General features: G+C 34.1%; 7 protein-coding genes across 11 annotated transcripts in view; 4 read left to right on the top strand and 3 right to left on the bottom strand.

The window, feature by feature from the left end:
- The window catches only part of LOC25497132 (ATP-dependent Clp protease ATP-binding subunit CLPT1, chloroplastic), a 5932-nt gene extending 1824 nt beyond the window's left edge, over positions 1-4108 (bottom strand). The window contains exons 1-4 of the mRNA XM_024785541.2: positions 3798-4108; positions 3664-3708; positions 1827-1936; positions 427-606 (exon numbers count right to left, since the gene is read on the bottom strand). Of these exons, the coding sequence (XP_024641309.2) occupies positions 427-606; positions 1827-1936; positions 3664-3708; positions 3798-4018 (556 nt within the window). The 5' untranslated portion in view covers positions 4019-4108. The remainder of the gene's footprint in view (positions 1-426; positions 607-1826; positions 1937-3663; positions 3709-3797) is intronic.
- A 10934-nt stretch (positions 4109-15042) lies between these two features.
- Positions 15043-15739, top strand: LOC11409076 (18.1 kDa class I heat shock protein). Its single transcript, XM_003619655.3, has one exon. The coding sequence runs from the start codon at positions 15102-15104 to the stop codon at positions 15579-15581; it is 480 nt and encodes a 159-aa protein (XP_003619703.1). The 5' UTR covers positions 15043-15101; the 3' UTR covers positions 15582-15739.
- A 403-nt stretch (positions 15740-16142) lies between these two features.
- LOC11422346 (polyubiquitin-like) lies at positions 16143-17633 on the bottom strand. Its single transcript, XM_024786241.2, is given in 3 exon segments — positions 16143-16672; positions 16675-17233; positions 17538-17633. Coding segments are annotated over 2 exon segments (915 nt in total). The 5' UTR covers positions 17538-17633; the 3' UTR covers positions 16143-16316.
- Positions 17634-21095: 3462 nt separating this feature from the next.
- LOC120575939 (uncharacterized) lies at positions 21096-22705 on the top strand. Its single transcript, XM_039826832.1, has 2 exons — positions 21096-21220; positions 21562-22705. The coding sequence occupies exon 2, from the start codon at positions 21568-21570 to the stop codon at positions 22012-22014; it is 447 nt and encodes a 148-aa protein (XP_039682766.1). The 5' UTR covers positions 21096-21220; positions 21562-21567; the 3' UTR covers positions 22015-22705.
- Positions 22706-23490: 785 nt separating this feature from the next.
- LOC11422927 (uncharacterized) lies at positions 23491-26639 on the top strand. Its single transcript, XM_024785439.2, has 10 exons — positions 23491-23549; positions 24074-24239; positions 24314-25039; positions 25147-25353; positions 25436-25516; positions 25617-25703; positions 25779-25919; positions 25999-26120; positions 26203-26281; positions 26384-26639. Exons 1-10 carry the CDS (start codon positions 23491-23493, stop codon positions 26528-26530), a joined length of 1815 nt encoding a protein of 604 aa, XP_024641207.2. The 3' UTR covers positions 26531-26639.
- Positions 26640-41466: 14827 nt separating this feature from the next.
- On the top strand, positions 41467-42289 carry LOC11410483 (18.1 kDa class I heat shock protein). The gene has a single exon (XM_003619648.4). It carries the CDS (start codon positions 41658-41660, stop codon positions 42135-42137), a length of 480 nt encoding a protein of 159 aa, XP_003619696.1. The 5' UTR covers positions 41467-41657; the 3' UTR covers positions 42138-42289.
- Positions 42290-43521: 1232 nt separating this feature from the next.
- Positions 43522-48817, bottom strand: LOC11410482 (pre-mRNA-splicing factor ATP-dependent RNA helicase DEAH1). Of its 5 annotated transcripts, XR_005646663.1 has the most exons (4): positions 48670-48817; positions 44918-48013; positions 44713-44826; positions 43522-43541 (listed from the first exon to the last, which is right to left on the bottom strand). XR_005646663.1 is itself a non-coding variant. In XM_013597153.3 (3 exons), exons 2-3 carry the CDS (start codon positions 47992-47994, stop codon positions 45591-45593), a joined length of 2307 nt encoding a protein of 768 aa, XP_013452607.1. In that variant the 5' UTR covers positions 47995-48013; positions 48670-48817; the 3' UTR covers positions 45445-45590. The 5 variants fall into 5 exon arrangements, 2 of the variants coding, with proteins under 2 accessions (XP_039691051.1, XP_013452607.1); XR_005646661.1 differs by having other exon boundaries at positions 44713-48013; XR_005646662.1 differs by lacking the exon at positions 43522-43541 and having other exon boundaries at positions 44119-44826.
- Between the last annotated feature and the right edge of the window lie 2954 nt (positions 48818-51771).

Below are 51771 nucleotides of genomic sequence, written 5' to 3' on the forward strand. Positions count from 1 at the left end.
AAATGGGACAACAATTTGGATGATTAACACAGCCTAAATATATGATTCGTTATGTTTAGTAGATGGTTAATACTTTATTTTAAACTTATTAGGTATAACAAAGTTTCGCAAGCCATTAGTTATCCATTGAACACACTTAACCACGATTTTAAACGTCATTACTCATCAATACTGATTTTTTTAGGTGTATATTTCAACACAAATCGTCGTAATTAACTACATAGTTGACCTGCATCATCCAAACTGTTGTTGAAATTTGTGTGTCAAAATATCGTTTCTGATTAATTAAAACATGAACACAATGGCACAAAATTTGAAAATGGAGCCCTACCACCAGCAGAACAATGAATCTAGCAGATCAATTGGGAAAATGGCAGGGGGCTACTTCTGAATACATAGATATGTCATCACCTAAATCATCCATACCTGACTTTGATGTCTCATTAAGTGCCCAATCGAGGGCTTTATGAAGTGGTTCAGTCAAAGACAGTACCACAGGGCTGGAGTAGGACCAGTAAGATTTCCCAAGTATCTCTAATGTTTGTTCGCGTACTTTCAGATAAGTAATTCCATTAGCTCTTAAGAATTTTGCAGCTTTACTTGTTCCTGAAAAGGACAGCAAAAATTAATCAAACGCTGAACAACGTATAGAAGGTACCCAACCTGAAAAAAACACAACTTCCTTCCGAATAAATGGAAGGATCTTGGCATGATTTTAAAAAACTTTGGCATAATCTTAGTAGAAACAAAACCTAGAATCAAATATTCAAACTTGGGTATGCCTAGCTCACTATCTATTATAATTTTCAAACCCATAACTCATTTCTTAGAGACAGCAGTCTTGACACTTTCCGGTCTACGCATCCAATTTTAAGATTTAATAATGTGCAATTGTTGAATCTAGTTATAAGAAACACAACTGACCCAGATACAATTTTGTCAAAACTCAAGACATCTTGGCCCATATGGAAGGTATGAACAAAAAAATGGACCACCGATAATTTTCAGAGCAAATGAACAGTGCCAATATTGCAAAGTAAATCCTGTAGGCAAAACTACACAGTTTCTAGAAAAAATCACAGGGTTAATCTTTCTACATCCATTCTTGGTTCTATATATGCAAGCACAAAACATTAAAATATATTTTGGCTTGCTGACGTCCGGATTGGAAACGAACTTATAACAAATGATGTCAGTGGATAGAACATATTAAAATAACACAACCAAAAGGTGCTTAATCGCATTTAGGGGGCATATGGAAGAGTTTCTTTAAGTTAATGTTATGATTTATAACAAAAGTGCTCGTGTAAGTATTGTAAAGAGATTATAGAAATAGTTTATATATGTGAATATGCCCATAATCTATTCCGAAGTTATATAATAAATAAGTTACTCAAATAACTAATGGAAATAACTTATGTACAATTTCATCCATCTCAAGTTCTATTTTTCAATGAAAACAAATATTAAGAATGCAAAAAGCTTTCTAGCACGTGCCATATGTACCCAAATGCATATACCTATTAAATTTATGTGTTTATAAAATAAACTCTTATGTGTGATACTGATAACCACTTATTGCATAATGGTTTGAGAAAATGAATAATGCCCTGCCGGTATAAAATCTCTTTACACAGTCACCCAATCACATTTTATTGTTCAAGTATGACATGATTGGATGATAGTGTAAAAACATTTTTACAGTGTCATTGTATATCAAATAACTAAAGCATCTATTCCATGCGAAAAGATAAATGCAGTTTGCTATTACTACTGAAAGCAAAATAAAAGAAAAAAAGAAAAACTAATTGAGCATTGCAACAAACCTTCAATTAAAATCCCCATGAGAAGAGCTTCAGTTCCTAATTTAGGATACTTAAGTTTCCTCGTTTCCAACTCCGACATTGCATATGCCTTTATAGCCCTCGCCGACCACCTTAAACCACACAAAAACAAAACAAATTGATGAGAAAATCATCTAACCACAACAAAAAAAAAAAAACCCAATTACATGAATTATTGAAGAGTAAACCTAAAATTTTTCACCTAAACTTTCATTATCTATCCTATTTTTTTTTGGTGAACCATTATCTATCCTATTTAATCCCTAAACTATAGAAATGGAATGAATAGACTATAAACGATCTTCAATCAATCATGTTAATCCACAAACTCTCTCTCCATCTATCTATCTCTATCTCTTCTATTTTTTAAACATAAATGAGGACTAATAGTTTAGGAACTATTTCTTATTTTTTTATACTTCAGAGACCAAGTACAAATAGTATGGACCATGTTGAAGCTTCACGCATAATTGAATTATAAGCAATGTGAACAAATTGAAGAAAACATGTCGTTTATCTAACAGTGTTGTCAATTGCAGAAAATAGCCGTCATTTCAAATTTCAGTACTGTTCAATGGTAAAGCACTGCTACAGCCACCATTTGACAACGCTATGTACTAAATATTGTATCGCATAATAATAACGATATGTTCGAATTCCACACAAATCTATAGCAGTATAGCTCGACTATAACAGTTACTCCCTCCATCCCTTATTTCAGGAAGGTCTAACAAAAATATGGTATTAAGAAAATCATTGGACTAATAAATTTGTCCGAAATGTGAGTGTCTATTAGTAAATTACCCTCTGTGAATAAATGCATTAATGTTGGTTTTTCATATTCTCTGGAAAATTTGTAATACTAATCAGGGATATATTTAAATAAATGCATCTAGAAATTTGTAGAGGGTCTTATATTTAGGGACAAACAAACTTTAAAAACGGTAGGACAACCGGAGTACTCCCTCCACCCCTAATTATGAGACCCATTGCAAAAATTATATTTTCCCTAAATATAAGACCCTCTACAAATTTCTATATGCACTTATTACTTTTTTTCCTCAAATATATCTCTTATTAATACTATCAATTTATCTTAGAATATAAAAAATAAACACTAAATGTATTTATACATAGAGGATAAACCAGTAATAGTCTGAGACATTTCAAATAAATTTATTATTCCAACAACTTTTTCTTAATATATGTGATTATTGTTAGAGATTCTTATAATAAAGGATTAAGGGAGTACTCCCTCCGTCCCAAATTGTATGTCGCTTTGAAAAAAAAATTATCCCAAATTATATGTCGCTTTACAATACCAATGAAATATTAATGTTATTTTTCCTATTATATCCTTAACTATTAATTATTATCTCTTCTTTCAATTATTTCATTTATCTTTTCCATACCATTTATTATGGATAATTTTGTAAAAAAACTCATAATTTATCTTCCCCACACAATATTAATTACATTTACGTGTGAAATGGCCAAAACGTCATACAATTTGGGACGGAGGGAGTATTTGACTACATTCAATCCACAAACATAAAAACACAACATTCTAACCCCAATTAGATGAATTATTCTATTTTATCTGTATTCGGCTCAAGTACCAACTAATCCGGTTAACTTAGCGGGGCTCAATTGAAGCCGGAGAAAAGCCATGTATGGACTAACCCAACACATGAATTGTTAACACTAAATAATCGAACCTAAGACATTGAGAGGAACACACTCGTAGGTCCCGGACCCAATTACATGAAATATTGAACTATAAACAAAATGAACAAACAAATAAAATAAAAAAACTCACTTTGACGGAGTTGGAGTTTTCTTGGTTTCACCAGATTGTGGATTCCTGAAAGAAAAAAAAAAAACAAAAAAGATAGAAACTTTAAGCAAATTAAAACCGACCCAGAAGAAAATTGATGAAACCAAACAACTTACGAATCAGTGGGGAGATTAAAAGGCACCGTTTCTGAAGTGGCACGGAAGTTAGTGATGGAGATAGAACCCGTTGAAGAAATGGGTCGTTGGAGAGTGAGTTTGGTTCTAAAGAGAGAGGTTAGAGAGAGAGTGTGGGATGGTGAGGTTGAATGGGGAAAGAGTGTTGTGGTGTTGGGTTTGGGGAGGAGAGAGTGTGGAGAGAAAGTGGGAAGAGAAGCCATTGAAGAGAGAGAGGTTAGAGAGAGAGAGAGAGAGAGAGAATGTTGGGTTTGGGTTTGGATGAATTTCAAGTGTGCACAACACTTTCATCTTCTACTAGGTGATGGAGACTCACTTGAATTTACATATATTTTGTGTAATTTGGATTGCTGAGATTTATCTCTCGGGTCTCGGTAATTTAAGGGTTAAAGTGCACTTTTCGCCCTCTATATTTTAAAATATTGCGATTTTGGTTCTTTTTAAAAAAAAAGCTTAAATATGCAAACCGTCCCTGTAATTTGGGCGAATTTTGATTTTCGTCCCCGTAAAAAAAAAAATTTAATTACATCCCTGTGAAATTTTTTTTGTTTTAAAAAGGTCCCTGGCCCCACTTCCTTGGTGATTTGGCAAGGTTTTGGCCACGTGGCAGTTGCTGACTGTGCAACTTTTGCCACGTGGCGGTCCACGTCATTATTTTTTATTTTTTTAAAAAAAACTGATTTATTTTTTTTCCAAATTATTAAAAATTTGAAAAAAAACTGAAAATAAATAAAAAAATCATAAAAAAATTCCAATTTTTTTTTTTTTGAAATGTGAAGAAAAAAATTGGAAATTAGTGTTTTTAAAATCTACAAATAAATTTTTGAAAAATAAAATTAAAAATTATATAATCTCAAAATTTATAACTTTTGAAAATATAATTTAATTTTCAGAATTAAAAAAAAAATGAATTTTCGTCAATTTAATTTTTTTTTTAATTTTCAGTTTTTTTTTATGATTTTTATATTTATTTTCGGATTTTTTAATTTAAAAAATGAATTTTTAGAATTTTGAAAAAAAAAACAAAAATTAATTATGTGGCATGACACGTCAGCGCCACGTGGCAAAAGTTGCACAGTCAGCAACTGCCACGTGGCCAAAAATGTTGCCACATCACCAGCGAAGTGGGGCCAGGGACCTTTTTAAAACAAAAAAAAATTTACAGGGACGTAATTAAAATTTTTTTTTTTACAGGGACGAAAATCAAAATTCGCCCAAATTACAGGGACGGTTTGCATATTTAAGCCTAAAAAAAATGGCAATTTTGGCCCATTTCATCCCAAAATTGATGAGAAGACGCCACGTGTCCCAAAAAAGAGGTCATAATCGCAACTTTTTGTAAATATAAGGGGTCAAAAAGTATATTTCTCTTATGTTAGGAGGTCAAAAGAGCATATTTCCCTAAACATAGGGGGTCACTTTTGCCATTTTTTTAATAGGGGGCCAAAATCGCAACATTTTGAAACTTAGAGGGCGAAAAGTGAAGTTTAGCCTAATTTAAGTGGACGGTTTTAACATCGTTGCATAATTATATTTTATAATAAATTTCAAAACACGTGTATCTTTAAATTTAAGTTTACACATAAACTAACAATAAATTTTATATTTTTTAGGAAAATATTATTTGGTTGATGCTGGATATCCAAACATGAAAGGGAACCTTTCACCATACAAAGGTGAAAGATATCACATTCCTGATTTTAGAGATAATAGTCAAGCAGAAGGTATCCATGAAGTGTTCAACCATGCACATTCTTCATTGAGAAATGTCATTGAAAGAACAATTGGAGTTTGGAAAAAAAAGGTGGCATATCTTATGTGATATGCGACCATTTTCACTAATCAAACAACAAAAGATCATAGTTACAACAACAGCACTCCACAACTTTATTCGAATGTGTGGAGTTGAAGATGAAGAGTTTAATAAATGTGATGTTATCTCTGAATATATGATTGAGCGTGACGAAGAAAGCAATATAAATGAAGAAATCAGTTCATATAATCCAGTAAGAGTGCAAGATGGAGGCTGCATGAATAAAGTTAGAAATCAAATAGGAGTTGCGTTGATAGAGAGTAGAAATGTTTGAGTTTGTGATGATTTATGTCTTTTTTTAAATAAAAAAAAAAAGATGATTATTGTTTTTAATTTTCCAAACTACTTTGATATTATTTATGTTATTATTTGAGCCTCCTTAAATTATTTCTCCTATTCAAATATTTAACAAGTCGTTTATATGATGATACAAATTTGTATTCATGTTACACAAAATAAACGTCATTGAGTAAATATAGTATTGGTAAAAATATATCTTTTATATTTTAAACATTTTTTCCCTTCAAAAAATATTTTAGACATTTTTTTATTTATTATGTTAATTCATAATGAATTCAAAGTTTTTTTAATTTATAGATGTTATACCCTGTTTTTGGACCTAAAAATACTGGGCCCAATTTCATTTCAAACTTTGTCAATTATCAAATTTCAACTGCACAGTTCAAATTGTCTCTGCCTCGCAGTTTTTTTTCAATCACAATTTTACCTATGTTTTTCTTGCATAAAACCTTTCGAAATGTCTTTACTTGTCTTGTAAGTCATTCAAAAGTGTCTCTGAATCATTACATTGCTTTTTCTACAGTTTATTTCAAAATTTGCAAAAAGTCATACAGAAGGGTATTTTGGTCATTTCCTGCAGTGGGACCCATTTTCATCCTTGTGACTGTCTCTGAGTCTTTTCAAATTCATTTTTAACATTTCATCAGTAAACCCTGTTTAAATTCATTTCAAACTTGCATCTGAGTCAGTGTCAGAGTCAATTTGAGTTGGTTTAGGTCATTTTTAGCCCCAGGGGCATTTTGGTCATTTCACACGAAATTTTGGCATAGAGAGGTTACTTTGAAGTACCTCATTTAGGCCATTGGTTCGTTTTAGTCCGTTTTGTCGATTTTATTTTTATTTCGCTTTACGTTTAGTCAAATTACATATTTTAATTCATTTTTTATTTTTACTTTGCATTTTAATCCTTCAACTTTTTAAAACTGCATTTAAGTCCAAATTGTCCAATTCTCTTTTATTTTTGAGTCTGTTTTACAATTGCAGTCCAGTCCTTGTCATTTCACAATTTGCAGATTGGTCCTTAAATGAAAATAGCAAGCAGCGCCCAAGTGAGCAAGCTAGGACACGTGGCAGTTCTTTATTGGGCCAAATACACATCTGTCAGCTTATAAATACAGTGCACAGTGCCACATAATCCAGAGATTGAAGGCCACATCAACAAACACAGAGAAATTTCTCTCTCTTGGCAGTTACAGATCAAAAACCAAATCAAAACTGAAAAAGCTTGAAGCCTTCATCAATGGCGCAAAAAACCCTAAACCACTTCCAGAACGCAAAATCCAGACAAAATTGAACTAATTTGTTACTGCAATTCTCACTGATTCAATTGAATCATCATCACTGAATTGCAGACTCTGCAATTCGAAGCACGAGCTCTTCACCTATGGCGAAAAGCTACGAGTGCTGATCACAGAGGTTTGAAGGAAGAAGAGGGAAAGAACCGATTCGGACCAGCAAAGAGAAAAAGAGAAGAACCGATTTATTTTCGGATCCAAGCCAGAGAATCAACAAACCGCACCAACAATCAAGTTTTCCGAAGATCTTGTTCAAAATCTCCAGTCAAAAATCACAGGTAAACACGTGAAACTCATCTTTCTTTCTCAGAAACGGTAACAAACACGAATCAAACACAGATTTGCAACTTTCATTCAATAAAACACTAAAAAGAATCAAGAAAAATCTTTTCAAAACCGCGAACCAAAGTGTAGATCTACAGAGATTTAGACCTCGTGTGAGAAAACCAGTACCGGATTCGTGTTTGCGACCAAAAAGGATATCTAAAAATGTGAAAATTTTTGAAAACGGAGAAGTTTGTTCATCTCCGGCGGCGGCGCCGCCACCCTTGGGTGGCCGGCCACCGCGCCGGAAGAACAAGCTTCACCGGAGAAGATGAAGACTCATCTTCCTCCTTGAGGTTTCCGGCGAGAGAGGGAAGAGAGAAGTGGGAGCTTCTCTCACTAGGATGAGAGGAGAGAGAGAAGGAGAGGAAGAAAATGAAAAAAACCGGAGCCTTTGTGTTTATATAGCCAGTGAACCGGACCGGTTTATTTCCGGTCCAGTCCCCCTTGTTCCCGGCCGTTTGATCTAGGGTTTCAGAATCCTAGATCAATCGTGTGGCTCCTGTGCAATCTGAGTTTTGAGTGTGGGCTTTGGGTTTGGGCTTAGTTTTCTTTCACGTTTTTTTGTTTTTCTTGCTATTTGCACCGTATTTCTTTGCTACTTGCACCTGTTTCTTGCTCACTTTTTTATAAAAAAATCCTAAAAATCCTGGTTGTTTCTTGGTATATTTTTGGCATTTCTATGGTGTTTCTTGCATAAAAAAAGATGTTAAAGTGGCATGAACTAATTCCATGTGTTTTTACACTTTTGGTATGCATTTTGCTATGTTTTGTTCTTGACATTTTGATGTTATGACATGGATAAAGGATGCCTAATATGGTGATGAATATGCCTCTGGAAATGTGTTTTTGTTTGCTGTTTTTGAATATGATTTTATGAATTTCTTGTTTTACAAGCAACAAGTTTAGTTTTAAGGAATAAAGTGGCAAATTTCTCTATGAACTTGGTGTGATATTTTGCATGCATATGCCTCCATTAATTGCATGTCATGGCTTGAAACAAAATTTCTTTCTAAATTGCCATGATGTGATGATTATGGGCCACTAGCATCTTTAGGTATCATATCAAATGTCTTTTAGGTTTATTACCACTTTATTACTTTTTCTTTGTCATCTTTATGCATTTCCTTTTAATTACTTCCTACTATTGTGTGCTTTATGATTACTAACCATTTCATCTCATGTGCCATACATTTCATAGCATTCCACCACTCTCTCCACTTTCTTTAGCTTAGCATTTATTTTTTTTGCAAGTTTTAATTCATTTGGTAATGTAATTTGTTATCATTGGTTTGTAGCTTGGCAAAGGGGCCATAGAATGTATTTAGGCAATTTTTGTAATATGGACTATGGACACTATGACGCACCGACACGCACACACTCACCTTAGATGTATGCATAGGATTGTATGGTTAGATAAGCGTTTAGGTTTGAACACTTAGATAAAAATCCAACTTTTTTCCAAAAAGAACATGCAAATAACTTCACTTGAAAATCTTTTTTTTGAAAATAAAATGGAGTCAAAACTCCTTATTTCCCCTTTTATTTTCTTAAGTAAAACTTTCAATGAATCTTAACCCTTCTTAGACTTTATTTTTGCAAAATGACTAAATCCACCTCACACTTTCCAAACCTTATGCCCTTGAGGCCTCTCATCTCTATTCTTCAAAATCTCTTTTCAAACCTAAAATCAACCAACAAACACAAAAACTATTTTTGAGAATGAACTACGAACGGTTTTGATCCCTTAAAAGGGTACGTAGGCAATGAGTCAAAACTCATCCAAGCCGAAACAAAAAATCAAATTCTACTTCTTCTCACCCCCATTCTTCACTAATCATACCTTCCTTTTTACAAAAATAAGCAATAAAACTAAAGCGTAGAAATAAACTTAGGAGAGCGGTTCTTATGGAATACCATAATCGCTCCGGGTGCCTAACACCTTCCCGTAGCGAAAACGACCCCCGAATCCGGAAACTCAAGGGTTTTTCTCCTTTTACCCTTCCCAAGAAAAAAGAGAGATATCAACGGTCAAAAGGTTCAAGTCCAATTAATGGCTTGGCACCCAAAAACCATGATAACAATAGACAATGCATAAATATATGCAAGGTCCCGGGTTCGAACCCCAGACACCACCAAAGGATAATAAATTCAAAGTTTTGTACAATATTTTGCCAAACAGCTTTTAACTCAAAAATAACTTTAGAACTAAAAAATAAAATAAAGAAACAGCTTTAGCCTTTTTCTTAAATAGTTTTATTTTAACTTTGTTTTAAAGTAGCTTTTAGACCGAAAAAAAGTCTGACCAAACGGTACCTTAATATTGGATTTGAAGTTTAATTCAAAGGTAGTTAAAGTAGGATAAAAAAATACTTCATATAAGAATGGAATTTTATGTTGAAAGTATTACAAATTTGAACATAATAAATTCACATTAATGCATTTTAGGGAAAACTAATGCATTTATAATAATTTCAACATAATATTGGTTTTTCATTTTAGGGACTAAAAACAAAACTGTGATAAATAATAATTTTTTAGGGAAAAAAGTAATTCTTTATTTTATTTTTTGTTCATAGTCGATAAAAAAAAATGACTTTTGAAATATGTTAATTAAGAGGGGTTGGTAAAAAGTTGACTCATTAGTGATAGCTTTGATTTTTGACGCTAATTTTTGTTTGATGAAGCCAAAATGAAATTTATTAAATCACAATGAATCCTGACCAGCACAAGGAATGTTAGAATATGAGTCGTAAAGTAGCAACATATAAATAAGGGTTAATTAAGTTTTTAGTTCCTATAAATATTCACAGTTTTGTTTTTAGTCCCTACAAAATAAAATCACACTTTTTAGTCCCTGTGACATTTTTCTTAAGCATTTTAGGGACCAAAACTTTTTATTTAAATTTTTGACAGGGACTAAAAGTGCTGATGGAAAATGTCAACAACCAGCAACCTTTGAAAAACAACCAGTAACTAACGATTGAAACAACAACAACAACCACCTTCGCCACAACAACAATCGATGACACCTTAATGAATCCACCGTTGCAACAACAACAACAACCAGCGCAACAACAAAATCCACCTTCACAACAGCAATATCATCGATCCATACGGACAAACCACCAGATAACAGAGTAGTCGAACCGGATGAGAAGTTTTTGAATCATGAAGTTAATTCATCTAAATTATTTTCCACATAAAACATAAATTTGAAAATAAGATAAACTTTGAAAGTTTGATTGCACTAATTACAATTGGTTTTTCACAAAATCACTAGTTTCGTGAAGATAAAGGATCAAATGCATTTAAACCTAAAAATTATTAATGATGCAGAGGAAAGCAATTTTGGGCTGCAAAGTCCAAACTTAACCGGCATTGGTTTTGTTGTAATTTTAGAGTTTTATTTTATTTCAAAAGTTAATGCAATTAAATATTATTATTTCAGCACATTTACTTTTTTATTGAGTTACTGAGTCAAAGACAGTTAAACTTAATTCATAACATTCACAATTTAGTAGCTATTATTTAGGCTTTATTTTTGCATTACAATGATACTGCTTGCTTGGAAAAATGATTTTCACAGGAAAGAAAAAGAGGAGTTAAGCTTTTTTCTTTTCTAGCCTTTGATTATTAGCAACCTAAACAACTCTTCTCTCAAATATAGTTTTCTCTCTTCCCAAATATTTTAATTCTGGGTTGCATCTCCTGTGTTTATCATATTTAAGTTGTTCTGTCACCTCTGATGTAGGGAAGAACATGTTGTATCCTGGGAGGATATGCGCTTATGAGGCGAATAAATCCTTAAGGACAGTGACTTTGTCACGCCTCATGTTATATAATGGATTACTGTTTGGCAGGTTATCTCCTTTCATGGTTTTCTGATTGTTTACTTCGATTTCGTCGAGGTCAAATCACCGCAATTTCAAAAAAGATAAGTTTAATTGATCTCACTCTTTTGCTTATATTTAATTGAATATTATTTCTAGAGATAATTTATGCCTAATTTTACTACAATCTTAAGGATTTATTATTAGCATAGAATTATTAATTTTGTTGTAAATTTGTTAATTGAGCTATTTGGTGATGAAAGGAAATGACGAGAATTAAAAGCAGTGTTTTGTTCCTCCTCTTAATCTAATTTTTTTTGACAAGAATCTTAATCTTATTGATCAATTATGCTTGAGTAATTATTATATATATGTTTGACGTTCCTGTTAACTATGTTATGTATAAATTATTGTTGATTTATTATTATAATGTAGAAGTGTTTTGGGATTATTTTTGTTGTCCCCTATCATGCTTAATTATTTTAAGAACAGTATGGTAAATGGTAATTAGTATGTCTCTAATTGGTAATAGTCTATGTTAGTATAAATTAATAAGCAAGTTTACAAATTAAATGTACTATCTTTGTTGCAGTTGTTAGATGTTTGTAAAACTAAACTTCAATTGTACGTGGTGAACTATTTGGTGTACACGGAATTAACGGTGCATACGTTATCATTAATTTTTGGTGTAACAAATGGTTCGTTGAATATCTCAGTTAATTCAAGGTGATCTACTTTGTTGTAAGTTTTAAACACGTCTCCCTTTGAAATCATCCACAAGGGGTCAGGTACACATTCTAATTTAATATCTCAAAAAATCTTGATTTTATTTGTTTAAGTTGTGAGAGTGTATTGAATGTGTGGGAAAAAAAAAAATTGATTGTATGATTTTTCAAAATTGTGCTCTCGTAGCTTTCATTTAATAGTGACTTTAGTTTGAGGCATGGTTGTTTAAGCTTGCGTAATATTTTTAATGATGTCGAAAATTGATGTCTTGCTTGAATTGGAAAAGACTTAATGTGATGAAATATGCATATAGAAAAGTGATGCAAAAATGTTAATTAACCACATGTTTGTTTGATTATGATTATTTTGAACTCCAGTTTTCGAAAATGTCTTATTCTTCTTTGTTGTATTATTCTTTGTTCTGGTTGATGTAGAGACATTGATTTATCCTTGTTGAAAACTGAATTTTACGAAGTACTATTATATGCCTAAAAAATAGAAGCAAGCATGAGTTGTTGAAAAGTGATATAAAAATTTATTCAAAATGTATAGAGTTGTGATATACATGTTAAAGTTGAATATCTTGTTAACCTACATTAAAATATAGTATTGATATGTCATCTTTAGTTTTGATAAATTTTTTGAGATGTATTTTTTGTGTGGGCATGCAATTTTGAGCTTGCTTCTCGATCGATCTAACATTCGTTGCAGCATTGTTCTTTTAAGATTATTAAAATAAAATGATCTTCTGGGGTCTATTTGGATCCTTACTATGACATTCATTTTAAAAAGAGATGGAAGTGTACTCCGTAACAAGATGTTATTAAGAAATCCACTGTGATACCTATATGTGTATGAGTAAAACAAGTGTGATATTGTCGCTTAGAAATAATCTAAGTAGATCTGAATATAATTTTGTGGCACTTGCTAAACTCAAGAGATATATATATTAAGATACACCGTAAAATATTTGGTGTAATATTGTGGATTATCCATTGTAGTAAAATAATACGATGATGTTTGATTTACCTATGTGTTATTTTCCTGAATGTGGGGGCATCGTCACTTGAAAAAGAATTCAAGCAGACTTGAATAGAAAAATATATCTGGCTTATGTAGGGGATATTGTCGCCTGAAAGTTTTTCAAGTAGACATGTATAATAAAATTAATCATAAATATATTTCCCCCTTTATGAAGATGTTGTCGCTTAGTATTTATCTAAGTAGACCTGATGACATATATTATGGAAATTAGTTTGATAATATATTAGATATTTTTACTGATTGGATAAACCTTTGTATTAAAATAATACAAAGATGTCAAATAGATATGAATCCAATGAGAATAAATCTATAAGTAGATTTATCTTATTGATGAACATGTTGTCGCTTAATAGACAACGACTTGTATTAGTTTATTATGTAATCCAAGTTTATTTTCATAAACTTGATGAAATACGAGGTTAATTGACTTAGAGACGTCTTAGTCAATATTTGTGAATTTAGCGGATCCGTATATAAAAACCCTTGGGAAGAAATTTAGGAAAATGAGATTCTGCCACTCGAAAACGACAAGTAATGGAAACCCAACCTTTGTGATTGGAGATCCCATGAAGAAGGTTCAATGGGTAAAAACAAGTTACTTGTTAGTTCTGTGAGCACTAATATAACGTTGTCTCTTTCCTATGGTGTATGATAATGGATGAGATGTGCTAAATAATATAAAATTGAGGGATAAACTTTAAAGGCTTTTAATGATTACCATAAGCCTTTATGGGTGGTGTATGGTTGTAGCATACACTAGATGGAATCACCTATATGAGTGTCAAGTGGGGCCGCTTGCATGAGACCGTGGCGGGTCTCTAGAGCACTCACGAATACCAGGCACGCGCACAGCCTATTAGCGCACAACCGCGTAACAGCAAGAATTATGGGGGTGTAATGTGATTGTGAGACCTCTTGCATACAACAAGTGTCTTGGGGTTCCATAGCTTGCTAAACCAATTCACTGTGTGTTAACTCTCATTAGTCTAGGATGGGTTCCATAGCTTGCTACACCGTTCCGATGCATTACATCTACGATGTATACCTAAGAAAAACTTTATTTAACATTTTATTTTAACTTTTTGAAATATGTGGGGGATTGTTGTAATTTTAGAGTTTTATTTTATTTCAAAAGTTAATGCAATTAAATATTATTTTTTCAGCACATTTACTTTTTTACTGAGTCAAAGACAGTTACACTTAATTCATAACGTTCACAATTTAGTAGCTATTATTAGGGCTTTATTTTTGCATTACAATGATACTGCTTGCTTGGAAAAATGATTTTCACGGGAAAGAAAAAGAGGATTTAAGCTTTTTTCTTTTCTAACCTTTGATTAGTAGCAACCTAAACAACTCTTCTCTCAAATATAGTTTTTTCTCCTCCAAAATATTTTAATTCTGGGTTGCATCTCCTGTGTTTATCAGATGCAAGCTGTTCTGTATCACATCAGGGAAGAACATGTTGTATCCTAGGAGGATATGCGCTTATGAGGCGAATAAATTCTTAAAGACAGTGACTTTGTCACGCCTTATGTTATATAATGGATTACTGTTTGGCAGGTTATCTCCTTTCATGGTTTCGTAATTGTTTACTTCGATTTCGTCGACGTCAAATCACCGCAATTTCAAGAAAGATAAGTTTAATTGATCTGACTTTTTTGCTTATATTTAATTGAATATTATTTCTAGAGATAATTTATGCCTAATTTTACTACATGTTTTGTGGAGGAAGTCATGATCTAGAGACTTCTAGTTGACTGTGGAAGAAACTCTACAATGTTTCTTATTTTCCAGAAAGTTCGTTAATTATAGAATATTTCTGGAACGTACTAGATTACTCATCCACTTCTTTTAAATACTCGGCGAATCCCTCTTGCTTTACTAGAAAACACATTTTTCATTCATTTTCAGAATTCTCAATTCACATCAAACACAACACAGCAGAACAATGTCGCTGATTCCAAGTTTCTTTGGTGGCCGAAGGAGCAACACTTTTGATCCATTTTCCCTTGACGTTTGGGACCCCTTCAAGGATTTTCCTTTAACCAATTCTGCACTTTCTGCTTCTTCATTCCCTCAGGAGAATTCTGCTTTTGCGAGCACCAGGATCGATTGGAAGGAGACCCCAGAAGCACATGTGTTCAAGGCTGATCTTCCTGGACTGAAGAAGGAAGAAGTGAAGGTTGAAATTGAAGATGATAGGGTTCTTCAGATAAGCGGTGAGAGGAACGTTGAAAAAGAAGATAAGAATGATCAATGGCATCGTGTGGAGCGTAGCAGTGGAAAATTCATGAGGAGGTTTAGATTACCAGAGAATGCGAAAATGGATCAAGTGAAAGCTGCAATGGAGAATGGTATTCTCACTGTCACTGTCCCTAAGGAAGAAGTTAAGAAGCCTCAAGTGAAGACCATTGATATCTCTGGTTAAACTCGGAACAAATTTAGTTACTCTGTTGTTTCAGCTCTGTACTTAGACCAAGTCTCGTCTGTAATGTTTACCTTTTGTGTGATGTTTGCTTGTGCAAGAGACATGATGATGTATGTGCAATGTTAATGCCTAAATAAATAAGTAAATCGCTTTAAATAGTTGTTGATCTTCTTAATGCATATTCCTATACAAAGCAATCGTAACATATTCTTCACTCTTCACATTTAACACTCAATTTAAATTTCAAGCTTCAAATCAAATTTTAGCACTTTGATATGGGTCTCGTTGACTTCACCCTTACATTTCTTTGTTTTTCCCTTGAGAAAATAGTTCGATATTGTAATGCTTCATGTAATGTGTGTTGTGATGATTGTGAAGATTACATAGTATTTGCAACTTGATTGTCAATAACATCTGCGTTTCCCCACTTTGTTCAAGAAATTTGCATACTCGAAAGGTCACCTTATTAACAAGAAATTTGCATACTCGAATGTCTATAATCAAATGGCAGGTAATTTTGGGAACCTCAGATAAAACAACTAAGATCACTTGATTCCAAAGTGAAAGCAAATTATCCACATTTATTTAGTAAAACAACAGAAACAAACATAAACCCACATCAAACTATAGTTTTTCAAAGGCCGTTACAGACCATAGACCCAAGTTCTAAAACATAAAACCAAAGATCTGTAGAGCCTCCACACATCCTAAAACAGCTTTGCAACACTGACATACTTAGAATCCACCACGAAGACGTAAAACAAGGTGAAGAGTAGACTCTTTCTGAATGTTGTAGTCAGCAAGGGTTCTTCCATCCTCCAATTGCTTCCCAGCAAAGATCAACCTCTGTTGATCTGGTGGGATTCCTTCCTTGTCCTGGATTTTTGCCTTAACATTATCAATGGTGTCTGAACTTTCCACCTCCAATGTAATGGTCTTTCCTGTCAAAGTCTTCACAAAGATCTGCATACCTCCCCTCAAACGAAGAACAAGATGAAGGGTGGATTCCTTCTGGATATTATAATCAGCCAATGTCCTGCCATCTTCAAGCTGCTTTCCAGCGAAAATCAACCTTTGCTGGTCTGGGGGATACCCTCCTTGTCCTGTATCTTGGCCTTCACATTGTCAATAGTATCTGAGCTCTCTACCTCCAAAGTAATTGTTTTTCCGGTGAGGGTCTTCACAAAAATCTGCATACCACCACGAAGGCGCAAGACAAGGTGAAGAGTTGACTCTTTTTGGATGTTGTAATCGGCAAGAGTTCTGCCATCTTCAAGCTGCTTTCCAGCAAAAATGAGCCTCTGCTGGTCTGGGGGGATACCCTCCTTGTCCTGAATCTTGGCTTTGACATTATCAATAGTATCAGAGCTCTCCACCTCAAGGGTGATTGTCTTTCCAGTGAGAGTCTTGACGAAGATTTGCATCCCACCACGGAGACGGAGCACCAAATGGAGGGTGGACTCCTTTTGGATGTTGTAATCAGCAAGGGTACGCCCATCCTCCAGCTGCTTGCCAGCAAAAATCAGACGCTGCTGGTCAGGTGGGATTCCTTCCTTGTCTTGAATTTTTGCCTTAACATTGTCTATGGTATCTGAACTCTCAACTTCGAGAGTGATGGTCTTGCCAGTAAGAGTCTTGACGAATATTTGCATCTACACCCAAAACAAATGATTCAATCATCTATATAATCCAAAATATATATATATATATATATATATATATATATATATATATATATATATATATATATATATATATGAATCTATCATATATATAATATATAAATATTTCAAATTAAATCAATTGAATGAATATCCAGAGACTAATATAATTAAAGGAAATTTCAAATTCATACAATACATAATTCATATCAAACAATTTATCTGTACACCTAACCCCTTGTTGACAGATCAGAAGATCATCTTTAATCAAAATAAAATAAAATTGATCACCTACCTTATGAAAACACGGTAAGCCCTATAATTCGATTTCTAACAGCTCCAATTAATAATTGATGTCTAAAAACCTAAATCAAATTCAAATTAGACATAAACGATACTAGCTAATAATAATCGAAGTGTTAATTGGGATGAGAATAAAAAGTAGATGATACCTTGAATTGAAACGAACGGTGTTGTGTGCTAGGTTAGGTTTGGTATGAATCTCTTTTTCTGTTCTCTGCAACCTAAGGAACGGTGGTTTTATAGCAAAATACGATAGGAGGTTTAATTACGGTAACGGAAATTCTACCAATAAAAACATGACACGTGGATAAAGTGTGACCTGTTAACCCTTAGTATACGGCACGGTAGAATCTGTTGACTTGCACCGCCTCCACAAGATTCTTACAACCAAGGTTTTCTTTTTGAGTAGTGATATTTGTACATCTAATTGATGACAATTTTGGTGACAACTTTGATTTGATTTTCTCTCTTCTTAGTCAAAAACAATGGAGAGAGAAAAAGTAAGAGAGGGAATAAGAATCTCATGTGAGTATGAGAGTGAAAGTTGTCTAATTGTCACATAATGGTTGTACAAATATCATTTCTCTTTCTTTTTTTCTTTGTTTTTGTGTCATATTTGTCGTAAGCCGTGTTTGAATACTTCTCAAGAGTATGCAGCTCATTGTAAGGGTACCGTTTGGTATGGACAAACATACAATTTGTGCACCGTGCACAAATTGTGCATTTTCAACCTGAAAGCAAATCTGGACCATTGATTTATTATTATTTTATTCGAATGGTCAGGATTTGTTGGAAAAACTGGAAAGGTGACCTGCTGCCATCAAGTTGTCTTTGTGCAGGCGGGTCCCACGCGTGGATTAAAATTGATTATTTAAATGGTTTTTTTTGGCAATTATTCTAGTGGGCTTTATATTGGGCTTAGCAGGATCAGGTGCATAACGTAGGCACGACCGCGCCAACGTTAAGCACGACCGGGTCGAATAGAACAAGGGTCGAGCACGACCGTGTCGAGGTAGTGCACGACCGTGTGTCGATTTCTATTGGGATTAATGGTATTAGAAAATTCTACAATTTTTCTTAATTCATAATATAAATTAAATATACGATAAATCATATTTATAAATTAAATATACATTAAATAAAAAAAGAATAAAAATTTAGTAGAAGTTTTTGTTGTAAACTGAGAAAATTTAGTTAATAATTGGATTTTGTTTTATTGTTTTAATTAGACTTACATAATTAAATTAAAATGATCATTTTAGATAATCCTCGTTTACATAGATTAATTAATTAATAAATTTAAAATGTCAAGTTTAGGTTATTTTGGTGACGAGAGTGTGATCAGTCGTTTTGAAATCTTTGAATTAGTTTAGGTCAAATAAACTTGTCATTAGGGTTATAGTTGAAGTCTTGGTTAGTCGATAAAGACTTTGATTAGTCAGTGATCGTTCATCCAATTAGTCTGACTTGAAGATTCTTGAAGTTAAGGCTAGAGTTGTGAGTTTGATCAGTCGTTTTGAGGTCTTTGAAGTAGTTTAGGTGAAAGAATATTGGAATTAGGGTTAGATTTGTCATTAGGGTGATACTTGTAAGCCTGATTAATCGATAAAGTCTTTGATTAGTCGTTGGTCGTTCATGAACGTACTTTGACTCCAATATTCTTTAAGTTGGGGTAAGAGTTGCGAGTTTAATCAGTCGTTTTGAAATCTTAGAAGTAGTCTAGGTCGAAGAATCTTGTCATTAGGGTTAGAGTTACTTGTTTGATCGGACGAACTATCCCGTCATAAACTAGTCAACTTAGTAACTAGTTTACTCGGAGGACCTAAACGTGCCTATCACCTGAATAGCAACAAGTACAATCAATCCGACCGTTGAAAATGACCTTCTAAGACCTAAAAGGAGATATAAACTTGATATTTCTCATATCGAGTTCCGGGAGCTAAGTCGATTGGACGAAGTATCCCGTCATAAACTAGTCAACTTAGTAACTAGTTTACTCGGAGGACCTAAACAGCAACAAGTACAGTCAATCCGACCGTTGAAAATGACCTTCTAAGACCTAAAAGGAGATATAAACTTGATATTTCTCATATCGAGTTCCGGGAGCTAAGTCGACCGTTCAAAATGACCTTCTAAGACCTAAAAGGAGATATAAACTTGATATTTCTCATATCGAGTTCCGGGAGCTAAGTCGATTGGACGAAGTATCCCGTCATAAACTAGTCAACTTAGTAACTAGTTTACTCAGAGGACCTAAACGTGCCTATGACCTGAACAGCAACAAGTACAATCAATCCGACCGTTCAAAATGACCTTCTAAGACCTAAAAGGATATATAAACTTGATATTTCTCATATCGAGTTCCGGGAGCTAAGTCGATCGGACGAAGTATCCCGTCATAAACTAGTCAACTTAGTAACTAGTTTACTTGGAGGAAATAGTTTAAAATGACATCTTGGAAATAGTTTAATCAGTCGTTATGACATCTTGGAAATAGTTTAGGACAAAGAATCATGTCATTAGGTTGAGAGTTGTTAATTTGATTAGTCGGTGAAAAATTTGATTAGTCATTGAACATTCATCCAAGTACTTTGTCTACAAGATCTTTCAGTTATAGTAAGAGTTGTGAATTTGATTAGTTGTTATGACATCTTGGAAGTTGTTTATGTTGAAGAATATTGTTATTAGGTTGAGAGCTGTAAGCTTGATTAGTCGGTAAAGAGTTTGATTAGTCAGTAAAGATATTGATTAGTTGATAAAGAGTTTGATTAGTCATTGAACGTTCCAAGTACTTTCGCTGCAAGATTATTTCAGTTTGATTAGTTATTCTAACATCTTTGAAGTAGTTTAGATCATAGAATCTTGTGATTAGGGTTAGATCTGCAAGCTTGTTTTCTCATTGAACGTTCATGCAGGTAGTTTGACTCCAATATTCTTTCAGTTAGGTCAAGAATTTTGAGTTTGATTATTCGTTTTGAAATCTTCGAAGTAGTTTAGGTGGAAGAATATTATAATTAGGGTTTAGGGTTTTTAGTAGATATAGATTTGTAAGGTTAGTTAGTCGATAACAATAGTTTGATTAGTGATTGGATGGTTATCCAAGTACTTTGAATACGTTCATCAAAGTACTTTGATTCCAATATTCTTTAAGTAAGGGTAACAGTTGTGCATTTGACAAGTCGTTTTGAAATCTTTGGATTAGTTTAGTTATAACAAAATTGTTATCAGGGTTATAGATGTAAGCTTGATTAGTCATTAGATAGTTTTATTAGTCACAATTTTAATATTTTAAGTAAAAAAATATATTTACATCTATCCAATTTCTATTCAACCAAACATTCTTTATAAACAAACATAACATATAAACCTTTTTTCCATCAACTACCAAACAAACATTTAATGATCTTATTTCATTCTTTTACATAAATTTCTTTCCATTTATTTCATCAACCTTATACTTTAACAATCCAAACAGATGAGAAGGGTTAGGGTCTATATAAAATACCTCAACCACTTTCCATTTCTTTCCATTTATTTCATTTACGATTTTGCACCAACCACAACCACTACCAGACCTTCTTCTTCATCTTTCCTGACCTTCTTCTTGAAGCTACTCACGCGAGCTTCACCAACTTATTCTCTTCATCCGAGGTTCAGCATGTTCTTCTCTTCAACGTAAGTGTACCTTTTAATCATAGTTTCTATAGGTTACAAAAGTTGTTTTTCAATTTCGATTTGGGTGATTCTTCGATTTCAATTTCACTTTCAATTTCAATTACATAAGTTTACTTTGAATATATGTTGTTGATCTGGTGTCAATTGAATTTTTTCCTTAACCGAAATCTAAACAAAAGGGTAAATTTTCTAAATTGCAGTTTATTTTAATGTGTTGTTTTGTAATGAATCTGGGGTTTGATAATGAAGTTCTTTAATTTTAATTATAATAGTTATTTCTGAAATTGAATTATTTTTGAGATGGTTTGTTATGCCGATAACTGAAAATGTGATTTTATCAGTGAACCATGAATGGATCAAAGGCCTCATCAAGCAACAAAGGTGGTTGGATTAGATATTCCAAGAAGTTTTGCTTCTGTCGAAATGTAGCTGTTATTAAGGTCGCAATGACTGAGGAAAATCGTAATCGGTTGTTTTACCGTTGCAAGCACGAGAAACCAGAAGAAAATTGTGGATTTTTTCTATGGTGTGAACCTATTGGATGTGAAACAGAAACTACACAAAAGGTGGATAGTAGAATGATGGAGATTGATGATGAATTGCATGGTGCACTAGCTGATCAAGCTTTGAAGTTTGATGCTATGAAGAAAGAACTTGAAGGTAAGTTGGCTGAGATGAAAAAAGTAATGGAGGAAGAGATCGACACTGTGAAGAAGGAATTTGGGGTGGAGATTTTAAAAATGAGTAAAATCTTAGAAGCTCAAGTGCATTTGGCCGACGAGGAAAACAAATAAAATTTGCTTGAAGTGAAAAAAAATGTGGATCTGGAAATTGCCATTTGTAAGAAGATTGTCATGGAGGAGTTGTTTTTAGTAAAAGAAAGTCTAGATGATGAGGTATCTTTGCTGAAGGAAGAGGTAGGATGGTCAAATAGTTCATTGTGGAAGCTGAAATTGGTTGTGCTCATGATGTTGTTCATGCTTGGTTGGCTGGTATTCCTTAAAACTTGAGAAGAATTATTTGGTTCATGTTGTTCTGAAGATGGAATGGGAGAAGGGAAGTGAAACACGGTCGTGTCTATATTATGCACGATCGTGTGTGTATTCAGAACAAAAAGAAGGATTGAAGCCAGTGAATTTGCGCACGACCGTGTCATAATAAAACACGGTCGTGCGTGATGTTCAGGTCAATTTATTTGTACTTTCTTCCGTATTTAGTTTAGGTTTTTAGTTAGTTAAGTATGTTTAATCTTGTATTTGATTATGTTTAATGGAGGTTAAGGAATTATCCAACTATATATGAATTATTTTATGTTGCAAGGCTGTCAAACAAATTTAAGCTATGAAAATAAAAGTTTTAGAGGGAACTCTTTTGTCTGCTGGATAATTGCTTTGCTATCAGATTTGTACACTTTACTAGCTAGCTGTGATGGGGGTTGAGTGTTTTGGTTGATTTTTTAGCAAAATTAACAGCTAGTAACAGCTATGCCAGTTGTGGTGATTTTTTTCTAAATTAATATAAATGTTGTACCATAAGCAAAAGAAGAGAAGACTAATTGATTGTTTTAATTAAAAAAATAAACAAATTTCTGTCTTAATATAAGAGTAAAAAATAAAGAAATAAAATAACAGACAAGTTATTCAAAAATATTAAAAAATTAGTAGACTGTAATAGAGAAGAAAGTTTTATTTTACAATTTGTTTGATAAATTGTCTTGCATAGAGAAGAAATTTCTTACATAATAATCATGCTTTCAATTGTATTTTGTAGAGAAAATTCATGTGACATTTTAATCCTGCTATCATCTTACAATCGTTATAAATGCTGGAGTGCACATGAAGAGAATGGATTCGGGGATGGCCGCGGAAATCTTATAAGAAGTCAAATTTTCGTTCCCAATGGAAAAAATAGGTATGACACCGTTAACCACCTTTTTTTTGTTTTTATGTTACAATGTCATGATTTATTTATGTAATTTTTGGAAAATATTAGCACCATATTTATTTAAAAATCAAGTTATGTCCTGATTCCTGATTATTGGTTGTATACAATTTTAAAATAAATATACAATTATTAACAATTTGGACCAATTGGAGATTGACACCAATATTATAAATTAATAAAGATAAAACTTTCCCTAAATAGTTTCAATCACACCTTTTGAGACTTGAGTGTAAGAAATTACTCTACCATTTTCTTTGTAAACTCTATCAGCAAGTACCCTTTTGTTTGAAAGAAAGATTACTCTCTCAAAAACTTGAACACCTACAATGGAAGAAAATGGTCATGCACTCAACCCTCAACAAATAGGAACACCTTCTGCTCTGCCGTGAGTTAACTTATTTTTTCATATTATTTGTGTATTTTGCTGTTGCTATGCGTGAATAAGTGTAGTGTGATAGATATGATTTTTTTTTTCTTCAAGATTTTTAGTATTTTGATGAAGTGAAACTATAATGAAAAAAATAAATGAACTTTTAGGTATTTAGGTATTTGAAGTTCAAAGAAACTTTCAAGTTTTGAGCTTTTGTTTGATGATGTCATGTTTGAAGTTTCATGTTTAGGGGTGACGTTTTTACTTAAACTTTTTAGTATATTGATGAAGTTTTAGAAATTTGAAAAAAGATATAAACTTTTTAGTATATGGATGAAGTTTTAGATATTTGAAAAAAGAAATAAACTTTTTGGTATATGGATGAAGTTTTAGATATTGATGAAGTGAGATGTTGTTGTAATGATTTTTTTACTTCATGTTTGTTGATGATTTTTTCACTACAACTTTCAAGTGTTGTTGATGATATAGATATGATTTGTTTTTTAACTTTTTAATTGATAACAACTATTTCATGAAAGAGATGACAACTATATAGAAGTGGAAGATGTCACTTCTGGATGTATTGCCAACAAGGAAGTTGTTGGTGCTTATAAAGAACCAACTATTCAAGATGTCATGGAAGAGATGACCTCCTTGAAAGTCCTGCTCATCGAAGTGTCGAAGAAACAAGATACACTTGAAACGGTATAACATTTTGTTATTGTGACTTCCTTTCTCGTGACTATTACTACATTCCTAACGTATTTACGGGATAACAGGGATTAACGATGGACTTCAACTTATTGAGGACCAACATTGCTTCGATTCAAACCTCTATTGAGGTATTTGAAATGTTAGCAAATTCTAAATGTTTTTGTAATATTCGTGGTTCATCAACAAGCTGTGAAGAGGAAGAATTTAAGGAACCACCTGTGCCAACCGAACAAGAACGGTTTGCGAAGGAGTTAGCTGAATTAGGGTTGAGTCGTGAAACTGAGAAAGTTGGTGAATCTTTCGGCAAATATATTCATCAAGGTTTTGTTCGTGATAAATCTGCCGAGGGAACATCTAAAGAAGTAGTGTTTAATGGTAGGAGCAGTAGTGTCTTTGGTGGAATGGAAACTTTTGACAATCATGATGTTGATGTCAACTTTTCAAAGACTAATTTTTCAAACAGTGTGGGAAAAGCTTTCGTACCAGACCATTGGCTCGAGGAAGAGACAACGCCGAAAGGCAGGACTAGCGGTAAACAAAGTTTTCTCATCACAAAGAGCGACTACAAAAGAAAGCCTCAACATTTTAGCCAAACTGCACCATCTACGGTTCCAGAAAGTGGTGTTCACAAGAGATTGAAATTTCACACCCCTTCGGCGACACTAAAGCCAACACAAAGTAATTCTTCGAAAAAGAGCGCCAAACTTCGTCAATCGGCGAAGAAATTAAAAGGACAGCGGGAAGAAGCTACTCCAAGAAGTGCTAGGATGAAAGGTGGGGTTACACCCAAGGTAAAAATAAATAATATTCAACTAATGCTGTTGTTGATTATGTAAGATGATAACTATATATGACTGGTGTTTTGCATGCGTATAACAATCCATGGTTTACACTGCAGGGAAAGGAAATTGCTCTTGACACCAAGAATGTTGCTCTTGACGAAAGAACAAAACGAGCTCTTAGGAATGCACATGTTTGCTCCTTCCTTTTTCAAAAATCATCCGAAGTTAATTTGATTAACGAGACACTTGTGTTGACGATGAGTCTAGCATCTACAAGGTCTGAACTTCAATGTCTCCTCCCTGATGTACATATAACTGAATTGGTAAGAACGCAGATTACCTTGAATTTGAGTTTGAGTTATTTTGGGAACATTAGGTAAACTTACAAAATGTATACATTGCAAGGTCATTGCATTGGCAGCGGCAAGAGTAACATGTAGACACACCTTGAGGCAGTCTGTTTGGTGCCTCCCACCATCATTTGCGGTTTGCCTATAGTTTCTCTACTATAGTGTTAAATTTTTTATAAGTTATTTAAAAAGCAAAGTAGTAGCATAATATGGGATATTATTTTGTTTACAAATAGTTTGATTTCGAGGATGGATTATCGTTACCACACATAAGAGCGAAGTACCGTGGTGACTGGATGGCCCCTTTCGCTAAAGTGCAGTTTGTAAGTATACAAATCAAAATTTTTAAAAGATTACTCGTTGTCAATCTATAACCACTGTGACATCTTGTATTACAGATATATATCCCATTGAGGGGTGCGGAGGGTCATTGGTTTTCGATGGTGGTACATGTTCCAAGCGGAATAACGTATCACCTTGATTCTAACTGTCCAGCTGGACTAACCGAGGAGCAACGACATTACAAGATTAGAAGAATGGTAAATAACATATAAACTATTTTAAATAGATACTTGCTATTATTCGAAAACATTGACATTGAAGTCCACTTTATATTAGGGATTGTTGTTACATCGCCTTGTGGATTGTGATGAATACTCCACGATCTTTCCCAAGAAGAGTCAAGAGTTTGAAAAGTTTGAAATTGTCCGGCCTAATTTAATGATCGATGGCTGTAGTAGGTAAGATATTGTAATTTTTAAAATTAATGAATCAATTAGTGTGCTTCTGTTGTGCGATATAATATAGTTGTTATCACTGCAGCAGTGAAAACTCCGGAGTATGGGTGTTGCACTGGCTAAGTATGGAACATTATTATAGACCGGAAAATTTTCTTAGGATCGTAAGTTTTATAAAATATAATAATTATATATCATTATTTGGTCTAAACTAATTCCACATTCCATCTTTATGTCAATCTTTTTACTAAGCACTTTATTTGTAGATGGACGTAAAATCTGTGCGGCTGAACACTGCGGCTGAACTGTTGATTGGGGATGAAAATTCCCTCCGCTATGAAGTTCAGAAAAAGACCGATGAATTTTTGAAGGCCAGGAATGAGAAGAAACCCATTGATCTGGATACCGATTAATGGTTGTGTGTAGCTAATCTATCTCATCTCCAATCCAACCATTTTTTTGGAGTCAATTGTGTGTTCTGATACGAAGATGAGACAAGATTTTTTGGTTTTGGGTGCCATCATATATTTTGTTTTGGCTAAAGGGCCCATATATTTTGTTGTTCTGTATTATTGTAATATGATTCATGAACAAAAATCATGTTACTCATGAACAAGATTTAGTGTTACTGTGGAACAATTAATTAATATTTCATATTTTTATGTCCGAAAATTCACCTCACGTTTAATGTACATTTGATTGAAAAGTAAAAAATTGAAAACGATCGAATGAATACGACAGACTGTGCCTAAATATTAAAATTAATTTATTTACTAAATAAACTAATGTCTTATAATACCAAAATAGACCAAGGAAATATAAACTAATGTCCACACAACCATGTTATGCTTACACACGACCGGGCGTTGCAAATTCAACATCTACTCAGGACCAGTTTCTTTACACACGACTACGCGTTTTAGATTCCAGTGTATTTTCACACGATCGTGTCATTCATGCACACGACCGTGCGTGTTATAATTTTAAAAATGACAACTTTTGAGTTTCATGGAACTCAAACAAGAACACACACAACAACATACTTCAAACTTCGTTCTCCTCCATCGCTTATCACTTTTAATTTAAGTCATCCTACATTGTCAAAAAATATTAAATTAGTTTAAAACATTGATACGATTATTGACATTTCAAAATAATACAATAACACTTTAATACATACCATAGGAACGTTCCAGTCATCGTTATTATGATCATAAAATTCCTCCTCATGATTGGAAGTTGAAGAATGAGTTTCTTGGTTACGGAACCGACATGACACGCGGTTGTGTCCCTTTCCGCCACATATTCCACATTTAGGCGTACTCCGTTTTTATTCCGCAGTTGCACGTCTAGTTGAAGAACCGGGTGCTGCTCCACCTCTTTTTCTGAGGCGCTGCGGATTACCTAAACTTGTTCCTGTCTCCGGAAACCTATCAAACATCTCATCAACTTCACCCCTGTTGTATGATTCCAATTTATCAGTGTGTTGTTCAACCATTTCCATGGTTTTGTGTATATAGTTTGGATTGCCACACTTTAACACTGCATTTGCCATCCTCTTGCAACGCTCTAGAAACATAACATACGTAGTTACAAATGCTGGATCCCGGTGAGTTGAACTATTACCATTTTCGGCATTGATTACATCTTTAGCACGTCTGGTCCATCGTTCCAACACAACAGATTCCGGCAATTTTCTTATGTTCATTTTCACTAAAACAGCTACGATATGTTCACATGGAACACCATATGTCTCCAATCTCTTGCAAGAGCATTCAAATGTTAATCGCTCTTGGCAATATGAAACAGTCCAATGGATGTCATCTCTAGGGTATTTGAAAACAATATAATGAAAAATGGAACCGTTGTAGAAAGTTCCTTCGATTTTACAACGACAAGCTCTCTCCAATACAGGCCTAAATAGTTTGAAAACTGACCTTGTATAGTTTTTTGCTGCTGAGCTCTCTAAACTTTTATGTTGGGTTTGTAGAACGGTTTCACCAATGGAAGATGCATAATCCGCCTCTATTTCTCTGTATCTGACGTAACTCAGCCACCGGATAAAATGATTTAAAAAATCCACCAGATTTGACAACACGGTAACATATTTTCCAAATTCAGAATGAAGCCCCTCACACCTTGAGGTTGTTCTAAACCCAACATAGAAAGTACCCCGAATGTGGGCAGTTGACCATTGATGCCGCTTCTCATAGAGCTCATGAATCCACCTGTTATTTTCCAACTCAAATTCAGCAACCAAATTCACCCAGCTACTTTCAAACTCTTGGATATCAAAATCACCAAACATACATTGTTTGAACTTTGGGACAAATTTTGGATTTTTGATATTGCTTGATGCATTTCTTGCCAAGTGCCAGGCATACAAACGATGATAAGCATGTGGAATTACACTTCTGATAGCATTTCTCATGGATAAATCTCCGTCGGTTATAACCGACACCGATGCCTTTCCGTCCATTGCCTCAAGAAATTGTTGCAAGAGCCACACGTAACTTACCTCAGTTTCATAACCAACAATTGCACGGCCGAATATTACACTTTGATTGTGATGATTTACGCCGGAAAAAATAACTAACGGTGTATTATATCTAATTTTCCGATAAGTAGCATCAAATGCCAAAACATCTCCAAACACCTTGTAGTCCATACGGCTAACACCATCACACCAAAATAAATGTTGAAGTGTTCCGTCCTCATTCACAGTGTGCCTCCAGTACATCATATCGTCCGTCCTAGACAATTCCTTCAAAAATTCAACCGCTTCATCTGCATCAGATGTCTTCCTCTCTCTCTCCTTGAATTGCTCATTGTACATGGTCCTTTTTGAATATCCAAGATTTTTGAATCCACCAGCTTGTGAGGCAAAAAAACCATAAATACGTGACGTAGGAATGCCAACTTTTCTCATTGCTTTCATTTGAAATTTGTCATAATCACTCATCTTTCTATGTGCAGGTAGCATCCCCTCATACTTCTCATCCAAAAATGTGTGATTATGAATATCGTCAAACATTTTTATGTACCACCGATTACTACCATCATCAACGTGTACTTGAATTTTTGCCATACATCCACACCTAGTAGTTGGCTTGTGCTCTCTTTTTCTTTCACGAGTATTGAGATTCCTTGCATCCCGGAGACCTTCTCTATGGCAAAAAAACGATCGTTGAATAACATCGCCATCCTTGTTCTTAACAACGCGGCTTCTTCTACCAGCAAATCCATGCGCACAACCGTACATATTGTAAAACTTGAATGCAACTACACGATCCGGAAAATGGTACATCATAATTTCATCGTAGGTTAATTCCTTGAAATTGATTTTCTCAAAGTCAGTCGTGCAATCGACCGCAAATTCATCATCAAAACTGCACTCATACATTGAATTGAACGTGTCTTCCGTTTCATCATCCGAGGAACACACAACACTCTCCGAACAAGAGCCACTATCCAAGTCCTGTAGAATATAACATGGTAAATAACTTAGTAATTGAAAAAACAAACGATCGTAATTACCATACGCTTTTCCCTATTATATGCAACTTGTATAATATTTTATACAACAACGTAATCACTATCACATACCTCTGAACCTTCTTCACCTATGTTGCCTTCCCCGGTAATGTTGCCCACATTTGAAACTTGTAAAATTTCAAGAATTTCACTCATATCCATTTTGATGTTCCTAATGCATACATAAATTGAATTAGACACAATCACTTGGATAGCCAAACACGGAATGAAAATAAGGTTGGGTATACTATTACAAGGACTTCAGGTATGAAACCTAAGACTAGTATTCAACAGCAATACTTCATCATATCTACCAAGCTTATACATACCTTCAACTATAAAGATTTAATAAATGAACCAACAACTTTAATAAATGTAGATCTAGAAACCAAACTAAGTTGCAATCTCCAAAATGTAATGAAATGTGAAATAAAATTGAACAATGTTGTTGAGGAAGCTGAAATTTAACTTAATGTTTAGGTTGATGGTGACTAACAATTTCTGAAAATTTGTACTTCAATAGAGGGTGTTGTATGTTAATGGTACTTCAATGTGAGATGAAGTGAAGGAAGGAGGGAGAAAAGGAGACTAAAGTGTTGGGTGAATAACTTAATTAGAAATAAAATCTGAAAATGAATTAAATTATATGAGAAATTGAATAAATGATGAATGTTTAAATATAAAATATAAAATATGTTTTGTTGTTGTAATATAATAATAATAATATTTATTTATATTGTAAGTCAACGATGAATATACCGTTGATATTGAAATAAGAAAATATTAGATTTAATTTTATCAGGAAATTAATAATTTCGTAGGGAACTTCAACGGTACACCCACAATTTTGAGTGTACCGGTACTCTTGTTGCACAAAATTTATAAATTAACGATCACTTTAATGAAATAAAAAAGTATCTTAGTTATCAATATTCATTGTTATGAGTAATAAAAATTCTTAAAAATTTATTTTTATTTCGTCAAAGATTTTGGTAAATAAAATTTAATTATCTTAGTTGTCAATGATAGAAAATTTATTATTTTTCTTCAAAAAAACAACTGAATTATTATTAATTTTACAACTTGGTGTACCGATACACCCAAATTCATTGGTGTACCATAGAATTTGCCAATTTTGTATTGTACTGAATGAAATAAGTATTTTGTTAATTATTTTTAAAAGGAAGGATTTGTAGTAACACGACCGTGCTATGGTTTGAAAAGGTCGTGCTTAAAGTGTGTTATTCATGGGTTTGTAGTATAATTGATGTCGCACGACCGTGCTATTAGTTGAAACGGTCGTGCCGTAACTTACTGGAATTTGTTATGTAAATGTCTTTTTAAAAACCCACGCCCCTGCATGTTAAACGCACGGTCGTGTGTATCTATCAGGTAGGGTTTTTTCCTGTATTGGTTACGTGCACGGTCGTGCGTGAATTTGGCACGGTCGTGCATTTTCTGGCATTATCCAGTTTCAACAACCATCATTAGTACAAAAAAAAACAATGTGTTATGTTAGCATGCAAACAAGTTAAAGATCAAATATAATTTACACCATAATTATAATCGGATCATTGTTCATAACATACCCTATGGAAATTTGAAAAGCTCTTAAAGGAGTACATTCAAAATGCAGCCAAAACAAAGCAATAAACTTGAATAGGTGTAACTTTATTATCATGGACTAGGGGGGGGGGGGGGGGGGGGGGGATATTGGATGTTGAGTTGTCGCATTGTTGCTGCAAGCATATGTTTGACGAGTGCAACCTCCTCATACGTTCTGTCAACCTTCGCCTCCATCCTTTGACGCCAATCATTGTCATCTTTTGAACCCTCCGTTGGTTGTTTATCCTCCCGGTAATCACCCATTTCTTCGTCTTTGGCAGGCCCCTCTTTAGGTACCCGGGAATCTAAATCTATATAAAGCCAATTTTCCGGAATTGTTACGTCAGTTCTCGATGTATCTGGCAACAAGATTGAATCTTCACCGAATACCAACAATATAAAATTCATATTGTTCCCATCTAGATCCCTTACCATATGTATCTGTTTACAGAAATCAATATCAATGGTATAGTTTCCATCAATTCCAATTTCATGTGTTGCACTTCTTGCTCGCAGCTTCCAAGCTATGAAACTTACCAACCCCTCCGCCACTATCTTACCTTTGGGTTGTTCCGCCACATATGTCAGATGGTCTAATAAGTAATAGGCCGTGTTTACAGGACATTTATGAACCATAGCCCATAGAAGGAATAGCTCATCAGACCTCACTGTTGCAGTTTCCGGCCTACCGAAAATGGTGCATGCCATTACTCTATGCAAGTATCGGAAAACTGGGTTTTGTATCATGCTGGCCTTGGCAGTTTTACATTCATAACGTTTTCGGCCTGTTATTTGAAACAAAAACCCATGTTTGTCATATCCTCGGTGCATGGCATCATGGTTACGGGATACATGAATGACCCCCGTGCTTTCAAATCCCATTATGTCACTAAATTCGGTGAGGGACATGTTGTATTCCACGTTGCCGAAACTAAATGAAACAGTGTGGTTTGGGTGTGTGGTATTGTGTGTATCATGATTAAAATTGACTGTACTCAAAAATTCAAATGTACTCGTTTCGAAGGTGAAGTGCGTCTCCCCCACGAAATATTTCCAGCCAATGTTACTAATTAATGTTGTGACATTGTCGTCTATACCCAATGCCTGTAAAGCTGTTGAATCGGGATACCTATTTGGTACAATGTCTCTGTTCAAAAGCATTTTGTACCTTTCCCTCTCAGATTTGTTTAGAATAAGTCCCCTCTCATTTAGTTTACCCTGTTTCTTCGTTCCGCAAGAAGTGCCGCCAACATGAACACCCTTTCCCTTAGAAGCCATTTTTCAAAATTTCTCTTCCTGTTGAAAACAAAAAAAATGAAATTACTAGTTAAATTCTAAAGGGTAGTAGTAACAATTTTCATGGATTAATTATACAAATATATTAGTATTAGTAACAACAATTAAAAACCCACTTATATTTTGACTATGGTAAAGGTTATGGGTTCATTTACATACTAACACAAGATTGATAAGCAACCAAAAAAACCAAAATAGTGGTATTTTACATTTCCTAATAGCAATTAAGGAGAAGCCCCTTTTCCATTTAACAAACATGCAGGACAAAGAACACCCAACAAATCAGACATTCATTCATACTCTTAAGAATAACTATAACAAAAATAAGCCAACAATCATTATGAATATAATAATTTAGCTATTTCAACATTCAATAAATAGCATCCAAATGCATGCATGAAATTAAGTAAAAGAGATAGAAGAAATGGAGGTTAATTACCTTATACTTAGTGTAGATCTGGACAGGTTGAGAATGCTAGTGCTAGTGCTTCGATGAAGAAGAAGAATGAAGTAGAATAACAAGAAGGTTGAGAATAATGAACACGTGAAAATGATTTGGGGGAAAAGGTGTGGTTTTGTGTGTTGTTGAGAAATCATTAATGATATAATGATTAGAACATTAATGATTAAAAGATTTAATTATTTTGTTATAAATGATTATATTAAATGAGATTAGGTATGATTAAAAATGAACTTAATTAAGTTTAAATATAAAGGATTCTTATTCAATAATTTCATTTATAATGTTAAATGTTATAAATGAAATTAATATTAAAGGGATTTGCTAGAACACACCCAACCGTTTTTATGTAGGAGTATTTTAGCAAGTTATAACTAAAAAGTTAATAAATACACCTTAAGGTGTATGTTGCTATAACACACCTTCTAACAAAAACAAGTGGGTGTGTTCTACCAAACCCCAATATTAAATGATGCCATAGTAAAAGTTATATACAGGTGAAGTTGAAAAATTATCGAACGCGCCCCATGTGGCTAATTGGTAAAGAATGTGTCCTTAGGAGGTGGAGGGTTTGGGTTTGATTCCCACCATCGAAAACCCCTCCTTTTTTTTTGTTATTCTTTTTCATTTTGACAGGATGTCTCCTTTTTTAAGGATATAGACAGGTGAAGTTGAAAACTTAACGAACGCGCCCTATGTGGCTAATTGGTAATGAATATGTCCTTAGGAGGTGGAGGGGTTGGGTTCGATTCCCACCATCGAAAACCCCTCCTTTTTTTTTTTGTTATTCTTTTTCATTTTGACAGGATGTCTCCTTTTGTAAGGATATACACAGGTGAAGTTGAAAACTTAATGAACGCGCCCCATGTAGCTAATTGGTAACGAATATGTCCTTAGGAGGTGGAGGGGTTGGGTTCGATTCCCACGACCAAAAACCTTTTTTTTTTATTCTTTTTTATTTTCGCAGGAATTCTCATTTTGGGGACCATTGATGTTTGGCACGGTCGTGTCATTTTAATGCACGGTCGTGTTTAATAACCAGGAGTTATAATGTTTGATTCCAGTGAATATATGCACGATCGTGTCATATGAACGCACGACCGTGCATAAATTTCAGGACAATGTTTTTTTATTTTTTTTGTTTATCTAAAGTTTTTAATATATATTACCAATGACAATAGGACAACACATGTGGGGTACTGTTTGTTAAAAAATTGGTTGAGTGAGGGACCATCCAATTTAGGGAATCTCTGAGATTGAAGTTGAAAGACATATGCATGCCAACATGAAAAGCATTCAAAAAGCAAATGAATGTGAATCTCTGAGATTGAACTTGAAAGACATATGCATGCCAACATCAAAAGCATTCAAAAAGCAAATGAATGTGAATCTCTGAGATTGAAGTTGAAAGACACATGCATGCCAACATGAAAAGTATTCAAAAAGCAAATGAATGTGCTATCCAATCAATAAAAACCTTTAACCTATATTATAAAGTAACAATTTATTTATGTCATTTTGGAAAATAGTAGTACAATATTTCTATAAATAGTTTCAATCACACCCTTTGAGACTTTAGTGGAAGAAAATACTCTACCCAAAATACTTTCTCTCTAAACTCTATAAGCAGTACTCCCTTTTTTTTGAAGGAAAGAATACTCTCTCAAAAACTTGAACACCTACAAACTCTACAAGGTGTGAATAAGTTTAGTGTGATAGATATGATTTTCTTTTTCCTTCAACATTTTTAGTATTTTGATGAAGTGAAACGTATAATGAAAAAAACAAATAAACTTTAAGAAGACTAATTTTTTTAGGATAGATGTTAGTTTTACATGTTATAATTAATTTTTAGGATAGATGTTAGTTTTAGAGTAGATTTACATGACTAATTTTTTATTTTATTTTAGTAAGAAGACTATATCATTTATAATTTTAGAGTTATTTTTATGAATTTAAGAGTCAATGTATTACGTGCACATCAAGTGTTTGACGAAATGTTTGAATAAGTTTTTTATTGATTGTTTTTTGTTTCTTATTGTGTAGATTTAAAACAATGGCCGGGTGGATCAACGTTCATACGCAATTCAACGGGGGAGAAGCTCAGAGACACAACGATGGTGGAACACGTTTGGTATGCGGGTGAAGTTGCTTAGATCAACTTAAGATATCATCAAAAGTTTGATTCCGCCATAAAATCGTCATTAGTTAGGGTAAGGTGCATTCCAACTACAACAATTGTCTTCCTTTGAATGGGGTAATTCAAACTTGTCAAACAACAGGACTCGAGCATTTCGCAAGCACCTCATGTTTCTCCTTTGAAAATATCAAATTCTTGTTATGCTGGTTTAGATGAAGGTATTAAGTGTCAAGGATTGAACCTCAATTCGGTGGCACTTGAATACCATCATCTAAAGCAAGCCTAACAAAAATTTATTCTTTTCAAAGGGAAAACATGAAGTGCTTGGCGAAGTGCTTGAGTCCTGTTGTTTTCCAAGTTTGAATTTATCCCATTCAAAGGTAACACAATTGTTGTGGTTGAAATGCACATTCCAACTGCAACAATTGTCTTACGCTGGATGGGGCAATTCAAACTTGCTAATCAGCAGGACCCCAATATTCGATCAGCATCTTGAACGTTGATATTCAAGTGTCAAGGAATGCACCTCATTCTTTTGACACTTGAATACCACCGTTCAAGATCCTGATCGAATACTGGAGTCCTGCTGCTTAGCAAGTTTGAATTTGCCCAGTGGTAAGATGATTGTTGCAGTTGAAATGTAAATTTCGGAATATAATGTAATGTCTAATGCAATGTAATGTGATAACATATATTTTGTTTTCAATGGAACAATAATTATCTTATTTATTCACTTTTCAAATTTAAGGACAATGCCAAATGTGGGAACAACAATTCTCTAACTTTAATATCAATTGAAGGACAATGCCTGCTTGAAGGTGTTGTTGGGAGTGTTAACATGGATATTTATGGTGAAACCTTGCATGACCGTGTTAATATGCAACACGATCGTGCACTGCTTATTTTTTCAAAACAATGTATTATAGGTTAATGTCAATTCGTTTTTGTGACGAAAAACTACTCATTTACTCTATTAGACTAAAAGAAGAAGAAAAAAAAAATTAAAAAACGGCCTAATAAGTAATATATACATGTGAACTTAATTACTTATCGAACGCGCCCCATGTGGCTTATTGGTTAAGAATGTGTGCTTGCGAGGTGGAGGGTTTGGGTTCAATTCCTAGATCCAACACTTTTTTTTTAAAATATCATTCAATAATGACACGACCGTGTCATTAACGAACACGGTCGTGCTCGATGTTACTTTATCAGTTCCCACCCAAACCGCTCTTCATTCAAACAAACACTCTTTCAAATTCTCTCAAAACCTAAACCTCCATTAACCTATCAATCAACTTATTTCCCAACCCAATCTCAGTTTTTACTTCTCAAAACTTCAATAAATCTTAACAAAAACAACATCAACCACCAAGTTTGCCACATTCATTTCCAAACCTCCACAAAACTCATCCAATCATCATATAAATTCCCAAATTCGTGTGGTCAAAAAACCTAACTCAAAACCAACGAAATTGAAGATTAAACAAGACCCAAACACAAATCCTCATCCCCAAACACTAAACCCAACATAAATTCACCTTTCCACAACCAAAATTTAAGGTCAAAACCCAACAATCTTCAAAACCCATATTTTGTACCCTTTTGAGAATTTAAAAAATGGCGAGCAAGAGAAAAGAAGGTGTTGATGACGCTTCATCTGATTTAAAGAGGAAAAAAGTTGTTGATGATGCTGGCTCTTCGGACGGAAGGAAGAAGAAGGGTAAGACTAATGAGCTTGGGATTATCCTCAAGAAATCGGAGGAAAGGGAGAGGTACAACAAACTCGCTGCAAGGGGAATTGCATTCAGCAGGTATCCCGATAAAACAACGTTAAATACATTAGGTATGATAGAAAATGTTAGACTTCTGGCTAAAAACATAGGATTGGAGAGATTATTAGAGCATATGCACTCCACATATATACACACTACCCTAGAATTCCTTAGTACGTTGTGTTTTACCAAAGATAAATTGAATATCGATGAACCACAACACACTGTGTCATTTAGCTTGAATAACATAGAGTTTAGCATGACCCTACCTGAGTTTAACGAACGGATGGGTTTCCCAGCCACGGGATTCATCCAAGATTCTCGTAACCTAAATACTAGGCCTGATAATTATGACTCTGATGAATTTTGGCTTAAAATCTCTGGGAGGACAAAATTTGTGGCTAGATCTGCTAAAGCTAGTTCAATCCACAACCCTGTTTTCCGCTACATTCACAGGGTTATGGCTTGCAGCTTATTTGGTCGGAAGGAAACGGTTACAGTTAGGACCGATGAACTTTTCTTTTTATGGGCTATGGTTAACAAGTGTCAGGTAGACACGGGATACTATCTTTTAAGCCATATGGCATATGTTACAACACAGGAGGCTGGTCTTATTGTGGTCGGGGGGCCAATCGATTACATTGTAAGGAAGTTAGGAATAAAATATTATTCTGACCAACCTCCAATGAAGGATTACAAGGGAATTGAGATTGAGACACTAATTCAGATGAAAATGATTAAGGATGTAAGTGGCGGGAGGAGAGAATAATTTCAATTGAGGGTTGATAAACAAGACGCGTTTCTATTGCCAAATCCAGAGAGGACCGACACATCCAATCCAGCAAATTGGATTTATTCTGATTTAGATCCAGAAGTTGCAGAAGAGCAGCATCTTGAAGACGACGCACCGGCTGCTGACCAAGTGGAACATCAACCACACCCGGTGGTTCAAGATGACCAGGAATGGCGTACAAGGATAGAGGCTGAGGTTCAAGCGACAAGGTCCGATTTTCAAGAGATGAGACTATGGCAGCAAAGGCAGGTTCAAGATGACCAAGAGTGGCGTGCAAGGATGATGACTAAGGTTGAAGGTACAAGGTCTGATGTTCAACAGATCAGGCAGGAACAGCAAAGGCAAGGATGTATTCTTGACCTAATGATGCAGCGCCTTAACATTGATTAACCAACCTCCCGGTGGATTGTAATGATGGGAGATATAGGCTATTGCTTCTTGGATCTGTTTGGTTTGGCAACAATCGTGTCTTTCTTTTATTTAATTTAACGTCTACTCTAAAACTGTTTTGTTGGTTTCAATTTGAAAATGCTCTTGCGAGAGTTGTAATAGTAATGCACTTTTAACAAAGTACTCTTTTATTTCTATATAATTTGGTTTAAGTTTCACTGTGAACAATGCTTTTGTAATATTAATTACAATGTTACCTATCTATCTATGTGTGTGGGTTCGTAATTTAATTGGTAATGTATGAGATTACATATAAAGCTTTGCCGTTGTCATAATCTATGATTGTGTTGGTTTACTATTCTAAACAATTCATACTTGTTTGTGATATATAATGGAAGTAAACATGAATCATTTAATATTGTGTTACAACTAGATCATGTTCAAGCTTCAAATGTGTGTAAAGCAGTCAGCACGATCGTGCCAATGTTACACACGGTCGTGCAACATCCACTTCAACTGAAAATATGTGCCAGTGCATACTGACACGATCGTGTTAAACAAAGCATGACCGTGCTTCCATATGACCAACAATTTTTCTTAAATCAGTATTATCAGCACGACCGTGCTTATAATACACACGATCGTGCTATGTATGCAGTTCAAAATCTATCTCATAAAAACTACCCTAAACCATCCATATTTACTTCCATTATGACAAGCACAACCGTGTCAATATTAAGCACGACCGTGTTCGTGATAAAAACTTTAAAACCAACAAATCACCAGTGAGTTTAGGCACGGTCGTGCAATAAATAAGCACGACCGTCCACTATACCAGAAAATAAAAAAAAATCAACAAATCACCATTGTTGGCTTCTTACTCACTTTCATTTACCAAAAACTTACTAAGACAATAATAATTTATTCTTTCGGTTATGCTATCTAACACTCTTTTATTAGTCAACAACAATACTATACAACACCCAACCATATAGCATAATAAAACATTTAAAATGATAAACTAAATTTTATTCATACCTTTAAAACGTAAATGAATCAAGATCTATAAACCAAACTAAGCAGAAAACTCCAGATCAATAAACGAGACTGAAATAATGTTGAACAATTTTGTTAATGAAGAAGAACTTTAAGTTAAGCACAAAGGAGAAAGGATGTCTGGAAATGTCAAAAATTTGGGTGGCTATGGAGATGAAGAAGAATGTTAAGCATGAAGGAGAAGGGAAACAAAGCTAAAAATGATATATTCTGGTGTGTCACTAGTGAAAAGAGTTGAATTACTACTCTCCATGTTTCAATTTTAGTAGGGGGTGTACAAGTTATTGCTGATAACTAGTTGTTTTTTAGGGGGGTGTGAGCAACAGAAACAATAAATGAATATTTTACAATATAATATGTTTCATTAAAATAATCCAGCAGGTAAATTACCGTCAGCTGTCCTTCCATGGGAAAATTGTGCATGGTGCACAAATCTATCATTTGTGCATACTAAATGCAACCCATTGTAAGAAGCTTACTAGCTTTAATTAAGTAGAGATATGACTTTGTTAAGGATGTCATTTTTTATATATTCAGGTGGGCGAGAGTATCGGTGAGGAAGGAGACGCCTGTGAACTTCCTGACTGACACACTTGATAGATAGGAGGAAAACATGCATGTGTGAATTTGACCGGAGTTTCCCCACTTGTGGGATTAGGAGTCGGGGCTTTTTGGGAAGACAGACAACCGTAAAAGTTGCATCAAGTAAAATAGTCAAACATGAGAAAGCTTGTTCTCACAATCAACATGTTTTTATACCATTTGCTATTGATAGTTTTGGTTTCCTAGCACCAGATGTTGTTGATTTTTTACATAGAGTTCAAAGGGTCATGCACAAGAATGTCATGTCTCCTAAGTACATAAATATTATGTTTACGATAATTGGTTTTGCTATTAAAAAAAAGATCTAATGACGCAGATTGTTACCTACTTGTCTTCTATTCATATGTGATTAATCCTTAATATATAAAAGAATTAACACAAAAAAAGTTATGGTGAATTATTGATATGCTAGCTATAAATGATACATTCTTTTAGCATATTCATTATTTTCACAAAATATACACAACTGTTTAATCCAAAGGGTCTAGTATCTCTTTGATAACAAGTAAAATTAACACAAATTTTAAGAAAAGAAAACAAAAATACTTTCTTTATGGCTATAAGTTGTCTTGTTTCGTGGACTTTGAGGAATAAGGAGGAGCATTATAGTGACTTTGAAAGACCAAAATTGTGTTCGATAACATAACGCCATTCCGATGTCATATCCAAGTCGGGTGAATGCGTAGTGAAGGAACAAATTTAGATTAGTTGGAGTCACCCCGTGGTTGGTTGATGGGTTGGTGTAAGGTGACAAATGCGAGTGGCTTTGTAGTTTCTCTTCTCAGGCAATTGTAAAGCATATATAGCTGAGTTGTGCGTGATTATGTAGGGTTTATATATCTCAGAGTTGTACTTGTATAGTTTCCCTTTGGACTAAGGCCCTCTTTATTTTCAATATATACACACAAATTCACAAAGTGAGGTTTTAGTTTCTTAAATTTATATAATACCAAATTCGTTTCTAAATTTAAAGAACGTCCATAAGATTAGTCTCTCTATCAAAATACTTCTTAAGTAAATATTTATCAAAATCAAAAGAAATTTTACATATTTTGTTGAATAGTCTATTGCGTAAAAATGCATATAATCTTTAAAAATAGTGTTAAATTTGAAAACAGGGATTAAACTATTTTTATTAATTAAAATTTCTCATTGGAAATGGCAAACATCTATTAATTTTGAATTCCATTCTCTCTCAAGGTGTAGATTAGATATTGAATGTCAATTATGACTTAATAAATAAAAGGCTAAATTGCACTTTTAACCTCCCAATTTTTACAAACCGACGATATTGACCTTCAAACTTTTAAAGTATCACTTTTGGTCTCCCAACCTTAGCATTATTTGTAAAAATGATTTTTCCTTGATTTTGACTAGATCAATGTCATACATTACATCAAATTTTTCCTTGATTTTAAAGTAACTTATTATTTGAGTAAACAACACTTTTGGTTCCCCGACCTTAAAGACCAACAATTTTGACCCCACTGTACACAAACGGACGATTATGACTCCCGACATCCTTATTGACTTGATCAAAATTGATGTGGAGTCACTATTCAAAAAGGGTTAAAGTTAGGGCCAAAAGTTATAATTTTGAAAGTTTGAAGGTTGTAATTTCAGGTTTGTAAAAGTTGGGGTCAAAATTCAATTTAACCTAAATAAAACAAGCTAGGTCTCTCGAGAATGTTCCTGAATTTTCAAGACTTGAGTGGTGACAATGAATCAATAGAGCCGCATTTTCTCGAGAGTACAAGATCATTCCACTATCTCCTTTATAAACCCGTGACAACGGTATCCGGACTATGCTATTCATTAGATTTACACCGAACATCTATAGCATTAAGCACTCAGTTAGTTCTCAGTTTACAAAGTTCTTTACTTCTTCAAAATGTCGTTGATTCCAAGTTTCTTTGGTGGCCGAAGGAGCAACGTTTTCGATCCATTCTCCCTTGACGTTTGGGACCCCTTCAAGGATTTTCCTTTAACCAATTCTGCACTTTCTGCTTCTTCATTCCCTCAGGAGAATTCTGCTTTTGTGAGCACCAGGATTGATTGGAAGGAGACCCCAGAAGCACATGTGTTCAAGGCTGATCTTCCTGGACTGAAGAAGGAGGAAGTGAAGGTTGAAATTGAAGGTGATAGGGTTCTTCAGATAAGCGGAGAGAGGAATGTTGAGAAAGAAGATAAGAACGATCAATGGCATCGTGTGGAGCGCAGCAGCGGAAAGTTCATGAGGAGATTCAGGTTGCCCGAAAATGCGAAAATGGATCAAGTGAAAGCTGCAATGGAGAATGGTGTTCTCACTGTTACTGTTCCAAAAGAAGAAGTTAAGAAACCTGATGTTAAGTCCATCGAAATCTCTGGTTGAACACATATTCAAGCTCTATTACTCTGTTTTTAGGTTGAGAATATTGTGAAGTGTGTTGTGTGTGCGTTCTGTTTTATGTAAAAGTAAATTCTGTGAATTATATTTTGTAAGGAATAAATTATGTAAGAATGGTTTAATTATCTATTGTCTCACATCGTTTTTTATGTCTATTTTAAGTATTGGTATTGTATTCTATTTATACACAAGAGTTAATAATAGCATAACATAAATTCCACAAGGATCAAGTAAAATAATATCCACATGAAACATCTAAGAAAGGAAAACAATATGGCTCAATTTCCTATCTTTCTTTATTTATGTTTTAGTCATCTTTCTTTCCCTATTTCTTGTTGAAAGCTAATAGGAGTATGGTACTTTCTACGCCATTTTTTTTTAAGTACTCTCTTTTACACAATATTTTATCAAATTGTAGTGACATTTTATTTTACGATGCAGTTAATGTTCGTTGTGTTACTGTCAATGATTGTCCAAAGGTGAAAAAAGACCTCTAGTTATGAAGTGTTCAGGTAATTATTGTTTCCACTTTTTGAGTTGGAAAAATTAAGAAAAAACAAGTAGGTTATGTCTAAGCGTAGCCTATGATCTCAAGACTGTTACAATTGTCATATGATAATCACTCTTGTTGATGTGGAACAATGGATGGATGAATGAGTTGTGATGTTGGAAATGGAGCTGTGGAATAAGTTCTTTTGAACAAGAATTGTTCAATGATCCCAATAAATTGATTGTGGACTTTTCTTTATTTAGGGATGAAATATTTTTTTTTTATATGAGAAATGGAAGAAAATAGCTAAAAAAAAAATATTAAATGTTATTAAAACTAGATGGTGGTAGTACTAGTTTTTCGCATTCGCTGCAGAATCATTATTAGCTTTGTAATCTTGTACTAATTCATTTTCCCTATACTCATCATCAAATAACATTCTTTAATCATGCTTAAACAAACTTCCACAAAGCCAAGTATTAAAGTGAATTGCAAATTACCATGTATCATAGAAAAATACAGCCACAAATATATTCAACAGTGTAAGAGCAATATTTGTATAACTTATTTATAAAACAAATAAAGGATGAAAATAGACAATACATTAAAAATTTCATCAAACAAATGAATCCCCTTCTTGCTCTTTGATGGAATTGCAGTGTGCAAGATCGGTAAAATCAATGCAGATAAACACATTCTCCCCCATTTTGTCATCAAACAACATAGATTGAAGGTATCCTTCATCAATCTATATCTGAAATGTAAAACTAGAATCTAGCAGAACCACTAACAAAAAGTGATTAGTAACAACTTTGTCTGGACAACGGCATTTGAAATATTTATTTCCATCTATTTGATATGATTAAGCCTAATTATGATACATAATATTAGTACAGTTCCTGTTAAGTAATTAGATCTGTTCAGACAATGGCAATGTCTCAAGTTGCATGATCATGCTCAACAATCAGACCATCAATATAACAGATTTTCAATGTCATAAATTTTTCCAGATGCAACAAAAGGAGAAAGTAATCCATGAATATTTTAAATTATAGGCCAAATACCTACTCGGGTCCTTTAAGTTTCACGTTTGTTTCAGATAGATCCTTTAAGTTTCTAAGGTTTCAGATAGGTCCTTTAAATTTCGAGTTTGTTTCAGATAGGTCCTTTCTATCAACCTCCGTTAAGCCAAAGTTGATTTGATAGAAATAACCTATCTGAAACAAACTTGAAACTTAAAAGGACCTATCCGAAACAAACTCGAAACTTAAAGGACCTATCTGAAACCTTCGAAACTTAAAGGACCTATCTGAAACAAACGTGAAACTTAAAGGACCCAGGTAGGGTTGGGAATAGGCCAGGCCGGCCTACAGGGGCCTATGGTCTGGCCTGTTTAAGCCTGGTCTGGCCTGTTTATTAAAAAGGCTAGGCTTAGGCTTTTTAAAAAGCCTATTTAAGTAAATAGGCCAAACTTAGGCTATAAAAAAAGCCTATGAATCCTAATAGGCCGGCCTGTTTATGCATGTTAGGCTTCATAGTGGACTTTTTAAATAGGCTTTAAAGCTTTATAGTGAAATATGTTTTTAAGGCCTTATAGTGATAGACAAATCTTACACTGGAATAGCCTTTGAAGCCTATTAAGCCTATTTAAAAGTAGATAAAATGGAATGTTTAGTGACTTTAATAGTAAGTAGGCCTGTAAATAGGCTTTCAGGCCAGGCCAAAATAATAGGCCTATGAAAGGCCATAGGCCAGGCTCGGGCCTGCAAATTTTTTCGTAGGCCAGGCTCAGGCCTATCAAAGCCTGGCCTGGCCTATTCCCAACCCTAGACCCAGGGAGGTATTTGGCCTAAATTATATTCTCGAATTCAGCTATTACGAACACAAGTTGTATGAATTTATAAAGATATGACAGGGTTATAATGCATTTATATCTATGGTCATTTAATCTTGACAGAAATGGAAGACCATAACCAATTGCATAAGAGTTTCATAAACTAATTTAATATAGAAAAGAGCATATGGATCAACCCCTATTCCCTCCTCCAAATAAATGGATTTAAATCATACCTTTGATTGCTCAAGTTCTTCAACCCTGCTACTGTCTATATGCACTTCAAATTTTGTATATTGAATAATGACTGCATTCTCTAAAGTCTAAACTTGCCTTAATCAGAAATAACTCTAGCAAAAATAAGACAGTATAAATATCAGAAGATTCGAGTAGGTAAGAAATAGTAGAGAAAATAATCATTGTCAAACAGTATAGCTTCACCCTTTGATTAAACAAAAGAATTGAAGTATCATGTCCTCCTTCCAATCTGCAAACAGCAAGCAAAACATTCAAAGGAAGAAATAGACCAGAAAGAGAAAAAAAATCATGAAACATGGACTCCAAATTATAACAGAGCTTCCAATATATTTCTCAATTGTCCGCATAAAAAAGTTAATAAAAGACTTTCATAAACAAATTTAAAATCCAAATCTTTTGCAGAGCCATAAAAAACTACCAACAAACCAACTGTGCCCAAGAAAATGAATTACTAAACAGAAATAAAGCAGGTAATGTACTTCCCTCCAGAAGCATACTCTTTCCTCCAACAAAACCACCTCCCAACGAATGTAAGCATATTTGGGTTAGGATGTGCCGGCTCCAGCTGACTTCCCTGCAAGTCCACTTCCACGGGGCATTTTCTTGGAACTCAAGTCTTCAACATCCTTAGGATTGTAAAAATTGGGGGCTATCTCCAGCAACCACTCTGGCTTTATCTCTGTGACCTGTCTCAGATATTCCTTGGTTGTGAGTACTAGTTCATGGTACAAAACCAATCTAGGAAAAACCTCGGCCAGCCCCGAACTAGGATGTATGTGACCAGTTTGTAGACGTTTAACCATCTGATAAGTACCATATTTTTGCAGCTTTGCAGTATTAGGGAAAAATCCAGATGTTATGGATTTCTTGATGGCATCTAAATCATTAGAATTCGAAGTTAGTTCAATCTCAATCCTCTCCAAGAGACCTACAAGTTGATCACGGATATCCTTAGCACGTTTCATACTCCTTACCTGTATATAATTCTCATAACACCATTGTCTTGAATAATTGGACTCCTTCCATGAATTGTAGACATTTAGATGAGCAATGTGGTCACCAACATTTCCAGTGTGAAAATTCATTCTTGCATTGTCTGCATGTACCTTTTTATTCTTTGGACTGTAAAATATTGAACCGCCAACAGAAAGCATAGCAGCAATGGAGATGATCTCGTCAGAACACTTGTACTTTTCTGAAGCAATTATCATTTTTGACAGCATAGGATCAAGTGGGAACTCTGCCATTCGTCTGCCTACCTTAGTTAACTTGACATGCCCATTTAAAGCACCCAGATTACATAAAAGCTCCACGGCATTCTTTAAGGCATCAAGTGGTGGAGGATCCATAAATTCAAACTGAAACAATTTCTCTATCTCAATACCAAGACTAATTAAAGTTAAGACAACATTTGCAAGGTTAGTCCGTTGTATTTCAGGTGTAGTATTATCTTCCATATCATTTTGAAAACTGTATGAAGTATACAATCGAAAGCACTTACCAGGACCTGTTCTTCCAGACCGACCAGCTCTTTGCATTGCTGAAGCTTTTGAGATGGGAGTTACTAGTAAAGACTCCATTCCAGTCCTTGGATTATAAGATTTCATCTTACAAAATCCTGGATCAATGACATATTTGATCCCATCGATTGTCAAAGACGTTTCTGCAATATTGGTGGCAAGGACAACCTTTCGAGCCCCTTTAGGTGTGGGTTCAAATATTTTAGCTTGTATTTCAGTTGGTAGGTTGGCATATATAGGACATATAATTAACTCAGCTATTTTAGTCCCCAAGGCTCCCACCCGAAGCTTCAGATGTTCTTCTGCGGTTTCAATTTCTTCTTGACCAGTAAGGAATAGCAATATATCTCCGGGAGGTTGAGTGGTATGGATCTGAAGCGTCGTAACAATAGCAGCATCAAAGTAGTTGGCTTCTGCTTTTTCCGTGAAGTGTATTTCAACAGGATATGGTCTCCCAGGAATTTCGAATTTTTGAGCATGATCAAAGAAGTTAATGAACTTCTCTGCATCAAGAGTAGCACTAGATATCAACAACTTAAGATCAGGCCGGGCACGAGCAACATCCTTAAGTAATCCAAACAAAATATCAGTTGAAAGTGTTCTTTCATGAGCCTCATCCACCATCACAACACTATAACTGTCCAGCTCAGGTTGAGCAAGGAACTCCCTCAACAACATTCCATCCGTCATATATTTAACAATGGTCTTCTTGGACGTGCAATCCTCAAAGCGTATGGAGTAACCAACCTCGTGTCCTAGTTTAACACCCATTTCTTGAGAAACTCGGGCAGCAACACTCATAGCAGCAACACGCCGTGGCTGAGTACATGCAATCATTTTTCCATGCTTCGTATAACCAGCTTCGTGAAGATATTGGGGAATCTGTGTAGTTTTTCCGGAACCAGTTTCGCCAACAATGACAAGTACCTGGTGATCATGAACAGCTTGGAGAAATTTATCCCGAACAGCATAGACAGGTAGTTTTTTCCTCTCCTCCCGAATTGCGTCTAAAGCTGACCTCTTAGCTCTAGATTTTTCTAATGCAACCTCTTTCTCATAATCAAACTTAACACCATCCATTACCGACGCCTTGATTAAATCAATCTGGTCCTCAAACACAAACTGGTAATCATCACAGACTTGTCTTTTATCTTTCGAACCAAATTTCAGTGTTGCCTTTCTAATTTGATGTTCCTCCCAAGCCTCTTCTTTCTCAGCATTTGGATCATTGTAACGCTGCCTAGCCACAGAAAACCTCTTTTCTTGATTAACACCAGCTTGCTGATCATCATAAGCTTCTGGTATTCTATACTCATGACCCCCATTCTCTAACTCCTTCTTCGCAAGTACATTGTATATATCTTTCTTGTGCATGAAATCACGGTATTCCACGTCTGAACGCTTCACTCCTTCAAATAGATAATGCTCATCTTCAATGTCATCTCTAAGTTCTTGTAATTTCTGCTCCTCCCTTTTCTTCAAGTACTTTTGCCTTGAAACTTCTCTCAAAGCTCGAATATCCTTGTTCTCCTCTGCAGCATTAGATTTTCTTTGAATTGCCTTTGGTTCGGCTAACTTGCGCGTTCTAGCTGCATCTCTTTCTCTCAAACGCTGCTCTAGTTCCTCCTTCTCTCGCTGATCTTTCAACATTTCTTCATCACCTGAAGAAGCTCTTCTCTTAAATTCCCTCTCTTTTTCCTCAACTTGAACTGATTTTCTACTTCTCTTCCTGAAATCCATGTCTTTCACAAAGATAGACCTAAAAACAGAAGGCACAAAAATTAATTAGCCGAAATTTCCGGAAATATTTAAATTATATTAATGATTATTATATATTTAGTCATCAATGCGGAGTTGCGGCGCAGCACGGCTAACCCAAAAAATGGTGTGGTGAGGGACCGGGCGCTATTTCAGCGACGCGGACACTAATGCGGTGGGAGCGGATGATATTGCGGTGGATAGCGCTGGGACAATTCGGTCAAAGCGGCCGCATCACCCATCTGAACCGCTCCGGCGCGGCTGGGAGTGGCGGCATCAAGATTTCTGCTCAGCACCACTATATCGGCTGTAGCGGCCGCTATTGACAACAGATATATCACTAGACTTTTAACATTATTTTTTTTTTCTTTAATTCTTCTACATTATGCCAATCAATGCTAAAATATCCCAGATATTATAAAGCCTGTTTCGAACAGCTTATTTTGTAAAAATAAAAACAAACTTTTTAGAAGAAAATAATTACTTTTCGGAAGTCTAATCGAACACTTAATCAAATCCCCAATCTAATCGAACAAATATATAATCTAATTGAACCATATGATCCGAAAATACAAACCCTAAATAAGAAACAAGAAACTGAAAGAAAGAAAAAAAAGAAAAAAATGTTGGTAATAAATAGAAGTATGAGAAACTAACCTAAAGATGTTTGTGTGCGGAATTCGATGCAATTGATGATGAATTGAATGAAGGAAGACGATGTTGCTGAACCAAAAAGGGCTAATCGATGAAAGTAAAGATGAAGCTCCAACACCATAATACAAACTTGCAAATTGGGGGCACAAACTATTTATATGAGAAATATTTTTGGACAACTTTCTCTCTCATACTTACATGATATTCTTATCATCTCTTTTTCTTTTTCTCTCTCCATTGTTTTTGACCAATAGAAAGAGAGAAAAGCAAGGTTGTTATCAATTGGATGTACAAATATCATTACTTTATTTATATTGCTACTTTTCTTGATTAATTATGTATTTTCTAGTTAAATATATTTTAATCCTACAAAATTTAGAGTCCTTTTATCACGCAATAAAATAAAATAGATTTTGATATCGAATAATATGTTCGTTTTAGTTTTTTAAAGGAAAAAAAATCATTTTTTTTAAATAATTATTTTTAAGAGTATCGCATTCATTTGTTATAACTTTTTTAAAAAAATTAAAATTTAAAAAAATTTAAAAAAAGATTCAAATGAGAAATTGTTAAGAGTAGTTTTTGAAAAAATAGATTTTTTTATGGCAACATAATCTCTAAATTTTCTCAAAATAATATAAAATAATCTCTAAATTATTTTATGGCCAAATCATTTTTATTTTAATCCGTAACAAACGGGTTAAAGATTATTTTTTAGAGATTTTATAAAAAATCAGAATCTATTTAGCATTTGTTTACTGTAATAAAAATCATTTTTTTAAAATAAATAATTTAGTTTGTTAGGATTTTTTTGATTAATTTAGTTTGTTTCGATACATTTATGTAAAACGGATTTTGTTGTTACAAAATTAGTTCAATTTTTTGACATTTAATTTTTCTCTCTAAAAGAAATATTTTCTAAGAAGCTACTCTTAACAACTTCTCATTTGAAGTTATTTTAAGATTTTTATTTTTTAAAAAAAGTTGTAACAAACGTATACAAATACTCTTAAAAGTTGTTTAAAAAAGTAATTTTTTCTTAAAAAAAGCTATAACAAATGAGTTCTTAATTATTTTCTTATTTAAAAAAAAAATCGGCATTAGTCTACTAAAATATTTTTAAATGAAATATTCATTTGAGCTTAGCTCAGTTATCAATTTAAATGTTTTCAACCAACTATTTCACTTATCAGTTTAACTTAAAAGAAATCAAACAGAGATGTCATTATAGGGTTCAAAACTTGTGACATAATTTAAGTCACATAAGTAACAAAGAAATAAATAATGCATAAATGCTCAATGTGGTTTCACAAAGTATATAACAATAATAAATCATGGTGGCTTGAAAAAAAACTCAAGATACTAAAACAAGTGTGTGTGACAATATAACTGATAGTTCAAAACAACTTCTTCTTAAAAAGAAGTTTGATACAACCTGAACCTCCTCAACCCTCCACTTCTTAATGAATGTTTCTTTTATCAGTGTCTTTTATACAAGTTATATTTTTGTTGATGACAAAATTGAGAGTAAGGTTACATAGAATTTAATTCTCCTAAACAATTGTTTAACTCTATGCAAAAAATAGATTTTATAGCTTATGATGCATTAATTAGATTTATTGAGAATTAATTAACCGGGCTAAAGACTTAAGCGGAGCTTACATACCTCACCCTTTAGCTTATAAGACTCTTATCAACCTTATTGGCTCAACTTGTTTGTTTTTAACTGTCTAAATGGATTCACACATTTAGTGATTCGATTCATTGTGTATTTTTTGCCATATGTTTGCATTTGCCACTCTTTTTTATATATATACTTATATCCTCATAACACCCAAACTATTAAATCATTTGCATCTATTCTCTCTAGAGTCTTCAAACCTCATTTTTCATTTGTTCTTCAGATTAAACACTTTTTCTAAGAATTTTTGTGGTCTTTTGTGTTATAGATTGCTAGAGTGCTATATGAATTGTAAGTTGATTTCTTTCAAGGATATTATTTGGGAAACAAGGATCTAAAGTTAATTGAGTAATTTCCTTCCACCTCCGAGGGTATTGGGGGTTCTTTCTAATCTTCTCATATTCAAGGGGATCCAACCACTGGACGTAGCAAAGAAAAGTTTGAGGGAAAAGCTTCAAGGATTGCACAGGTGATTGAGGATTCAAAGACTTGAAGAAACACCAATTTCAAGGGGTACTTGAAGATTTGGGTAATGGTTGCATAGGAATTGAAAATTTGGATAATTGAAGGAGTTCTTGTAATCACAAAATTGTAATCAAACATTCAATTTTAGTGGAAGTCCTTGAAAGAGACGTTTTCTGTCAAGAAGAGTGGATGTATCGCAAAGCAAGGACGAGAGGGAGAACCACTATAAATTTTGGTGTCGTTTCTCTTCCCTTCCTCTTTTACTTTCTTATATATTGAGTATATGAATGTTTGATTATCGTACCTTATTGATTTGAATGTGATCTATGTTTAAGCATTAACCTAGTTTTGATTCATTGAATCGAATTTTCTTATTAACTCAATATCGATCACATCAGAATTCAGGTAAAGTTCAATTCATCGAATTCATATACTTTGTTTTCATTAGTTATAGCTCGATTTATTTCTATTATCTTCACTAACGGTTAATCACCGGAAGAATCGATATGGCAAGTAAGAGCCCAAGGGGGCGTATAATAGAGCACCAATTTTTTACGACGAAAATTATGACTATTGGAAAGAATGCATGAGTGTTCATATCCAATCGGTTAATATGGATGTGTGGGATGCCGTGACTAACGGGCGGTATCAACCGCAAGTTGTTGCTAACAATGTCGCACAAGACAAACCAAAAGCCGATTCGAGTGACGATGACAAAAAGAAGTTCCAATACGATTTAAAGGCGAGAAACATACTTATTTCCTCTCTTGGAGTGAATGAGTATCGCTCGGTTTCTCATTGTAAAACCGCTAAGGACCCTGATTAACCCTAATTAATCCCGCCCTTTTTTTAGGGTTCTGAAAAATATTTATGAAAAAATCCTTCAAGAGATTCAAACCCATGACATTTTGGTTACTTCAAAGCATTTTAACCACCAAGCCACTTGCTGTTTTTGTGAT

Source organism: Medicago truncatula, chromosome 6 (assembly GCF_003473485.1).
Source record: "Medicago truncatula cultivar Jemalong A17 chromosome 6, MtrunA17r5.0-ANR, whole genome shotgun sequence".
Taxonomy (NCBI): Eukaryota; Viridiplantae; Streptophyta; class Magnoliopsida; order Fabales; family Fabaceae; genus Medicago; species Medicago truncatula.

Bases quoted from the DNA above. Each gene is read 5' to 3' on its own strand.
- LOC11409076 (XM_003619655.3), top strand. From the start codon at position 15,102: ATGTCGCTGATTCCAAGTTTCTTTGGTGGCCGAAGGAGCAACACTTTT.
- LOC11410483 (XM_003619648.4), top strand. From the start codon at position 41,658: ATGTCGTTGATTCCAAGTTTCTTTGGTGGCCGAAGGAGCAACGTTTTC.
- LOC120575939 (XM_039826832.1), top strand. From the start codon at position 21,568: ATGAATGGATCAAAGGCCTCATCAAGCAACAAAGGTGGTTGGATTAGA.
- LOC11422927 (XM_024785439.2), top strand. From the start codon at position 23,491: ATGGAAGAAAATGGTCATGCACTCAACCCTCAACAAATAGGAACACCT. The intron at 23,550-24,073 runs GTGAGTTAACTT...ATTTCATGAAAG, and splicing joins GGAACACCTTCTGCTCTGCC to AGATGACAACTATATAGAAG. The intron at 25,704-25,778 runs GTAAGTATACAA...CTTGTATTACAG, and splicing joins CTTTCGCTAAAGTGCAGTTT to ATATATATCCCATTGAGGGG.
- LOC11410482 (XM_039835117.1), bottom strand. From the start codon at position 47,994: ATGGATTTCAGGAAGAGAAGTAGAAAATCAGTTCAAGTTGAGGAAAAA.